A 64,250-nucleotide genomic window follows, 5' to 3' on the forward strand; every position below is an offset into this window, starting at 1 on the left:
GAGAGAGAGAGAGAGAGAGAGAGAGACTTCCATCTCCTGGTTAGCTCCCCAAATGCCCACAACAGCAAGCTCTGGACTGGACTGAAACCAGGAGCCAGGAACTCCATTCATGTCTCTCACATGGGTGGTGGCAGGGACTCAAGTGCTTGAACCATCACCTACTGTCTCCCAGACAGATTAACAGGAAGCTGAATCAGAAGCCAAGTAACCAGCACTCCGATATGGGTTGTGGGCATCCCAAGTGGCTGCTTAACCCACTGTGCCACAATGCCTGCCCTGAAATGTTGATCTTGACTATTATATATATATATATATATATATATATATGATATGTATATATGAAAATACTTCAGAAGTTAATGGAAAATGATTTAAAAGATGAGTTTATGAGATGGGCTTTGTGGTGTACTGGGTTAAGCCTCCACTTGGGATACCTGAATCCTGTGTTGGAGTGTTTGGTTCAAGTCCCAGCTACTCTGTTCTTGCAATCCAGGTCCCTGCTAATACTTCTAGGAAACAGTAGAAGATGCCTCAATTACTTGTGTCTCTGCCACCCACATGGGAGACCTGGATCAAGTTCCCAGCTCCTGGCTTAGCCCAGGCTGCTTTGGATTTATTTATTTGAAAGATGAGAGAGAGTGAAGAGAGAGAGAGAGAGAGAGAGAGAGAGAGAGAGAGAAATTCTTCCATCAGCTGATTCACTCCCCAAATGGCCACAATGGCTGTGGTGGAGCCAGGCAGGAGCCAGGAGCTTCTTCCGGATATCCCATGTGGGTGGCAGGGTCCCAGAACTTGGACCATCCTCTGCTGTTTTCCCAGATGCATTAGCAGGAAGCTGGATCGGACATGGAGCAGCTGAGACTGAACCAACTCTCCTATAGGATGCCGGCATCACAGGCAGCAGCTTAACCCGCTCACCACCACAACAGCCCCAAATAAATACATTTTTCAAAAAAGAAATGGGTCAACATCTTGGTGTCCATTGCTCATTTATTCTTTCCTTCAGTTCTTTAGTCCACAAACATCTATTGAACATCACTTTGTGCCTCTCTAGGCTCAGAACTCGGGATAGAATCCACCAGGAGTTCCTGCTCTACTGAGAAAGAGGTCACAAATTCTTAGGAGCAGGAGAGAATGCTCTAGTTTTTGTTTTTTAAGCTAGAGTTTCAGAGAGAAAGAGAGACAGAGAGATCTTCTATCTGCTGGTTCATTCCCCAGATGGCCGCAACAGCCAGAGCTGAGCCAGGCCAAAGACAGGAGCTTCATTTGAGTCTCTCATATGGGTGCAGGGGCCATCTTCTGGTGCTTTGCAAGGCGCATCAGAGCAGCCAGGACGTGAGCCAGTGCCCATATGAGATGCTGGCACTGCAGACCACGGCTTAACCCACTGCGCCACAGAGCCAGTCCCCTTGTGTTTTTTTTTTTTTCTTTTTTTTTTTTTTTTGAGACAGAAAGAAAGATCTTCTACCCTCTGGTTCATTCCCCAAATGGTCGAAAAACCTGGAGCTGAGCTGATCCGAAGCCAGGAGCCAGGAGCTTCCTCCGGGTCTCCCACAAAGGTGCAGGGGCCCAAGCACTTAGGCCATATTCCACTGCTTTCCTAGGCCATAGCAGAGAGCTGGACTGGAAGAGGAGCAGCCGGGACTCAAACCGGTGTCCATGTGGGATGCCAGCACTGCAGACAGCGGCTTTACCCTTTACACCACAGCGCAGGCCCCCATCCATTTGTTCTTTTTTTTTTTAAGATCTTATTTATTTATTTGAGAGGTAGAGTTACAGTGAGAGGCAGAGACAGAGAGAAAGGTCTTCCATCCATTGGTTCACTCCCCAGATGGCCACAACAGCCAGAGCAGTGTCGAACCAAAGCCAGGAGCCAGGTGCTTCCTCCTGGTCTCCCATGTGGGTGTAGGAGCCCAACCACTTGGGCCATCCTCCACTGCCTTCCCAGGCCACAGCAGAGAGCTGGACTGGAAGAGGAGTAACCAGGACTAGAACCCGGCACCCATATGGGATGCCGGCGCTGCAGGTGGAGGATTAACCAAGTGAGCCATGGCGCCGGACTTCCCATTTGTTCTTTTTTTTTTTTTTTGGACAGGCAGAGTGGACAGTGAGAGAGAGAGAGAGACAGAGAAAGGTTTTCCTTTGCCATTGGTTCACCCTCCAATGGCCACCGCGGCCGGCGCGCTGCAGCCAGTGCACCGCGCTGATCCGATGGCAGGAGCCAGGTGCTTCTCCTGGTCTCCCATGGGGTGCAGGGCCCAAGCACTTGGGCCATCCTCCACTGCACTCCTGGGCCACAGCAGAGAGCTGGCCTGGAAGAGGGGCAACCGGGACAGAATCCGGCGCCCTGACCGGGACTAGAACCCGGTGTGCCGGCACCGCAGGCGGAGGATTAGCCTAGTGAGCTGCAGCACCGGCCCCCATTTGTTTTTTTGTTTTATTTATTTATTTATTTATTTATTTTATTTTTGACAGGCAGAGTGGATAGTGAGAGAGAGAGAGAGAGACAGAGAGAATCCGGTGCCCCGACCGGAACTAGAACCCGGTGTGCTGGCGACTCAAGGCGGAGGATTAGCCTGTTGAGCCACGGTGCCGGCCCCCCCATTTGTTCTTAATACAAGAAGGATGTGGGGCCTGGCGCTGTGGCATAGAGGGTAAAGCCATTGCTTGCAGTGCTGGCATCCCATATGGGTGCTGGTTCGAGTCCCGGTTGCTCCACTTCCGATCCAGCTCTTTGCTATGGCCTGGGAAAGCAGTGGCGGATGGCCCATGTCCTTGGGCCCCTGCACCCTTGTGGCAGAGCCGGAGGAAGTGCTTGGCTTCAGATCAGCGCAGCTCTGGCCCTTGTGGCCAGTTGGGGAGTGAACCAGCAGATGGAAGACCTTTCTCCCTCTCTGCCTCTGCTCTCTCTGTGTAACTCTGACTTTCAGATAAATAAATAAATCTTTTTTTAAAAATACAAGAAGGAGGCTGGCGCCGCGGCTCACTAGGCTAATCCTCCGCCTTGCAGCGCCGGCACACCGGGTTCTAGTCCCGGTCGGGGCACTGATCCTGTCCCGGTTGCCCCTCTTCCAGGCCAGCTCTCTGCTGTGGCCAGGGAGTGCAGTGGAGGATGGCCCAAGTCCTTGGGCCCTGCACCCCATGGGAGACCAGGATAAGCACCTGGCTCCTGCCATCGGATCAGCGCGGTGCACTGGCTGCAGCGCGCCGGCCGCGGCGGCCATTGGAGGGTGAACCAACGGCAAAAGGAAGACCTTTCTCTCTGTCTCTCTCTCTCACTGTCCACTCTGCCTGTCTGAAAAAAAAAATACAAGAAGGATGAATCAGATGAGGAAAGAAACAGTTGGGAACAGGAATAAAGTGCGTGTTTATTGTCAAAAATTTAGAAAGTGGAGAAAAGGAGAAAAATAATTTATGCCACTTCTGAGCTGTATGCGTTTTACCTAGGTAGCCCCTGGGAGCCTCAGTTTTCTCACCTGTAAAGTGGGAGTCATTGCCTTTCAAGATTGTTGTGCAAAGACACAGTGATACTGTATGTAAATAAAATGGAAAGCACAGAACTTGGTACTCAATAAATCCTTTCTATTTTGTAGGCATATATATATATATATATTAGAGATTTATTTTATTTATTTGAAAGAGTTACAAAGAGAGAGGTAGAGACAGAGAGAGGTCTTCCTTCTGTTGGTTCGCTCCCAAATTGGCTGCAATGGCTGGAGCTGTACTGATCCGAAGCCAGGAGCCAGGAGCTAGGAGCTTCTTCTGGGTCTCCTACGCAGGTGCAGGGACCCCAGGACTTGGGCCATCCTCTTGCAGGTATATAGGTATATTGTTACATAACCACCATCTAAAGACTGTCACCTGCTGTTAACCTTTTTGGTATATTTCCTTCCTGTCTTTTTTTAAATTTTTTTATTTTTTTTTTTTTATTTTTGACAGGCAGAGTGGATAGTGAGAGAGAGAGACAGAGAGAAAGGTCTTCCCTTTGCCGTTGGTTCACCCTCCAATGGCCGCCGCGGTAGGCGCGCTGCGGCCGGCGCACCGCGCTGATCCGATGGCAGGAGCCAGGTGCTTATCCTGGTCTCCCGTGGGGTGCAGGGCCCAAGCACCCGGGCCATCCTCCACTGCACTCCCTGGCCACAGCAGAGAGCTGGCCTGGAAGAGGGGCAACCGGGACAGGATCGGTGCCCCGACCGGGACCAGAACCCGGTGTGCCGGCGCCGCAAGGCGGAGGATTAGCCTAGTGAGCCGCGGCGCCGGCCCCTTCCTGTCTTTTAAAAACACATTTTTTTCCTACAGTTTGTGATTCAACTTAATTCCCAATTTTATAGCTTACCTTTTAAAAAAAGATTTATTTATTTGAAGGACAGAGTGTTGAGGCAAGGTTGTGGAGAGAAAGAGAGAAAGAGAGAGAGAGAGAGAAAGAGAGAGAGCGAGAGCTCTTTCATCTGCCAGTTCACTCGTCAAATGCCTGCAACTTGCCAGGTCTGGGCCAGGCTCAAGCTAGGAGGCAGGAACTCCATCCAGGTCTCCCACAAGGTTGGCAGGGGCCCAAGCACTTAGGCTATCTTCAGATGCCTTCCTAGGTACATTAACAGGAAGCTGGATCAGAAACGGAACAGCCAGGACTTGAACCAGTACTTCGAAGTGGGATGCCAGTGTCACAAGCAGCAGCTTAACCTTACACTGTGCCACAGCGCCAGCCCCTATAGTTCACCGGTTTTTTTACAACTTAAAATTATAAGAAGAATTTCCTCATGTTGTTAAAGGGTCTTTGTAAACATTTTAGTGGCCACATAATAGTCCATTGTGTGGCTCCCCGGGGCTTGGTGAAAGCTCCCAGGCCTCCTGTCTCTTTTGTCCTCCACCCATGGCCACCACAGCAGTACCCTTGATGACGGGAGTTTGGGCAAAGGCTATTGTGAAACCACGCGGTCCCCAGCCCCCTCATTCGGGTTCAATTATTGGTGGCACCATTGAGGCCGGTACGTTCACTTGGGCATATCTCTCTGCAAGTATCTGGCCTTCCATTGAGTGGCAGCCAAGAACATTCTCAGGCCTTGTGGTTCCCACGTTGTCACCTGAGACCCCATCAGCCTGAGTGTCCTCTTCTCCCCCCAGCACCCTTGCCTCTCTTGGAGGTGAATCGTAGGCCGGGAGGCAGGCACTGCAGCCATTGGCAGGCCTGAACTGCGCTGGATCAAGCTCCCGTGTCTGGAGGAAGGTTGATAGGTGCTCTTCTTTCATGGGTGTTGGTGAGGAAAATTATGTAATAGGGAGCCAGTGAGGGGATGGAGTGGGAGTGCGTACTCCTCTCTCTCTCTCTCTCTCTCTCTCTCTCTCTCTCTGTGTGTCTTTGATTCTCCCCCAACTGGGGCTGCAAAGGTCAAATGGGGAGCGAACAAAAGCTTGGCAGACACGTTCCTGAAGGCAGCCCTCCAGCTTCGAGACAGGGAGATCCTTGGGTTTAGATCAGAGGGTTTAGTATCAGGCAGGTGGGCTGGGGTTCTAGAACAGGAGACTTTCCTAGGGGAGAAGAGGATAAAAATCCCCTGCTGGGCAATCTAGGAGACTAGTCAGTGGGACCATCCTGGGGCTGAGTTCATTTCAGTGGGAAGTATCCCCATGTCAAATCAGTGGGAAAAGGACGCATTATTTTTTTTTTAAAGATTTATTTACTTTTTATTTGAAAAGCAGAGTTACAGAGAGGCAGAGGCAGAGAGAAAGAGAGAGACCTTCTATCCTCTGGTTCACTCCCCAAATGGCCACAACAGTTGGGCCCATCAGAAGCCAGGAGCCAGGAACTTCTTCCTGGTCTCCCACGTGGGTGCAGGAGCCCAAGGACCTGGGCCATCTTCTACTGCTTTCCCAGGCCATAGCAGAGAGCTGGATCAGAAGTGGAGCAGCCGGGAAATGAACTGGCGATAGGATGCTGGCACTGCAGGCAGCGGCTTTACTTGCTATGCCACAGCGCCAGTCCCAGAATGTGTTATTTTTTAAAGTGTATTTTATTTATTTGATTAAAAAAGCACACACAGACACACAGAAAAAAATACCTTCCATTTGCTCATTCACTCCCCAAATGCCCGCAACAGCCAGTGCTGGGCCAGTCCAAAGCCAGGAGCCAGGAACTCCATCCAGGTCTCCCAACTGAGTGGCAGGGGCCCAATGACTTGAGCCACTACCTGTTGCCTCCGAAGTGCACTAACAGGAAGTTGGATCAGAACCAGGCACTCTGCTATGGGATCCTGGCATCCCAAGCCTGTCCTAACCCACTGTGCCACAATGCCAGCCCCAAGAATGCATTATTTAATAAATGAGTTAGGTGCATGTGATTGTTTGGAGAAAAAAAAGTTAACACCTCCTGTCATCCACCAAATAAATCCCAAAGAGGCCTAATCAGCCAGGTTCTTGGTTGTAAACCACCGAATCTAATTCTAACATAAGCAGAAAGGGAGTTTGCTGCAAGGCTATGGTAGATCTCGCTGTTACCAGAAATGTGAAGAACTAGCCTGGGGAAGAGGGAAGGAACCAAGAGATTCAGGCAGGGTCAGTATTATACCACCAGCCTGGCTTGCTAAGGAGACCACAAGGGCATGCCCCACCGCCCACCCCTCCCACTCCCTCCCCTTCCCCCCGCCCCAAGGCTTGCTGCTGCGCTTCTGGACCACGGCTGCTGAGACCTTCGGGAATAATTGCTGCTCTCCTCTGCAGCACCGTGCTGCTCTAGGCCCAAAGTCCAGAGGGAGAGAGAGCATCTGGCTGCTGGAGCCTGGGTCACATCCCCTCTACCCAGCTGCTAGTGGAAAGGGAAAAGGAATATTGCCTTGTGTGTATCTTGGGATCTGCTGCAAATCATCAGGGTGTTTATACTGAGCAAACAAAACCAAAAATGTCAATTACTGTTGCTGATAATCCTTGAGTACTAGATATGCGCTAGGGGCCCAGCCAACTGCTTCGATGGATATTATTTGATTTTTTACTTTGAATTTGCATTTCTTTTATGTTGAATTTATTCCTGAGCCATAAGTTTTTGCCTCTTTAGTTTCCTCTGGGATATCTTTTTCTTTTTCTTTTTTTTAAAGTTTAAATTTAAATTTATTTTTATTTTTTAAACTATTTTATTTATTTGAGAGAGTTACAGACAGGGAGAGGGAGCGACAGAGAGAGAGGTCTTCCATCCACTGGTTCACTCCCCACTGGGCCAATGCAAAGCCAGGAGCCAGGAGCTTCTGCTAGGTCTCCCACACAGGTGCAGGGGCCCAAGCACTTGGGCCATCTTCCACTTGGGCCATAGTGGAGCTGGATCGGAAGAGGAGCCCCCAAGACTTGAACTGGCATCCATATGGGATACAAATGCCGCAGGCAGAGGCTTAGTTCATTATGCCCTGGGATATCTTTTGCTTCTGTGCTACTTTTCTTCTGGTTTAGGAACAGTTTGCTGCTTTTTCAGTGAGGATGGTCCCAGTGTGGCAAGGGGAGCTCATGTATGCGTGGGTTAATCCGACCATGACTCTGTATGTATGACAGTGCATCTTGCGGGCTTTGCTCACCTGGCTATGTTCAATGACCAGAGAATCTACATGTAAACCCTTCAGTTTAGCATGGCTCTCTGCATTTTAAAGCAGGTGGAAGAGAAACTCAGCACTCTTTTGAACCACCAGCCCTGTGTCCAGCCCCGCTGCTTGGCCTGGGGACTACTACCAACCCACATTGTGACAATGGAATGGCACACATTGCTTCTTTAATGGGACATCTTTTACATACTTGGTGGCTTTTTGGATAAGCATAATTTTGATGGCCTGAGCAGTTTCTTGGGTGTTCTTAAAGTGAACATGAATATTTCTTCTTCTTCTTCTTCTTCTTCTTCTTCTTCTTCTTCTTCTTCTTCTTCTTCTTCTTCTTCTTCTTCTTTTGACAGGCAGAGTGGACAGTGAGAGAGAGAGACAGAGAGAAAGGTCTTCCTTTTCCGTTGGTTCACCCCCCAATGGCCGCTGCGACTGGCGCACCGCACTGATCCGAAGCCAGGAGCCAGGTGCTTCTTCTGGTCTCCCATGCGGGCACAGGGCCCAAGGACTTGGACCATCCTCCACTGCACTCCCGGGCCACAGCAGAGAGCTGGACTGCAAGAGGAGCAACCGAGACAGAATCCGGCGCCCCAACTGGGACTAGAATCCGGTGTGCCCGTGCCACAGGTGGAAGATTAGCCTAGTGAGCTGCAGCACCGGCCTCTTTTTTTTTTTTTTAAGATTTATTTATTTATTTGAAAGGCAGAGTTACACCGAGAGAGAAGAAAAGGCAGAGAGAGAGAGAGAGAGAGAGGTCTTCCGTCCGCTGGTTCACTCCCTAACTGGCTACAACGGCTGGAGCTGTGCCGATGTGAAGCCAGGAACCAGGAACTTCCTCTGGGTCTCCCACGCGGGTGCAGGGGCCCAAGGACGTGAGCCATCTTCTACTGCTTTCCCAGGCGATGGCAGAGAGATGGATTGCAAGTGGAGCAGCCGGGACTCAAACTGGTGCCCATATAGGATGACGGTACTACAGGCGGCAGCTTTACCCGCTGCGCCACAGCGCCGTCCCCACATCAGGAAGATTTGAATCCCTTGATTTGCATGATTCTGTGGGGTGTTCTGGGTCAAGTGAGTAGCACACTAATTTTGCAGATCACCTGAGACTGTTTACAGGAAGAGCTATTATTTGATTTAATCCTTGAAACAGCCCTTTAAGTTGGAGACTTATCCCCATTTTGTAGATGAGGAAACTGAACACGCCTTTGGTCACCTAGTTGACAAATAAGGGGTGGGGCTTAGATCTGGTCCCAGCTTCACTGGACTCCAGAGCATGTACTTGTCCACTGTGCTCCAGAATGGCCAAAAATAGGGGTGGCCATTGGTGCAGTGGTAGAGATGCCTGTTAGGATGCATATCAGAGTGCCTGGGTTCAAGTCCCGGCTCAGCCTTCAATTCGAGCTTCCTGTTAATGCACACTCCAGAACATAGCAAGGGATGGCTCAAATAGTTGGGTCCCGACCACTGATCTAAGAGACCCAGATGGAATTGGAGGCGCCTGGATTCTGCCCATAACCCAGCCTTGGCTGTTGTAGGTATTTGGGAAGTGAACCAGCAGAAGGAAGAGCTCTCCCTCTGTCTGCTTTTCGAACATACATACATGAATACCTACATACAAACATACATACATGTAAAAGATTCTAGATATATTACTTGCTTTGTGGAACAGCAGGTTAAACCACCACTTGTGATGCCAGCATCCCATATCAGAGCATTGCTTCAAGTCCCAGCTACTCTGCTGCCCATCCAGTTTCCTTTCCTGCTAATGTGCCTGGGGAGATAGCAGACATAGCTCTCTGCTGTAGCCTGAGAAAGCAGTGGAAGATGGCCCAAGTGCTTGGGCCCCTGCACCCACGTGGGAGACCCGGAAGAAGCTCCTGGCTCCTGGCTTTGGATCAGCCCAGCTCCAGCCATTGTGGCCAATTGGGGAGTGAACCAGCAGATGGAAGATCTCTCTCTCTCTCTCTGCCCCTCCTTCTTTCTCTGTGTAACTGACTTTCAAATAAATAAATAAATCTTTTTAAAAAATTAAAAAGAAACAATAGAAGACCTGGTAAATATTTTGAGTTATGATGTAAAACTTCTTTGTTTTATTAAAGATTTATTTATTGGCCGGTGCCGTGGCTCACTAGGCTAATCCTCCACCTGCGGCGCCGGCACCCTGGGTTCTAGTCCCGGTTGGGGCGCCGGATTCTGTCCCGGTTGCCCCTCTTCCAGGCCAGCTCTCTGCTGTGGCCCAGGAGTGCAGTGGAGGATGGCCCAAGTGCTTGGGCCCTGCACCCGCATGGGAGGCCAGGAGGAAGCACCTGGCTCCTGGCTTTGGATCGGCGCAGCACGCTGGCTGTAGCAGCCATTTGGGGGGTGAACCAACAGAAGGAAGACTTTTCTCTCTGTCTCTCTCTCTCACTGTCTAACTCTGCCTGTCAAAAAAAAAAAAGATTTATTTATTGTTATTTATTTGAAAGGCAGAGTGACAGAGAAATAAAGAGGGAGATAGAGAGAATCTGCCATCAGCTGGCTCACTCCCCAAATGGTAGTAACAGCCAGCAGTGATCCAGACAGAAGCCAAGAGCCTGGAACTCTACCTGGGTCTCCCATGTGCTGCCAGGGGCCCAAGTAATTGGGTCATCATCTGCTGCCTTCACAGATACATTAGGAGGGAGGTGGATTGGAAGCCGAGCAGCCAGGGCTCAAACCAGAGCTCCAATATGGGATGCCAACCCTGCAAGTAGGTTTAACCCATTGTGCCGCAATACTAATTCCCAAAATTTATTATATTAAAAAATAGTAGCACCACGAGCACAAATAGAAGAGTAACTAGCAAGGAGTATTTGTAATAGGTGACAAATTTTTAGTATCTTTGATATATAAAGAAGTCTTATTAATCCATAAGAAAAGATAACCACAGCAACTGAAAACTATGCAAAGGCCGTGAATTAGCAGTTCACAAAGCAGGAAATAGTAATGGCCAATAGACTAAGGAAAACATTCACTATTTCTTTTTTTTTTGACAGGCAGAGTGGACAGTGAGAGAGAGAGACAGAGAGAAAGGTCTTCCTTTTGCCGTTGGTTCACCCTCCAATGGCCGCTGCGGTAGGTGCGCTGCGGCAGGCGCACCGCGCTGATCCGATGGCAGGAGCCAGGTACTTCTCCTGGTCTCCCATGGGGTGCAGGGCCCAAGCACTTGGGCCATCCTCCACTGCCTTCCCTGGCCACAGCAGAGAGCTGGCCTGGAAGAGGGACAACCGGGACAGGATCGGTGCCCCGACCGGGACTAGAACCCAGTGTGCCAGTGCCGCGAGGCGGAGGATTAGCCTAGTGAGCCGCGGCGCCGGCTAACATTCACTATTTCTAAAGAAGCACAAATTCAAAAATTGAGATAGTGGCATATAGTTTTTTTTAAGCCATCAAGCTGGTTTTCCATATATATATATATATATATATGCATTTTATTTATTTATTTTTAAAGATTTATTTATTTACCTGAAAGGCAGAGTTACAGAGAGAGAGAGAGAGGGAGAGAGAATCTTACATCTACTGGTTTACTCCACAAATGGCCACAATGGCTGGAGCTGGGGGAGAAGATGGGCTGAAAGCCAGGAACCAGGAACTTCCTCCAGGTCTCCCACATGATTGCAGGAGCCCAAGGACCTAGGTCATCTTCGACTGCTTTCCCAGGCACATTAGCAGAGAGCTGGATTGGAAGTGGAGCAGCCGGGACTCGAACCAGTGCTCATATGGTATGCTGGTACTGCAGGTGGCAGCTTTACCCACTACACCACAGCGCCAGCCCCTATTTTTGTTTTTTGAAAAGATTAATTTATTTGAGAAGCAGAATTACAGCAAGAGAGCGGGGTGGGGGGGGAGAGGTCTTCCACCCACTAGTTCACTCCCCAAATGGCCACAAGGGCTGGAGCTGGGCTGATCTGAAGCCAGGAGCCTCCTGGCTCCATGAAGGTGCAGGGGCCCAAACACTTGGGCCATCCTCCAGTGCCCTCCCAGTGGACTGGGCACTAACCGTTGCCCATATGGGATGCCGGCACCGCAGGCGGAGGCTCAACCTACTATGCCATAGTGCTGGCCTGGCCTAAGGCCTTTTTAAGGATTAGGATACTGCTCTGTCCTTCCCCAATGTAAGCTTGTAGGGGAGGGCTGGGGCGGGGTGGGGGAAGGAGATGGAGGTTGGGCCTTTGCCTCCCTCTGTATCTCCCTGCAGTCACTGCTTAAAGATGAAGGTGACTCCTCGGAGGCCAGCATTTTGCCAAGTGGAAAGAGGTGGCCCTGTCTTGGAGTGTGTGTGTGTGTGTGTGTGTGGTTTGTGTGGTGGAGTGGACGGAGGCGATAAGGGGCGGAGAAGTGGGGGCTCATATTACAAGCACTAACACACCCGGAAGATTTGGTTCCCTCTCCCACATCTCCTTAGGAAAAGGCCCAGAAAGTCCCATAGTAGCTTCAGGATAGATTTTCCATGCGCTCATAAAGGCCTTTTAGACTCCAGTGATCCTCTGCCCACCTGGGCAAATCAAAGACAGGGATGAAAAAATTTTAAAAAAAAGGAGAAAGCTCATGGTGTTTATAGTACTGATGCCAGTGGCATCAGAGACAGAAACCCAAGCGACAACATGGAGGAAGCGACACCGTAAAAGAAAAAAAGGAAGCCGAGCACATGCTATTCCTGAGAAACTTTGCCTTTTCTTCTCTGTAGCGGAACAGGTGAGCCCAAGGGGGCTTTCAGTGTGGTCAAGGAAACAGCCTACAAGAAACAACCAGAGAACAAGGAGAGAGCGTGGACATCAAGAGTCAGGTGAGAACACACACACACACACACACCAGACCGGATCAAAAAGGTGACAGGTGGTCAGCCTGGGAAGGCTTCTGGGAGCAGGTGAGATGTGAATGTGGACTTGGAGCATTTAGGTTTGGAGAGTGGTGGGGAGGCCATCCTAGGCTACAAGAGCGTCAAGAGTTCATGTTGCTGGGAGGGTGGCGAGGGACAGAAACAAAGGCTGCAAAGAGTGATGTTTGGGGGGGGGGCAGGGAGCAAAGGAGGCTATGAGTTGCAAGGTCATTGCAGAGATCAGAAAAGAATGTACCCTACTGGTGGGGGCCAGGAAAGAGACTTTGTTTATCTTTTTGAGAACTCCCTGGGCCCTGAAGCCTGTGGGGGAGGCTTGCTTTCTTTTCTCACCCCCTGGACTCAGGCCTCCTCCTCCACCCTGCACCATGCCTGCAGGGCCAAGAGGACCAAGAGGCAGCTTCTAGGATGAGCCCAATCCCATGGCCAAAACTCAGTGGGGTTATTTTACAACTGCATTGTGAGCGTGCATGGCACTGCGCGTGCGTGCGTGCGTGCGTGCCACACATAAAGTGCGCCTTCCGTGCTGTAAAGTGGAAGCAGAGCAGGCAGCAGTGGTTGGGCAGGCTTGAAGACAGGCTGCAGGGCACAGGATCGGGATTCAAATCCTAGCTCTGCCACTGCCCCTTCAGCTCTGCAAGCATGGCCTGTTCATCTATCAAATGAGGGAAACGGTCTCTGGGCTCCCCCAGGCCATTCTGCCCCCCAGGAGCCTAAATTCCCATCCCCCTAAGTCCTGGCTTCTTTGTTCCAAGGCGGTTCAAGGCAGTGCTAGGCACTGTTTGTGTGGGAGGGGGGGATATGACCCTGAAGCAGAAACAAATGTGGTCAAATTTCCACCCTTGGGGAGTCTCGGGGATGGGCGGGTAACATCCTGTCCACTTGTTTGTGCCATGCTTTTGAATCAAGCTACCCAAAGCAGCAGGCGTAGATGTCTACAAGCAGGCGCATGTGTTCCACAGGAGAACAAGGCAGGCACTAGGTTTGATGCAAGGCAGAATGTGCATGGAGCTGGTGGCCTAGTGACTTCGACTGGTGGCCTCTGACAGCTTCCTAGAGAACAAGGTAAGGGGCCGGGGCGGCTGCAGGGTCTCAGCTCAGGAAAAGTTGCCAACAGCTGAGAGTCTGAACAGAGTATCTCCTCTCTCGTGCTTTGAGGTGGTAGGCTGGGTGTGGTAGGAGGGAGAACACGTTAACCCCTTAGCCCTCTGAAAGGCTTCGTTCATTGTTAACTTGTTTGCTATTCAAGTATGGAGCCAGGAGGGGGCCTGTTTGAGGGCTCTGTTGGGAGGTGCTGAGGAAGGAAAATGCCCCTGGAGAACTAATTGGTGATGGTTGCTAATCCAACTGCAGGTGCAATGTGGGGGGTAGGGGTGGGTGTGAGATGGGGTGCACGCTGGTGGCCAGAGGTTGGTGAGGGTCTACTTCAGGCCTTGGGTTCAGGGCAGAATTCACCAAGAGGCAAATGGTCCCTGAAGAATAAAACTTTTTCTGCTCCTGACACCTCAGACTGTCAAGGGTCAGAAATCTCTTGCAAAGCTGTTTTCATTCCTTCCTGGGTACCTAAGTAATATTTTTTTAAAGACCTATTAAGTTATTTTGAAAGAGTTACACACAGAGGGAGGGAGAGATGGAGACAGAGATCTTCTCCCCAGAAGGCTGAAACAGCAGGTGTAGGCCAGGCTGAGGCCAGGAGCTTCATCTGGGTCTCCCATGTGGATGGCAGGGGCTCAAGCACTTGGGCCATCTTCCACTGCTTTCCCAGGCACATTAGCAGGGAGCTGGATCGGAAGTGGAGCAGCTGGGACTGGAACCGGCATCCATGTGGGATGCTGGCACCGCAGATGGTGGCTTTACCTGCTGCGCCACAGTGCCGGCCCCTTAAGTATCCTATTCAAGTTGAGGAAGGAGCGGCACGTGAATTCACTTTCTGTGCCCAACTCCTTATCAGCACAGGAAGATGCTTTGAATGGACCCCCCCCTTCAGATAGAGAGCAAGATTCTGCTGGAACAGAAAGGATGGGGGGCATACAGGAAGTGTCCAGGATGGAGCCCAGGTCTGGCAAGTGAGGAAGCAGACTCCTTGTGGCCGAGAACTGGCCTCAGCAGGTGACCCAGAGAGGGCAGGCAGCAAAGAGCAACAACTTCATCTAGGTCACAGTTACTTCTTCAGGCTGTCCCTGTGGCGTAGTGGGTTAAGCCTCTGCCTGTAGCTCAAGCATCCCATATGGACACCAGTTCGAGTCCCAGCTGCTCCACTTCCGATCCAGCTCTCTGCTGTGGCCTGGGAAAGCAGTAGAAGATGGCCCAAGTCCTTGGGCCCCTGCACCTGCGTGGGAGACCCAGAAAAAACCCCTGGCTCCTGGCTTCAGCCTTGGCCCAGCCCCGGCTGTTGCAGACATCTGAGTAGTAGACCAGCAGATGAAAAACCTCTCTCTGTGTGTCTCCCTCTCTGTCTGTAACTCTGCCTTTTAAATAAATCTAAAAAAAAAATAGAGAGGAGGCAACGGAGAAGACCCCACAGTTCTCTCCACAAAGGTGAGCCTGGCTGGCTGGGGAAAGATACACAGAGCAGGGCCCAGCTGGGGGCCACCTGGCAGAGGTGCCCAGAGAGAAGACCCCAGAGTCCAGCAACCCTGGCACAGGGCAGTCAATTCTTAAGGACTTAAGGTTAAAGGGACAGCCTTACAAGGTTGGAATTAACCAACTCCAAACATCTCTTTGCCAGTTCTATTTGGGGGCCCCGAAACACTAGAGGCGATGCCTAGTGACCATGTTCATCTAGAATCTAGCAACCATCAGGAAATTCTTTTATCGTCTTTTTTTGAGGGTCTACCATATGCAAGGTACCTTATTATTGTCAATGACAGACAACAAACAATCATTTCGGATGTGGCAGGCCCAATGCTAACAGCTTCACTTGTATTAATCTCAGTTCACTCTGCTAACAACCCTGTGAGATAGGTATTATTGTTCCCATTTTACAGAATGGGAAAACAGAGGCTCAAGGGAAATGAAATTACTCAAGGAAGACTGTACAGCTAACAGGTGATAAGGGCAGGATTTGAACTCAGGTCTTGTTGGCTTCCAGGCCCAGGGACTGTGTTCAAGCAGTCCACTACTCAGCCTCCAGCATGCTTTGCTGCCTTGCTTCTCACTACCCGATGCCTACTTCCAATTAGTAGATTAGTCATGTGTTGACACTTCTAGTCTCAGTCTAATGGCTTGTTTATTTAACTGATGGATGCTGCTCCCCATTTGAGGCCATTAGCATTTAAACAAAACAAAACAAAACTGTTGAGCCTGGCAAAGTGACACTGTGTTTACTGTTTTTCTCCCAGTGTTAATTGTGAGCATTTTCTAAATATGTATTTTGATGTGCTAACTGTCCCTAAAGAGACTACAGTTTAGTAGTCTCTCACAGCTCCAGCCCCACTCCCCTTCGTCTCCTTGCTCAGAGGGAGTAGTCTTGGCTAGGACGGGGAGGAGGGACGGTGACAGCCTGGGTCTGAATCCTTAAGAGGCAGAGAAATGGGGCTGAGCGGTCGACTCTGTTCTTGGGGGCTAAGCCCGGGGTTCTCTCCTCCAACACACACACACACACTTGGGGAGGGAATTTGGTATTTCTTTCCAGGACAATAAGAACATCTGTGCCAAGGCAGAGGAGGAGGCCGGGCGCTCCGAGGCATCTCTGCCGGAGTCTCTTGACACTGTCCGATTGTGTTTTCAGACTCTGCTTGGATCACTGACCGTGTCCACTGAGAGCGCGCTGACTTGGGTGAAGACAGTGTGGGGCCGAGGGAGGACAGAGGAGCAGCCCTCTGGCTGGGGCCAGGAGAGTGAGGTGGCCAGGGAGCTGGGCAACGCTCTCATACTCTGAAGTCAGCAGGTGACTGGTTTGGTTTTGCAGACTGCTGCAAGTACGGGTTGAATCTTGCAAGAAATGCCCCTCATGTCCCCCTCTCCTGGAGAAATTGCTATTCGTTGAGGTCAGTGTTCGCAGCCTAGCCTCCCTCTTCTCACCGATTGGGGTTCATCTGGACCTGGGAGGCAAATGGACAAAGCTACAGTTTGCTCTATACTGAGAAAAAACTGGCTACTTCCTCCCAGTTCCAGTTGCAAAGGAGTTAAAACCTAGAGTTTATGGCTTCCTGCAAACCCATTCCCAGGACTGGAAAGCCATCTCACTCAGTGTGTTCTGAGGGTGACTGCAACCATATGTCGCTGGGCAAGCCCGGGATGAGCTAAGGCATCTCCTTCATTTCGTCCTCACGCAGCCCTGGAACTGGGAGTTCTGGGGACCAAGAGGTTGGCATCTGCCTCCTGCATAATGAGTTACATCAGTCTCCCAAAGCATCCATGGGCCCGCAGCCCATCCCCTTGGGCATCATGCTGTGCCTGGCACGAGCTAGTAATCCCGACCCGGTCCTGACCCTCGGAGTTTACAACCTTAAGTCACACAATAATGACACAGATCCCAAAGGCGGGCAGTTAAATACTTCCACTTGTCTGCCAATCACAAGGGACCCATTGAGGGAGCCCCAGAGACAGACAGGGACCCCTTCAGCGAGCTTCCAGTCTGGTGGGACAACAGGTGAGACTGAGCGAGGGCTCAGGAGAAGCGCTCTACCTTCCGTGGGCCTTCCGTGAGCAAGGAAACATGGCCAATTTGGACATCACGGAATAGACGCTTGAAAAGTGCCTCTTGACACGAGGTCGGGGTTTCCATCTACTTGAGCGCCATGTCCCTCACCCCTGGCCGATGGCTTAGGTTCAGTTCTCCACCTGCGGGGCTCATACAGAGTCAGAGGCAAGGTGGTCGCCCTGCGCGGGGTGGTAGAGGGCGAAACCTGGGCTGGTAGGCGGGGGCGGGGTGGTGAGGGCGAAACCTGGGCTGGGAGGCGGGGGTCCAGGCGATCGGCAGCAGCTCGCCGCCCTCTCGCCTTGGGTGGCCGGGGCGTGTCACTTCACTGGCTCTCGCCTACCGGGGCCTGAGGGTCCGCGGTGAAGGTCCCTCCTGGTGGTGGTGGGGTTTTAGGAAGAGTCCCCCACCCTCGCCCGGATAGCTGAGAATCCTAGCTGCGCGCCGCGCTTCAGTGGCACGGGTATAGGGCGGGAGCCGGGAGGAGGCTGGGGCTAAAGTCATCCCTGGCGGTCCCGGACGCGCCGGCCAGGCCTGGGCTGCGGGAGGAGCCGTGGCCAGCACGTCCCCCAAACACTTCCGACGGGCGCCAGCGCCCCGGGCGGCTTCCAAGGGCCCGGCTGGGCAGGGGGCAACCCGGCCGCGGCTCGCACTCCCGGGCCTCGCGCCCGCCCGCGGAGTGCCCGCGGCTGCCCGGTGCCGAGGCTTCCCCGAGGGCTGCCTGCGCTGTGCGCTGTGCGCTGGGCCGGGCCGCTGCAGGGCCTGGGCGAACGGGTGAAGGGGCCGAGTGAATGAGGCGGGGCGGAGGGGGTGCGTGTGTGGGGAGAGCGCGCGGGAGCGCGAGTCGCCGGCCCGGGAAGGGTGGGTCGCGGAGCGGCGGCGGCGGCGGCGGGAGGAGCGAGCGGGGAGCGAGGGCGGTCGGCCCGGCGGGCGGGCGGGGGGGGGAGGGCGGAGCGCCGAGGGCGGAGATGGGGCGGCGGGAGGGAGGGGGCCGGCGGGGCGCGGCCAGGGGGCGGGGCGCCGGGACCTGGGGAAGATAAGAGCGAGCTCAGAGGGAGCGAGGGCGGGAGCGAGGGAGGGGCGGGGGACTTAGAGACCAAAGAGGAGACAAAAGGACGGGGTGGGTAGGAGGGGCATAGACGAGCTGGGGAGGGGAGGGGCGCCCGGGGACGCCGCGGAGGGAGGGGTGTGTGTACGGGGCGCGCGCGCGGGGGGGGGGGCTTGCGGTGGGAGGGACTTAGGGACGTGAAGGGACAACATAAGAAGGGAGCGCGGGGTACTGAGAAAGGGGGCGGGAGTGCCCCACCGCGCTGGCCACGAGAAGGAGGGGAGGCCGCTGGGAGGAGCGGCCACACACAGGGAGGGGGGTCCTGGGGATGGCCGGTGCGCGAGGGAGGGGCTGGGGCTTCGGCAGGCGAGGGAGGGGCAGCGCGAGCCGACCCGGGGAAAGGGAGTGCTGCGAGAACCCGAGGGTGGAGGCGGATGGGTGTGTGTGGATCGCCGAGAGCAGAGATTTAACGCTGCGGTTCGGGATGACCAAAAGACCACGGTGGGGGCTGCACAGACGGGACGGGGCTACCGAGGCAGGACGAAAACTGCCCGGGGGGAAAGTGGGACCTGCGAGGGCTGCAGAAGGGTGGCGGGGGCGGCCTCGGGCTAGGCAGGAAGGCGCCACCACCGCCCTCTGCCCGTCCCCAGCGTGCCCCGCCCCGTCCGGGGGCCCTAAGGGCAGCGGCCTGGACCGTGGGGGGAGCCGAGCCAGGGCGGTACCATTCGGAACGGAGAGGGGGGCTTGGGGGGGAAGGGAGGAGCCAGGGGTCAGAACCCTGTTGGGGCGGGGAGGGGGGGCGCCACACCCTGGGAAAAAGGCTTGGGCACATCCAGAATGGACCAATCAGCGAGCAAGGCCAGGGTGGCGTCAAGGGGCAGCTTCGGCCAATGGGAAGGGAGAACACTTCGGAGGTTCGGAGGAAGAAAAGAAAAAAAAAGCCCCACGAAACAACAATCGAATCCGTTTTGGGGGCTTGGAAGGCTAGCAGGGGGCATCGTTTATAGCACCTTCCAGCGTCTGCCCTCCTCTTCGAAGGATGGGGTCGTTTGCATCACTCCTGGGCGGTGGGGAGCCAAGGGAGCTGCGGAGGGTCCCGAGAAAGTAGACGGGGATTGGCCATTTACCGGGGGCACTTGATTGGGCGCTTCAATTTGGGGGGGTGGGTGGGGCAGAGGGCGCAGCTTTGTGCTCAAAGGAGCGAAGGCGGCAGGAGTGGCAGGGGTTTCCTATTCCCCACTGACTTAAGTGTCAGCCGGCAAGTGGATCGTGCAGAATCACAAGCGAATGGCTAACTTTTAAGCGCTCTTTGGGCGCAGAACACTGCTCAACCTTAATCTTTTCCCTTCTAAGTTCTAGGCTGTGTCCTAAGAGGGTGAGCAATTGCAAGAGCCACAGCTACCACTGGGAAACTCAGTAGATTTGTCAAGTGGTTTTTGGTCTGGAGTCCTAGTCCCTAACGTGTGGCACTGGGTATCTCTCTACTCACATCTTTTGCCAGAGATCAAGGTATTGGGGCTAGCTATCTTTGAAGTCCCACCATTCTGGAGAGTGGTGTGCTTGGCCAAGAGAACCATCCCACTGGTGTGTGGAGTGTTTGAGCATGTGGCCAGGGGTTCTCCACGTCTCTAAGGCTCCTGAAACTGTGTGCAGTGGGGCACGTGTCCCTGCAGTTCTCTGGGTGGGGTCTGTAATGTAACTTTCACTGTCATTTCAGAGGGGGCTGTGTCACAGAATGAACCTGCTTGGTCTGCAAAGGCTGGGGTGAGCGTGGAAGTCTAAAGCATGAGGCAAGGTGCAGAGGTGGCTCGTGCCGTGGGCTAGGAGGGCTTTTCTCTTCTTGTTAGGAAGGCTCTTTACATGTGTTTGTCTTCCAAAGGCTGGCAGGTTCCTGGGCGCTGAGAAGCCCGTGGGGGTGCATGGGACAGAGTGATGCTGGATAAGCTGTCCTTTGAGTCAGTGATGAGGAGCTAGCCCTGAGTTAGGAAGGAAACAGGCTTATTTCTGAAACCACGCCCGTCTTATCTGTGAAGTAACCGTAAGACCTCTGTGTCTTGCTACAAGAGAAGAAAAAGTGCTGGGTACTCGAGACGGCAAACTGTGCAACCCGGGGGCCTCATGGTGTGCAAGGAAATGAAGGTGGCTCCACCTGGGGACAGACGCCAGCCCCAGCACCGTCCTGGTCTGCGGGTCAGTCTAGGGCAGAATCCAGTGGTATGGTGTATATCCTGCTTTCCAAGGTTCAGAGGTGAAAATGCACAGTTGCGTACCACCATCCCTGACTCTTCAAATGGGTAGTTGTGGTGACTCGTATCTGACCCGTGGGTCACTACAGTTAATTTTCTCCACTCTGATTTAGGCTCAACTGAATAATCCTTGATAAGAAAATGAGGTCCCCCTAACAAGTGCCACTAGAGAAATGCAAAGCAGGCGCATCCCAAAGTGTGACTTGAAGAAATGGATAGAACTGGGGGACAACACAGCATACACTCGCGTCAAATAGATACAAATGGCTTTATTTCTAAAATGTGGCTTAAGTGCACCCAGTGTGCCGAGCTGGTTTTGGAGTTGATCCTGCAGCACCGAGTGGCCAAAAGAGGAACAGTCAGGGCTCCCCATCCCGGGCACCAAGATGTCACTCGTCCGGCCATTTAGTCTGCAGTGCTTTTCTGCAGCTGTTTTTTGTGAAGTGTGGACAGTCGTTTTGGATTGCTCTGGATGACAGAGAGATCTGACCTTGGGGAAGAGCGGTAGCCCACATCCTCTGCTTTTATGGGCTTAATGATATGGCCTGGCTTGGTGACAACCTTGGGAGTAGTCAGTTTTTGGAAGGCCCTCTGAGTGTTCCAAGTGGATCCTATAGGGGTCTGGATGGTCCTTTCAAATTGCTGATGGTGGGTGAACGGATACGGAAGCACATGCACCTGGAATGGAAGGAAGAAATGATTTGGTGTGAGCCAGGCTTGGAGTGTTGCTTTTCCCTCTAATGGCTCATCAGGTACTGTCTGGCTAGGGGCCAATTTACAGGGAGACTGCATGAGAGTGAAGCTACCGAGGTCAAGGCATCCCAATGCTTCAAGGTCACCAGAGGGGTCCCGATCTGCCTGAGGACATTTGAGAGCGGGGGTGGGGACAAGTTGAATCAAGAGTCCATGAGGCTTACCCAGTAATTTAGGGGTTGGAAATCTACCCTGGTACTGACCCTGTCTGGGTATAGCTGCTCCAAGGCTACTGTCTCAGAGTGGGCTTTCCTATGTAACGTTGTGACTGTAAGGGGTACCTGGGCACTCATGTGTCCCTGTGGCTTTTATCTGCCCCCTTCAAGCTCTCAATCCCTTTCTGTCTTCTCCCTGATATGCAGGATTATTATTTTTTAATTTGAAAGGCAGAATTACAAAGAGGGAGAGAAAAGAGGGGAGGGGAAAGGGAGGGAGAGGGAGAGAGGCAGGCTGACTTTTATCTGCTGGTTCACAATGGCTAGGGCTGGGCCAGGCCAAAGCCAGGAGCCTGGAACTGGATCCCTGTTGTGCCATAACACTGACCCCAGAATTGATGTTTTGATGAACCCAAAGATACACTCCTGAATCCTGAATTCTACCAGGCTTTTGTGCTTAGCTTCATCCTCTTTTGGCATCACAGAATACAGCACCGAAGACCCTAGATAATGGCAAGTGTCATCTCTCTGGGACCCAAAGTTTGGGTTACAGAGGGAACTCAATGAGCAGCATGGGAGAACAGAACCAAGCTCTCCCGTTTCCTTGCCTGGTAATCCTCCACTCCAGCATAATGCTACTTCAGACACTTAAGTCATCTTTAGACACTTCACCAATGGCCAAAACAAACAAGCAAACAAACAAACGGAGAAATGGGGACGCAGTCTTTGGAGAGAGTCCATGGAACACTCAAGAGGGGTTAAGTGCATTCTGTCTGGGAGTCCTGGTAGTAGTGAAGGAACCAGGTTTTCTTTAGGTTAAGGGAATGTCCTATTTGAGTTGATGGTTAGATCTGTGCATGTCATCCATGGGGGAAAAAAAGAACACCTGGACAAAGTATTCAGTCTCTGGAGTACCCCTCCCCCCTCCCCCCCCAATGAAGCACTTTATCATACTGCATGTTGGAACTTGCAGTATATAGCTTATTAATAAGATACAGAAAATCAAGGGAGATTCTTGGGAACCTATTTGTCAGTTTGCTGTGGCTGCACTAAAAAATAGGGTGGACCCCAGGAAGGGAAAGGTCAGCTTTATTACAGTCCACACTGGACATGCTCCTACCCCCTGAGCAGCCCATTTTCCCTCTGGGTCAGTACAAAGTTTCTCCTTCAATTCTGTCTCCTATAACTTCTACTTCATATGACCCCACATGGTAGCCTTCAATATTTTTTGATGACCATGATTCTGTTCAAATTTTTTTTTCTCTCTTGTAAACACAATTTAAAATCCTTTCACCTTCCTGAATAAGTAGCACTTTTTCCTAATATGTAGCTCAAACCTTCTAGGCTTTGTTTGAGCGCTGCCTTGCCTATAGATACCAAGCCCGTAGGATGCTCCTACTTGGTTGGGTAGGGCCCATTTACACCAGAGTTATCTGGGGGCTTCACCAGGTCTGCAAGGATGATCCTTTAAGTCTAAAGCTTCTTCCTGGCCAGTAATTAAAATGGCGTAGTCTATCTGGAATCATGAGTCTCACCGGCAGCCAGTGAAAACAATAGATTTAATTCTGTGGTCAAGATCACACATCCCTCTTGAGCACAGATCACAAGAATACTCCTCTTGAGCAGGAGAGCCAGGCAGCAAAGCGAGCAGGCAGCTAAAGAGCTCTCTACGCCCCACCTGATGCGCCGCTGCGTGGATGTTGCGCTTCTCATTGATAATCACATTTGGTAAATTCTTGTCTTTTCTTGGAGGACCCTCAGGGGCTTTAATGAGAAACCTGGAAAGCAAAACAGCAGGACAAGGAGCATTAAGAACTTAGTCACAAGGGCAGGGAGGGCACTTAAGGGTGAGGTGGGAAAACTTGGTGCCCTTCTGGCAGGCTTGCTAACTGGTTCTTACCGGCGTCTTTTCTTGGCACTGGGCTCCAGGCCCATTCCGCCCCACTCGCCCCAACCAGGCAGTGTCAGGTCCATATCCTTTGGCTTACTCGCCTCCACAGCTTCCCTCTTCTCTCGCAAGAAGTCTCTGATGACATCGTCCCCAGCAAAAGCTTCCTTTATTATCTGCTTTTGGTCTTGCCCCTCTTCATCTTCCTGGGAAGAAACAAGAGTGAGCTACAGCTTCATGGCTGGAACGCTTGAATTTTGGGTTGTGGCATTTTAGCGCCCCCTAGGGGGAAGTGTTGAACAATGAAGGTTTTAATACAAACCAATTGGTAGCCAATCGTGCTCTTAATTTTCTTCTCTCTAGGGCAGGGGTGGGGAACCTTTCTTGTGCCAAGGGCCATCTGGATATTTAGAACACCATTCGTGGGCCACACAAAATTATCAACTTAAAATTATCCTGCTATAGATGTATGGAATTTCGAGTCCTGCTTGTGGTTGCCTTGGCAGGGCCAGGGGCAGGACATTTCCCCACCTCTGTTCTAGGCTAAGTATCCCTAGCTCATTATCATATGACACAAATTTATTTTTTTTAAAGTTAGTTATTTGAAAGGCAGAGTCAGTCTCTCTCTCTGACACACACACACACACACACATCATCCATCTGCTGGTTCACTCCCCAAATGTCTGCAACAGCCAGGGCTGGACCAGGCCAAATCAGGAACCAAGAATTCTATCCACGTCTCCCATGTGGGTGGCAGGAACCTAAGAACTTGGGCCATAATCTGCTGCCTCCCAGACTCATTAGTAGGAAGTTGGAGAAAGCAGAGCTGGGATTTGATGTCAGGCATTTGGATATGGGATGTGAGCATGAGGCAGCTTAACCCACTGTGCCACAATGCCCACCCCATATGACACAATTTTAAGCTTTCAGGAAGAAAGCTGAAAGGCAGCGGAAGGAATGACCTGTGTTACTAACAGGAGCTCCAGGTGGCCTGGCCACAGTGTGGGCTTCCTCTAGCTCATATCCCTGAACAGACAGGCACCACTTATTCTAGCGGTTTTAAACATGTACGTGGGGCATCCTGGACTATCTGAGATCCCGCTGAGTAGAGGGAAGCTTTAGTAACTTGCCCAGCCTGGGATCTGGTCAGAGCTTTAGCTGACTCGCTCCCTCTTTCCTCTGAGGGCAGTTGTAGAATGCACAAGGCAAGTTTTGGTGGTTCAGGATTTTAGGATGTGGGGGTCTTGGCAGCACCCACACATCTGCATCTACAGGACTACTTTAAAATTCATGGAAAACTAGAATTAAGAGAGATGTTTACTTTGGTGCAAAAGTCTTTGAAACCGTGCAGTTTTTTCATAATATGTATTTTCCACAGACTATTTGAAGGCCCCTGTGTGCATGGATTTCAAAAATTTTTTTTTACTCTAAAGATCTCATTTATTTACTTGAAAGGCAGTTACAGAGACAGAGATGTTCCATTCACTGGCTCACTCCGCAAATGGCCACAATGGCTGAGCCAGGCTGAAACCAGGAGCCTGGAACTCCACGGGGTTTCCCACATTGGTGCAGGGGCCCAAGGAGTAGGGCCATCTTCCGCTGCTTTCTCAGGTGTATTAGCAGAGAGCTGGATAGGAAGTGGAGCCACCAGGACTCAAACCTGTGCCCACATGGGATGCCAGCATTGGAGGTGGCTGCTTAGCCTGCTGTGCTACAGCACTGGCCCCAAAACTGTTTTGCACCAAAATTAATCTTTTAATTCCATTTCCATGAACTTTTCAAGTACTTTCTTATTAAAACTGTCACTGGAACCAACCTGGTTCCATAGTATTGTGGGCCTCTGAACTCTTGAAATGTGTCCCCGGCAAAACAAAGCCTCACTGATTCTACCCCTGGTGCAAGAAGGAAACTTTCTGCACCAGCTTGCATTCCACGCAAGGGCCCATGACCCCATCTCTGCTTACCAGCTCCTCTATTGTGGTGGGAACTGTCAAAGACTTCACAGAGGGTGATTCTGTGGTTAGCAGGTTCTGTAGATCAATCATTTGCTCCTTCTTTTTCTTCCCTTTAGGGGCATCTGGCTCATTATCTGGGTTCCTTTCTGACACCTGCCCTTCTAATGCAGGCCCGGGAAGCTCCTTCTTCTGAAAACATCCTTCTTCACCTAGTTCTTCCAGCTCTTCCAGAGTTTGTACCCTTCTCGGTGTCTGCAGCAGCAGGGGTTCCTCTTCTTCTGTGGCAGAGGCAGGGGCTGGCTTCCCTCTCTCAGCCTGGAGAACAGTCTTCACTGAACTCACTTTGTGCTTCCTGGACTGATGGTTTTCCTTGTTGAGTTTCTGAGACAGTGCCCTCAATTCAGACAGCACCTCCTGGGTGCTAGAATCTAGGGAGATGATGAAAGCTGTCAGAAAAGGAGGCTTGGAAGTTGCCCTGTCAATTAGTATTTGTTGAGCACCCACTGGGTGCTAGGTGCCATGCAAGCCATTCTGATAAGGACAAATGGGGACAAGACAATTCTATATGCTGGGTCTCCTAGAGAGCTCACCGATCGCCACCTGTTCAGATGCAGGCCATGGAATTTAGCAGTTAAAAGCAGAATGCTGGGAAGCAGACCTCCTGGGTCCTATTCCCAGCTCTGCCAATGACACACTGAATAATTAGGGCTGTGGCTTAATTCCTCTGTATGGCATGTCCTGCTTGGGAAGATCACCCAAAGTCCCAAATCTGAAGAGAGCACCATTTTTACAAGTCCCTCTAGTACCTTCTAAATAACGTCTTTTAAAAATACCATTTTGCCATGTAAAACAGGTTATTGCTGTCTTCTACATCCCTTGGTTCCTACAGGAAATCACATCAGACCTGACAATTCAGCCAGATGGCCAGGTGATTTCTGAATGCAGGTAGTTTCCTAAGCAGGCTTGAAAATGTCCTGCTTTATCCCCAGAACAGGAACCCTGCTAAGCCTCAAGGATACAAACATTGTTGGTATAGAATCTCTTTAAGATAACAGGTAGAACATACAACGTACGGAGTCTGAGTGTGAAGTCACAATTCTAATTCGCCATGTAGCCTTTCGTTTCTGTAAAGCGTAGTGCTAGGAAGTGCTAAAAGTGCCACTCATGCTTTACAATCAAAATGAAAATCTCCAGCGATTTGGAGCCATTTCATAATCTCTCTCAGCGCACCTGGATGTGCCTATAGCTTTTCAGATCTGCCACCCCACCAGAGGCACACCTGTGAGTTTTGAGCAGCACCCAGGATCCTAGTCACATCCGCCCTTAAAAGACAGTCTCGTCATGTTTGAGGACAGGAAGCCCTCAAGAGCAGAAAATCCGCCTGGACGTATTGTACACCCAGAGGACTGCTTTTAGAGAAAATGGCCACTGTGAGCCTGACCAGAGCGGCCTCACCGTCCCGGTGCAGCGGGTGTGGCTGGGCCCCTGTTCTCTCAGAGGGCGTCCACAGCACGAAGCAGCCCTCCCCCGCATTTCATCCCAGCTCACCTTTGGCTTCCTGACTGGAAGCTGGCTCAGCCCTTTTCCTAAGGGATCTCCTTTCTTCGAATTCTTTCAGCAGAGTTTCTTCCTCTGGCACCGGCCTTTCATCCTCTTCACTTTCAGCACTCTCAGGGGCCCCAGGCTCAGGCTGCTGTTGTTCAGGGTCCTTCTGGGGTCCAGGCTCTCTTGTGTCACTCGTGCAAGCCCTGAGCATCCAGGGATTTGGGCCGTCCGCATTCACCTGCACTTCATTCACTGCATCAGGGACAAGTTCTTCCTCTTCTTCGGCACCCCCCTCCTCCTCCTCACTCATGGAGGCTGCCTGGAGTTTCTGCGTCAGTTCTTTGTTCTTGGCTAACTGCTCCTGCATAGCTTGGCGAGCCTGGAGAAAGGAGGCACAGCACGGAACCCTGTTATTAGTGATCACAACACCCTTTTCCCAGTCTGTGTTTAAAAGCTGCCTCCCCTCGATTCGACTTATTACGTATTTCTTTCTGGTATCGCCTGTTTATGCTGTACATATACCACCGGACTTGGCCTTCGATGCTGTCTCCCTTCATCTCTCCTTCTCTGATGCTTTTTTGGATGTTCTGGTTTTCCATTCATGCTCATGGTTGTTTTCCACCTCTGCTTCTGCTAGCACCCTTCTGCACTGACTTGCCTTTCTTTCCTCTACTTTCACCCTGAATGTTGTCTTACCTCCAGGTCGTATTTGGCCATAATTGCCTTTGACTTGGCCCATTTTCCACTGTTCTGGTGCTTAAGGCTCATTCGTTCCTGAAAATAAAGAACAGAGTGATCTCCTTAGTTCCTTCCAGGGAATGTGGGTTCAAAGGGGAGGGGGGTGGGGTCAAGAGGCAACCTCACCATCATTCTAGCCTTTTCCATTTTTTCCAGTTCTTCCAATGCAGCAATTGGATTAACCTTCCGCAGTTGTTCAAACTCTTTGAGCGCTTTCTTGGCTTTTCCTTTCCTCACAATTTTGTGATATCTATGGACGTGCAGAGGGGTAGGAGGGAAGAGTTTGGAGATTTAACTGAAGCATTGATGCCATGCATAGAAGAGTGCCCATATCACTGAAAGCGTTTCCCTACGCAAGGGCTAAAATGGACATCCTAGAGCTAGCTGACTATGGGAGAGGGAGTGGGCTGAGGGACGCCAGGACTGTTGCTCCCTATAGCCCCCAGGGGCACACCCATGCAAAGCCCAAGTAAGAAGTAGAACCAGTTCCAAAAATGTAAAAAAGCAGGTAGGAAGCCCTACTGGCCTTACTAAAACCATGGAACTCAGAACTCATTCTGCAGTCTTGAAAGAGAGAAAGTAAGGCAAGAATTACAGGAGTTGGTGTTGTGGCATAATAGGTAAAGCCACCACCTGCAATGCCAACATCCCATATGGGCGCTGGTTCAAGTTCTGGCTGCTCCACTTCTGATACAGCTCCCCTGGAAAAAGCAGTGGGAGATGGCCCAAGTCTTTGGGCCCCTGCACCCACATGGGAGACCCAAATGAAGCTTCTGGCTCCTGAATTTGGAATGATTCAGCCCTGGCTGTTGCAGACATTTGGGGGGGGGGGGGTCAACAAATAGATAGAAGATAGTTCTCTCAGGGCTGGTGCCTGTGGCACTGGTGTCCCATATGGGCGCCAGTTCTAATCCCAGCTGCTCCTCTTCCAATCCAGCTCTCTGCTATGGCCTGGGATAGCAGTAGAAGATGGCCTAAGTCCTTGGGCCCCTGCACCCAGGTGGGAGACCGGGAAGAAGCTCCTGGCTTCGGACTGGTGCAGCTCCAGCCGTTGCGGCCATCTGGGGAGTGAACCAGAGGATGGGAGACCTCTCTCTCTGTCTCTACCTTTCTCTGTAACTCTTTCAAATAAATAAAATAAATCTTAAAAAAAAAAAACCTCAAAAAAAAAAAAAAGAATATCTCTCTTTAACTGTCAAATACATCAATAAATCTTAAAAAAACAAAATGGCAAGACCAAGAATTCAAGGCACAGCTGAAGGAAAGGGCATTACTGAGCTAGGCAAAACCACATGAACATTTGTTTGGGGAAAAAAAGAGCTAGTCACTATTTACAGAGCCCCAAACTGGACCACCGCATCAAAGTTTGTCTCCAAAGAACTCATGATTAGTCACGGCACAGCGCTTTATTAGAACTAAAGGCCTCCTTACTTTTTGCTTTTGATTTTCTTTTCTCTTCGAGCTCTGGCCTCATAGTAGGACTGTAGAGCTCGGGCCCGCTGAAGCTCTGCTCGGCGCATCTTAGCCTGCAAACAAACGACACGGTGATTCTTGGGCTTGAGGTCAGATGCTGGGAGAAGCATAGCATGCCAGAGCATGTCAAAGGGCCCACGACACTTACCTCTTCCAGGCTCATGGCTTTGAGAGAGGCCTTTTCCACAGGGGTCAGTAAAGGATCCGTCACTGGCTGCTTGTTCTTATGGAGGAGGTTAAAAACTTCCTGCTCCAAGGGGGTTCTTGCCTTAAGGAGGTAAGAGTACTCGAAATCTTAAGCCAATGTCTTACAGTTCTCTCTCTTTACATTCCTATGACTCGCTAATTTATGGCATTATAACTATAGTTACCAACTGGATAGGACTGGCTGTTAGAGCAAGAGAAAACCGTTCCAGTCTTACTGTTTAAATGAAGCCTCATTTTATTCTGCTTTAAGAAAACTTCAGCAAGGGGACACTGAGACTATTCTCTAATATTACTCAGGGGATCACTCTGTGTTTGGGTTACCAATATGTGCATAACAGAAATCCATTCTCTTAAGAATCTAAGCAGGATGCCCTTAAGGTAAAGGCTGGCAGGACAGAGGAACAGCAGCACCAGACTGTTGATAGTTCAAAAAGATGCTTTATCTCTGCTGTGGCCTGGGAAAGCAGTAGAAGATGGCCCAAGGCCTTGGGCCCCTGCACCCACATGGGAGATCCGGAAGAACCTCCTGGCTCCTGGCTTCGGATCGGCGCAGCTCCAGCTGCAGCGGCCAACTGGGGTGTGAACCAGTGGACAGAACACCTCTCTCTGCCTTTCCTTCTCTTTCTGTGTTAACTCCAACTTTCAAATAAATAAATCTTAAAAAAAAGCTTTAAACTGATTTGAGAAGCAGAGAAAGCTCCCATCCACTGGTTTTACCCTCTAAATGCCCACAATAGCCAAGGCTATTGGGAACCAGCAACACAATGCAGTTCTCGCATGTGGAAAGCTGGAACCCAATCACTTGAGCCACCACTGCTGCCTCGCAGGGTCTGCATTGGCAGGATGTGGAGTCAGGAGGCAGAGCTGGTAATCAAACCCAAGTCCTCCAGTTTGGAATGTGGGCATCTTAACCTCTAGCCTAAATGCCCACCCTGAAACAGTCTTTAAGGGAAGCTTCATTATAGCAATTGGAGAGTCCTAATTACAAGGCAATAGGTCTGCTTCAAATATACATAACAATACAGGGGCTGTTTTGTTATTGACTATCAAAATTGTAGTAAGAATTGGCGCTTAGCCTAGTAGTTAAGAAGCCCACGTCCCACATCGAAATACCTGGGGTTCAATTTTCAGCTTCCTGCCAATGCAGGCACTGGGAGGCAGCCGTGATGGCTCAAGTAACTAGGTTCCACCATCCAAATGGCACACCTGAACTCTGACCTGGTTCCTGGTTTTGGTCTCACTCCATCCCTGACTGTTGTGAGCATTTGGGGAGTCAACTGGTGGATGGAGTGCTCTTTCTCTCCTTCTGTCTCTCAGCCTCTTAAATAAATAAAATAAGATTTCTAGATGGAAGGGACGGTATCCTCAACACTCTCCCCAGGATTTCTTTTTTCTGAAACAGAAAACCCGATTACCACTCTGCTGCTTAACAGCGTTCAAAGGCTCTCACCTGTAGAATAAAATGAAAGCACTGTGCTTTTTAGCTACCCTGCACACGCATTGTTCTGACAGAATGGTACTTAGACCTTACAGCCCAATTCAAAAAACTCACTTCCTTCCCCAAGCCTAACTCACTTCCTAATCAGAATTAATGGTTCCTTCTTCTGTGACTACCCCTAAATGATTTTTAGCCTGCTATATTGGTGGTGGTGTTCAGGTATGTTTCTTTTTGCACTGAAAGGCTGTAAGCTCTATGAGGATAGGAACTGTTCCACATGAAGGGGATGAGGGTCTCTATCAGGGTTGTGAAAACAAAAATGTAAAGAGAAAATGGGTCTGAGAGCCATTACAGACAGAATTTATAGGACTAGCCAAGTGTATGGGCTGGGGCGGGAGGGCATGAAGGGGATAATAGAAATCAGAAGACTGAGGTTTCCAACCCAAGGGACTAGGGCAGGGAGTTATGCTGCTCACCGAGTTACAAAATGGAGGCGGTGCTGTTGGGTTTGGGAGGCTGGAGAAAGGAAATGGGAAACTTTGGCCTAAGTTCAAGGTGCCTATGTGGGAGACCTAGGTGATGTCTGCTCGTCATAGGGAATATGGGATTGGAGTTTGGAAGCAACAGGGCTTGAAGGTGACAGAGCAGACACTAGCTCTTCCCAGTGCACATTCTTCCTCATCAGAAAACAAGATTTACTTCATTTTTAAAAGCTTAAAATCCAATTTCACTGTTGAAAAAATCAGTTTCACACCCTGGGTTAGATAAAGGGCTGTCTTCACTACCTTTTCGTAGCCTTTTAAATGCTAGTGTTGGGGCTGGCGCCATGGCGTAGCAGGTAAAGCCGTCACCAGCAGTGCTGGCATCCCATACGGGTGCTGGTTCAAGTCCTGGCTGCTCCTCTTTCAATTCAGCTCTCTGGTATGGCCTGGGAAAGCAGTGGAAGATGACCCATGTGCTTGGGCCCCTGCACCCATGTGGGAGACCTGGAAGAAGCTCCTATTCCTGATCGGCTCAACTTTGGCCATTGTGGCCACTTGGGGAATGAACCAGCGGATGGAAGACCTCCCTCCCTCCCTCTCTCTTTCTCAAGTAAATAAATCTTGAAAACATAAAAATAAAATGCTAGCGTTAAGTTGTAAATTTCCAATCTTCAATAGGGACACGTGGCAGCACTTTCTAGCAGTAGAATCCTCGCAACCTCCTTTGTGAAGGTGGACTGAGTGACCAAGGTTTTGAGACCACTTTGGGAAATGCTAGTGAGACTAACAGCAGAGGGAGGCAGAGGAGGTAGAGAAGTTATCTTAAGTCATTTCTAGCACTTTGCAGTTTACAAATGCTTTCTCATGCATGATCTCATTTAGTTCATCTCAGCTAGAATTTTCATGAAATTTTAGGAAGTTGGACCAAAACTATAGTGCACGCTTTTTTGCTTCTCAATCAAAATCTCAGAAACCATAGTATTTACTAGTCCTTGGTACTTATTCACTCTAAGTTGTAAGGACACTGGGAGTTGCTAGCCAAATAGCACCCCCTGAACTAAGTATAAGCACTCCCTTTATCTCTTCTCTGTGCTGCATGGCTGCAATTTTAGAACGAATGAATGGCACAGTGTGTTCACAGACAGCATCTGGGCCCGGTTCTGTCCTGAAGAGGTTGTAGAATTCTTAATGTAACCTCCTCCACCCATCTCATCTTTAATAACCAAACTGGCACTCTGCTGCCGTATCCAAGGTTACGCTATCATTTGGAAAAAGCAAGGTGCAGAAGTGTGCAGTAGCATACTACTACTTTTTCAATTAAAAATGGAGGTAATAACCATGAAGATATAAATAAAACTCTGTGTCAACAAGCACAATGAAAAACTTAGCAAAGTAAATTACTTCTGGGTAAGTATCGGGGTAACAGTGAGTACATGGGGGCAGGGGTGGGGTCAGACTTGTCACTGTATTTTCTATACTTTTTATTGTTGAATCCTGCAAATTATATTACCTCTGAATTTTTTTTCCTAAAGTCTCCCTTCATCCTGCAGCCATACTTTAAACCTGATCTCTTTTTCATGTAGAAAAGGAAGCATCCTAGAAAGAGAATGGTAGTGACTTCAAAAACATCATCAGAAATAGTTTATCCCCATAATCAGCAACTACTTGTTCAATTTTCAGCTATCTTGGCAAACAATGTTTACTTTAATTTCCCTAGGATCAGAATGTGGCTTTAAATGCTTTTAAAAAATTGCTCTTTTAAAAACAGAAAATGTGGTTATATTCCCTCTATGTTGGCAGGTGTTTTAACATAAAAATACAGAAACAGCCAAGGACTATATACTACAAGTGAATGAATGAAAATGCTACCCCATTTTCCCCTTTCTGCTGGCTGAACTAAAATGATGTAAGCTGGGATTTAGGCTTCTTCTGTCCAATCAAATCAACTGTAGGCTCTGAAATCTTCACGTTGCACACTATTACCTTTCAAGGTTCAGTTTCGTTTTGTCGTACTCACCTTCCAGCCGCTGAGCACGTGTTCAATGGGAGCAATGGCTGCCTGCTCCTTCTCCAGGGGAAACACCAGCTGCTTTGCTTGCCGGTTCTTGAGAACAATAGGATCCCATTTGGAGAGGACTTGGGTGGTTTTATTGAATGCCACTTCTCTGTGGATCTGAAGCAGGCAAAGCACATAAAAGAGCTATGAGATCAAGCATCAAACTCAAGGGAGTAACAAGAAATTAGGAGGCAATGTTTCTTAGCCCCAGAAAAAAATCAGGCTGCTGGAGACTAGCTCTGGCTTACCTATCAGGACTGCAATTTGCCTTAGATTATTTTCAATCTTGCCCATGGTGAGGAAACCAGAACTTCCCCTCCTTTTACATTAACCCCTGTTTTCCCTTGTCAACTCAGCTTCTTCGCAACAGTGGACCACTTTCTCTGTGACTTACCCGTTCAACCTCTTCTTTGTTAAGGGGTAACTCCAGAGTCTTCTTTGATTTGACTCTGTTCAGTTGCTTTTTCACGGTGGCCAATGAGGATGAAGTTTTAACAGGCTCAAGCAGATCTGAAAGGACCAGCTTTTCTCCTGACCCTGTATAAAGGCCAAACCTTCTGGTCAGACTGAGAAGTGAGGCAAAAATTTCAATATAATATAAAGAGAAGAGCCAGTAGAAAATGCTGATAGACTGGGGGAATATGCAAAGCAGCAGGAATAATCCCCTTACTTCAATCCCCTATTCCCCCCAGTAGCAACGCCATCACTTTTCCTACAGTCCCCAATGTGTTGGGCAGAAGAGTGGAGAAAAACATTTGTTCAGATAATAGACATTTGTTCTTCCCCTGGTCTTTCTTTCTGCTTTCATTCTTGACCCATGGGAACTCATTCTTCATGTAGCAGCCAAAGTGACATTTTAAAAATCCAAGTCATAGCATGTCATGACCTTGCTGAAAATCCTCCAATGATTCCCAATGATATTGTCTTCTCATTAACCTAAAGGACACAGCCTTGTGGAATCTGGTCCCTGTCTGCCTCTCTGACTTCATACCATTCCCCACCTCCACTAGGCTCTAGTCACACCGGCCTTCTTCCTAGCCTTCAAACATGTTTTCACGATCTTCCTTAACCCAGTATGTCCCAAGTTTTCAATTCTGTTGAGTATTTCAATGCTACCATACTGCTCAATTTTAGTCTGTATACAGGAGTCCCGTATGTAGCAGGATGGGACCTAATAGGTTAAAGCTTTTACAAAGTTGTACCCTTGCCTGGAATGCTTTCACCCATCTTTGTATAGTTGATTTTTCTTCTCATTCAGATCTCAGCTTGAATTTTGCTTCTTCAAGGATCTTTCATGACCAACCCATCTATAGTAGCTAATTCAGTCACTTAATCATATCATTTTAATTCTCTTATTTGCCACCCCCCCATATAAGCCCCATAAGATCACATCTTAATTCTACTGCAGCCTTAGTATCTAGAACAGTGCATGCTACTGATACACAGAAGAATACCTGAATAAATAAGCTTGGAATACATGTTACTTACTTCAGGTTACATCGCCAGTTACTATATCCCCCTCCCCTCATTCAAGCTACCTAAGTTGAATATGGTAAAAAGGGTTTGGTCTCTAGACTTATATTAAAATTCTAATTCTGCCATTTACTGGATCATATATTCTCAATGGGGTAATATTGCCCTCCTACCCCTACACAGAGGGGATGAAAATTGGTTCTTTGGTGAGGAAGATGTGAAAACAGTCATAGATATTACTAATTTTTGTATCTCTCCAAGGCTCAATTCTGTCCAACAAAATTTTATTTCTTATTATTTGATTTGTTAGGGTGGGATGAAGCAGTGAAGAAAAAATTACCTAAAAAGGTTCCTCAGGGGGAGCAATACAGAAAGAGTGCAAAAATATAAAATACTGAACGAGGCAAAGGCCCTGGAATATGTAACCTGGCCTCTCTGAGCTTCAGCAGAAGGGATAATTTCCCTGTCTAAACTCAAGAATGTAGTGCGAGAACTGAAATGAAAATGAAATCATGACTATTGGCAGGTGCCGTGGCTTAACAGGCTAATCCTCCACCTTGCGGCGCCGGCACACCAGGTTCTAGTCCTGGTCGGGGTGCCAGATTCTATCCCGGTTGCCCCTCTTCCAGGCCAGCTCTCTGCTATGGCCCGGGAAGGCAGTGGAGGATGGCCCAAGTCCTTGGGCCCTGCACCCGCATGGGAGACCAGGAGAAGCACCTGGCTCCTGGCTTCGGATCAGCGAGATGCGCCGGCCGCAGCGGCCATTGGAGGGTGAACCAACGGCAAAAAGGAAGACCTTTCTCTCTCTCTCTCTCTATCCACTCTGCCTGTCCAAAAAAAAAAAAAAATCATGACTATTAAAGAGCTATACAAATGTGTAGCATGACTAAGCCAGTAAGAGGCAGCTGTCTATTCCAGAAGTATTTCATCAAGCTCCTTTCTAGGAGACTGTCTAGCCTTTCTGCTAGAAATGAAGGAGACTCAAGAGCCTCTGATCACCCTTCTTCAACCACTCTCATGGCAAATAGTTACCATGATGATAGTGAGGGGCCCATTCCACAGGCTCCAGGCATAGACATTTTTCTTTGTTCAACTTACCTTCACAACTGACATTGAACTCTGATACCTTCAGGCTAGCCTCAGATCGCTCAGTCAATTTCCGCCTGAAATTAGGCAAAAGAAGATAATAGGAATGGACCCACTTTCTGGGGGGGACAAACACTTCTCTTTGGTTTGTAGGATCAGGTTTTGTCACAAAGCAACCAGGAAATCTGTTCCTAACCTGGATTTGGTAATCTAACCCTCAGCTTTTCTTTATGCATATTTAACCCCTCAAAAAACAAGGTCACAGAAGGTAGGTATACTGGAAAACATATTGGACTTGGATTCAGACACACCTAAGGTCTGAATCCTGAAATTGCTGCTTAGAGGCCAAGTGACCTTGGAGTAAGTCCATTCACTTCTCTAATGGGGATAAATAATGACCATTCAATGCTTCAGAAGATTATAAGTATGGATTAATTCAGACTCTAAATGCATGAAGGTCTGACACAATAACTAATAATTATTAATAACAGCTAACAATGACATAATGCTTCCTACACGCTAGGCACCAATGTTTAATATTTAGTTTAGGCACTCAACGAATGTTAGCTGCAGAGAAACTCCATGGAATCAGCTAGCTGGCACTTGCCCAAACCAAGGCAAACTTTTACCTGTTCTTTCCATCAAGGGAACTGATTGCTTCCAGAAGTTTTTGATGTTTTCTCTCTTCATCACTGTCCCCCTAGGCACAGAAAAGAGAAAACTATTACAGTGATGATGAGGGAGCAGACAACACAGACATTGAGGGCTGTGTCAAATTTCTCGCTCTTTCAGTCAGTGGAGAACTGAGGAATTGGACAATATGTGGAGTGAGGCATTCTGGTCCAAAGAACTTCAAAATCCACACTCCCCCATTATAAGGTATATAGATCCTTAGTAAGTGGTGAGCTAATGTCATGCCTCTGTCCTAACTTGTCTTGGGAGGCAAAGAGCTTAGAGTGATGTTTCTCTATAGAATGTACTTGTATAGTGTGGTCTGACACAGAAACTGACAGGTGGTATAAAGTTACAGCCACAGTTAACTCCGGTGTCTCTTCCTAGGTAGAAAATAACAACTGTCACTGAAAAAAGCAAACAAAATACCCTCCATACTATTAAAGTATACATCTATATATATGTATATTTCAATCAGATTAAGTAACTCTACAGAGATCCATGCTTGGGGAAATCATATAATGAGGACCATGTGTTTTGGTGTTATAAACTAAAGCAACTTGAGGACACTGATTGTAACTTACAGTCTTCAAATTTACATAGCATTCACTACAGGGTATTATACATGAAGCTATAAGTAAGTAATCTATTCGAGAACTAGACAGACACGCGGAGAATGCTGTCATCCTTTTCTTTCCCAGGAATGGGCAGACTACCCTAATCTCCAGGGCATTTTAGTAGCTGTCACCCACCTCATCGTCACTGGCGCTCAAGGGGTAGTCCTTTGGCAAATCCACTAGTTCTTCCTGCTGGCTTAAAGCCAGAAGGCTGTCAAAAGAGGCAACAGAAAATATCATCATTTGGATCATTTTTATTCTATTAAAATGAGCTCTAAAACAAGAATAGTTCTATCCTTTGGAAAAAGTACGAAAGTGTTGCAAACTTAGAAGCCATTCATCATCTCCAAGAGATGAGCAGTGGTCTGGTGATACCCATAAAGAGCTGCATGAAACAAGATCTAACACTCTTCAGTGGTTGCCACTGAGTTTCCCATTGACCTCTGAGAAGCTGTAAAAATGGCAGACCCTAGCAAAGGTGGCAGAAGCCACTGTGGCTGGTCCTTGAGACAGACAGTTAAATGACCAATTTCTCTATGCATTTTCCTCAGCAGACACCTCGAGAGACACGGCCTATTCAAAACTGTTATCTTGCTCACCTGTTGCTAGAGACGGGCAAACAGGGAATTGGCCAGAACAGCAGAGGTGGCCATTTTCCCTGGTGCTTCACCAAAGAGACTGGTACCCAGACACATACTGCCGAGTCTACTATTAACTAACAGTCTATATCAGCTTTTGCAAGGCAAACATTACTAAATGGACTGCTTTGAGTTCCCTTTGTGGGGAACTAAACATCAGAGGAGTAAAAACATCTTGGAAGACTACAGTAAGGGAAGGGTCCCAGGATGCGGGAAGTTCAGAACGCCTGCACCACCTACGCCGAGGGTGAGAGCAGGCCGCGGCAGGGGCAGAAAGGGGAGTCACGTGACAAGACAAGTGCAACACAATAACTTAGCTGTACAGGGAGAACCCATATCAGAACCGTCAGGGATGCTGCTAAGGGCTGAGGAGCAGAGGGAGCCAAGCAAAATCACCGGGCTTTAAAGGATTGGTCGCGGAAATATGAACTAGCAGCAAAAGCCTTAGCAGGAGAACCACTGCCGTCTGTTGAAAGGTGGCTCCCACGCCTTAAAAGCCAGGGAATCTGGCTGCCGACGAAGATTCAGAAGTCCCCTCCCCTTATTCACCGCTCACCTCTTCGCATCCCGGACCGCGCTCATCTCGGAAACCTTCCCCTTCTCACATGGGAGAGCGGAAGGCGAAAGGCCAGCAATTTCCGTGCCGGCCGCAAAGCGATTTCAGTTTCCGTCAGTCGCGCGCGACAAGCTACGTCACTTCCGCCCGGTGCGAGGCCAATGAAAGACTCCGGCGGCCTTGGGGAAGGGCCTGCGGGACACCGGAGCCTGTCAGTGGGCGGGGCTTGGCTTTCCCACCCGCTCTCTGGTTTGCCCAGGGCCGGCTTCTAAATCCTTGGTTTCCTCGTGGCCCAACGCGGTTGAGCTCAGGGCGAGGGTGCTGCTCTGGGATTCCCTGGGCTGGAGCTCGAGCTTTCGTCGTCCCTGCCTGGTCCGAAAGGAGAGACTGTAGCGCCCTGCAAGCCCACCGCGGGCCGTCGCAAGGCTTTATTGAACCCCAGGGAAGCGGACAGCGTTGGGCGGGGGTTTCGGAAGTAAGGGCGAACCGTCCTTCCCATCTGAAAGGAAGAGTCCCCTCTTTTCCTCCTCAGTGAAATATCGGTCAGGAATGGACTGTGACAGTAGCTGCACGTCCTCACCTCCCGTCAGCTCTAAACAAATGAAAACAATAGAAAAGTAGCACGTGAAAATATTATTGTTCTTATTTTTTAAGCCATGCCCATTTTGCTTTTGCTCCACCATTCCACTGAAACTGCCTTGGGTCCAATCACCAGTGACGCCCAAAGTTGCTAAATAAAATGGATACTTGTCAGTCTTTGTCTTCTTATTCATTTAGGAAATGTTTTTGACCATCTACTGTATGCCAGACCTCTGAGCATTACGGATACATTGGTGAACAAAGCAGGCATTTCCCATGGCTTCATAGAACTTACTTTTTAGTGGTGTTAAAGACAGTTTTGTTATTGAAACTCCATCCAGAGATTACATAACCTCTCCCTCCTGGATCTTAGCTTCATGACCATCTTCCTCAGTCTTTCCTCCTGGCTACTTTTTTTTTTTAATATTTATTTATTTATTTGAAAGGTAGAATTACAGAGAGGCAGAGGCAGAGAGAAAAAGGTCTTCCATCTGCTGGTTCACTCCCCTAGATGGCCGCAATGGCAGGAGCTGCTTTGATCTGATGCCAGGAGCTTCTCCCACACGGGTGCAGGGTCATCTTCTGCTTTCCCAGGCTACAGCAGGGATCCGAAGTGGAGCCACTGGGACTCGAACCAGCGCCCATAGGAGATGCTGGCACTGCAGGCGGCAGCTTTACCTGCTATGCCACTGCTCCAGCCCCGTTCCTGGATACTTTTAACGTGCTTTTCCCCTAAGTGATGATAGTCCACAGAATTCTGCTTTCAGCCCTCCCTATTTCACATGCCCTTCTGAAGTGAAGCTGCCTTTAACACCTGCATGAGAACAACAGAATCTACACATGTAACCTAAATCTCTTTCTAGGGCTCCCGACTAGTGTCTCTAAGTGTCTCCTGGATACCCTTTTTGCTTCACAAGCGCATCAAACCTGAAGTGACAATACTTTCTATCTTTTCTGTGGAGGTTCTCCCATTTCTTTTTTTTTTTTTTTTAAATATTTATGTATTTGACAGGGAGAGAGAGAGAGAGAGAGAGAGAGAGAGAGAGAGATCTTCCATTTGCTGGCTTACTCCCCAACTGGCTGAATAGGTTGGGGCTTGGCTCCTATGGGATGCTGGGCATTGGCAGCGGCTTAACCCACTTCACCACAATGCCTGCTCCTCTTCTCCCACTTCTATGATTGACCCATCTACTACCTAGTCCTGTGAGAAGTCCAAGAGTCATTTTAGATTCCCTTCTCTCTTACGCTCCACAGTTCTTTCCTCATGTTGTCACTTTGACTTCCTGAATCTCTCTCAAATATCTCCTGCCTTTCCATCATTATTGATCTTGTATTAGTTCAGACCCCTACTTGAGCTTGTGGTATTACAGTAATCATGTAAAAAAGGGGAGGATTGTAAGCGTATTCATGGAATATTAGTTTTGAAACTAGACTCTCTGAGTTTGGATCTTAACTGTCATTTACTAGCTTTGTGAATCTTGAATAAATCACTTAATCTCTCAGTGCCCTTGTTTGCTCATCTTTAAAATGGGGATGATAATACGTTGGCTAGTTATAAAGACTAAATGAATTAATACACATATCATAGAATAAATGGAAATTTCTTAGAATAGCAACTATTACCTATTAAATACTCAATGAATGTGGGCTATAATAATAATAATAAATTTTACTGACCTTGCAACCCTTAGTCTCTCTCACACAATTGTGTAAGGTAGATCATATGCCCCTGCTTTAGAAATACAAGTGGATATTTACTACCAAGACCAAGATACAATGAAAAAATTCTTTAGTCTTTGTCAATCTCTCCATCCTCTTTGAATTGCTTGCCACTTTCCCCAAGGTACTGCAAATTATATTTTTTATGGTCAGATGATGTTTTCTTAATCTTATATAAAGTATGAATAAAAGCATTTTAGAAAACATTGACATTTTTTATTGATCTTTACTTAATCTAAGTAAAGACAGTGTGTTTGCTATGCAAATGCAGCTTTGAGACAGATCCCTTAGGAACTCTCTTTTCACAGCTTTTAACCAGATTGCTACCCCATTTTCCTCTTATGTAACATTATGGAATAGTGCATGGAACATATTAGCCTCAGACCAGAAAGATGAAAAGGGGCCAGCTTTGCCAAGAACTGGAAAAGAGAGATCAGGGCAAAGGAAACAATGTATACAGAGTATCTCAAGGATGGGAAGAGCTTATTATATCCAGATCATGGTGAATAAGAAGGTAAATAGTGGAAAAGGTTTGGGTCATCCAATGCTTTGTAGGCCATGTAGAATTTGAACTTTACTGCAGGTAAAAATGGGCCACAACTAAAAAGCTATGTAGAAGAATGACAATGTAAGTTTTGTTCTATTTTTTTAAGATTTATTTATTTGAAAGGCAGAGTTGGGGGGGGGGGGAGAGGGAGAGGGAGAGGGAGAGGGAGAGAGAGAGAGAGAGAGAGAGAGAGAGAGAGAATGCTTCCATTAGGTGGTGTACTCCCCAAATGGCCACAATGGCTGGGGCTGGGCCTTGCCAGAGCCAGAAGCCAGGAGCTTCTACCAGGTCTCCCACGTGGGTGGTAGGGGCCCAAGGACTTGGGCCATCTTCTGCTGCTTTCCCAGGAGCATTAACTGGGAGCTGGATTGGAAGCTGGGCAGCCTGGACTCCAACCAGTGCCTATGTGGGATGCCAGTATTGCAGGTGGCAGCTTAACCCATTGTACCACAATGCCAGTCCCACAAACTAAGTTTTAAGAAAATTGCTTTGGGCCGGCGCCGCAGCTCACTAGGCTAATCCTCCGCCTTGCGGCACTGGCACACCGGGTTCTAGTCCCGGTCGGGGCGCCGGATTCTGTCCCGGTTGCCCCTCTTCCAGGCCAGCTCTCTGCTGTGGCCAGGGAGTGCAGTGGAGGATGGCCCAAGTGCTTGGGAGACCAGGATAAGCACCTGGCTCCTGCCATCGGATCAGCGCGGTGCACCGGCCACAGCGTGCTGGCCGCGGCGGCCATTGGAGAGTGAACCAACGGCAAAAGGAAGACCTTTCTCTCTGTCTCTCTCTCTCTTACTATCCACTCTGTCTGTCAAAAAAAAAAAAAAAAAGAAAAGAAAAAAAAAAAGAAAATTGCTTTGGCTGTTGTGTGGAGAATGGATTGGAGAGGGGTAACAGTGGAAGCAGGGAGGCCAGCCAGGAAGCTGTTGTGCAGTACAGCAAGAGATGGTAGGCTTGGAATAGACTATGGAGGTACTCATGTTGGGCCCATCAGAGGAATGTGAGAGTTAGAGGAAAGAGAAAGATTATCTTTGCACTAATGGCTTGAACAAGTAAGTGTTGGATGACTTATAAGATGGAGAAGACTAACAATGGAAGGAATAGATCTGGGGAGTGAGACCAGGAATTCAGTTTTGTACTTTTGAGGTTTAAGAGTGAAATGGACAAATATCTAATTGGGTATAGGAATTCTGAAAGATACGGTAATCAGTTAAGAACCTTTCATCTTGATTAAAGCTATTAATGATTATTAGTGAATAAAAATATACATATTCCCCCACAAGTATGTTTGTATTTCATTAGACTTAGATTCCACAAAAGAACTTAGGCTCAGTCATAACTTACCAAATGGCCATGAGTGTGAGTTTTCCATAAGTTCATAACTCTATCTATGCCCTAGAATCTAACCTAGACCTGGAACATAATGGGCACTAAATGCATGATTTTTAAATTAATGAGGGAATAAAATCATAATAGTTGCATGCTATTCATTCTCACAAAATGCATAATGTTAATAATTTGTATACAATTTTAGTATTTAAGTTGTTTTATGTCTACTATTACATCTATTATTTTTTAAATTATACTTTTCATTTTGAGATGTTTGTAGATCCACATACAACTGTAAGAAATAATACAGAGAGATCTTTTGTGTTCTTTACCCAGTTTCCTCTAATGGCAACTTCTTGCAAAACTAATACTGTAGTATTACAACCAGTATATTAACCTATTTTTAATAATTTTTATTTGTTACTTTTTTAGATAACATTTTAAATTTACATCATAATCAAAGGCTTATTGGCTCCATTAAATAAATAGTTCAACAAATACGAAGTAAAAAGTCCATAGTTTAGCAGGAAAATAGTCAAGGGCTATACACAATCATGTACATTAAGAAAGAGTCAGTTTTAAGATAGTCAAAAAGTCATCAAAACTATAGTAGTATATAATTCTATCAATTTGACAAACATTTGAGACAGTTTTTTTAAAGGTTTTTATTATATTCATTTGAAAGACAAAGTTACAGAGAGAGAGGGAGAGACACAGAGAGAGAGAGACAAATCTCCCATCCTCTAGTTCATGCCCCAAATGGCGGCAACAGTCCGTGCTGGGCCAGACCTGAGCCAGGAAATTCTTTCATGTCTCTCACACGGGTGCAGAATGCAAGCACTTGGGCCATCTTCCCCTGCTTTATCAGGTTCATTAGCAAGGAGCTGGATTGGAAGTGGAGCAGCCAGGATTTGAAACGGCACCCATATGGGAGGCTTCATCTGCTACATCACAACGCTGGCCCCTGAAACCAAGTTTGACAAAATACTGTATTTGCAGCAAAACTGATGCACTCAGGCATTTCTTTCTTTTTTTTAATTTTAGCTCCCACATATAAGGGACAACACATAGTATTTGTCCTTCTTTGTCTAGGCTTTTTTTCACCCAACAAGTCCTCCAGTTCCAACCGTTTTGCTGCAAATGATAGAATTTCATTCTTTTTTATAGCTGAATATTATTGCATGTATATTTATATATATGCTATTGTGAACAACGTTGCTATAAACATGATGGTGCAGGTATCTATTTTATACAATGAATTCATGGCTTTTGGGTATATATCCAGTAGTGGAATTGCTGGATCATTTGGCAGATCTATTTCTAGCTTTTTTTTTTTTTTAAGAAATCTTCATACTGTTTTCCCCAGTGGCTGTATTAACTTACATTGTCATTAACAGCGTGGTAAAGATCCCCTTTCTCCACATCCTCACCAGCATTTGTTGTACTTTTGTCTTTTGGATAATAGCCATTCTGGTGGGGTGAGGTTTACAAAATCAGTTTTTTGCGTTGTCTCTTTGTGGATCTGATTTGCATTTCCCCAATGTCTAGTGATGTTGCACATTTCCTCATATATTTGTTGGCCATTTGTATTTCTTTTTTTGAAAACTATTGGATAAGTAGTTTACAAACATTTTCTCCCATACTATAGAAAGGATATTATATTGATAGAATCAAGGCACAGCAAAATTCTATCATCACAACAATCAGTTGTATTGTTGCTTTTTTGTAGCTCACTCACTTCTCTCCCACCCTGGCATCCTCCTCCACCCCTGGCAACCACTAATCTGTTCTCCATTTCCATAATTTTGTCTTTCAATTATGTTGCATAAATAGAACCTTACCGGATGTAACTTCTTGGGATTGGATTTTTTTAAATGTAGATTTAATCAGGTTATTGTGTGCATCAGTAGTTCATATTTTTGATTATGCAATTCAATGGCTTTTTGTATATTCAGAGTTGTGTAACCTCCATCACAGTAAATTTTAGAGAACATTGTCATCACCCCCCTCCAAAGAAAACTTGTACCCTCCCAATCATCATCCCCAATCCATCCACCTCCCTTCCAGCTCTAGGCAATTTATTACTAATTTTCTATCTGGATTTGCCTATTCTGGACATTTCATATGAATGGAACCATATAGTATTTTGTGATTGACTTCTCCATTAGCATAATTTTTCAAAATTGATACATGTGATAGCAAGTATCAGTATGTTATTCCTTATGGCTGAATAATTTTCTGCCATTGTATGGATTTATCCACTCATTGGTTGATGGACATTTGAGTTGTTTGCACTTTTTGGCTGCATGAATAATGTTGTCATAACAATTCATTTAAATAGGGGTAGATATTGTGGTGCAACAGGTTAAGCTGTGGCTTGGAACACCCACATCCCAAATCAAAGTCCCAGTTACTTGGCTTGCAATCCAGCTTTCTGTAATGCACCTGGGAAGGCAGCAGTTGATAGCCCAAGTTCTTGAGTCCTTGCCACCCTCATGGGAGACCCAGATGGAGTCCTGGGCTCCTGACTTCAGCCTGACCCAGCCATGACTGTTGCGGGCATTTGGGGGAGTGAACCTTGGGATAGAAAATCTCTCTGTCTCTCCTCTCTGTCAGTCTGCCTTTCAAATAAATAAATAAATAAATAAATAAATCTTGGGAATTTCAAGTACAAGTTTTTATGAGGACATATGTCTTCATGTGATTTAACTCTTACTGTAAAGTGAGCATGGCAAGAATCATTACCCTTATTTTACAAATGAGGAAATGGGTCCAGTGGAGAGAGATTTGTTCAAGATCACCTGGCTAGTAAGTGGCAGAAAAAGACAGACTTTGAACCCTTAGCTTCTGAAAAAAAAATATACAAAAGATTTATTTATTTATTTGAAAGGCGAAATTACAGAGACAGAAGGAGATTCAGAGATCTTCCATCTGCTGGTTCACTCCCCAAATGGCCACAAAGGCCAGCGTTGGGCCATGCCAAAACCAGGAGCCAAGAGCTTCATCTGGGTCTCCCACCTGGATGCAGGGGCCCAATACTTGAGCCATCTTCCACTGCCTTCCCAGGCCATAGCAGAGAGCTGAATCAGAAGTGGAGCAGCTGGGACTAGAACAGGCGCCCATATGGGATGGCAGCACTGCAGGAGGCAGCTTTACCCATTATGCCACAGCGCCGGCCCCAGCCCCTAACTTCTAATTTTTTTTTAAAAAAAGATTTTATTTATTTATTTGAGAGGTAGTGTTACAGACAGTGAGAGGAAGAGACAGAGAGAAAGGTCTTCCATCTGCTGGCTCACTCCCCAATGGGCCACAACCGCTGGAGCTGTGCCCATCCGAAGCCAGGAGCCAGGAGCTTCTTCCAGGTCCCCTGTGGGGAAAACAAGCCATCACAGTAGATGGCACAGGCAGTCTCACAAGCGACGTGCAACCGAGGGACCAGGAAATGGCAGCAGGGAGCAGGCACACAAGTACTCTGTGCAGCAACCAGCCCTATAGGCTGACTAAAGAAATGCCCTCTGAGCTGATTGGCTAGAACCTCTATATAAGCTGCTGGACTAACTGAAATAAACGAGTTTGCGAGCTGCTGGCTACTAGCTTGCTTCTGCTCAACTCCTGGTATCTGTGTTGTGACTCTGCGCTGTCTTTTTTTTTTTTTTTTTTTTTTTGACAGGCAGAGTGGATAGTGAGAGAGAGAGAGAAAGGTCTTCCTTTTTGCCGTTGGTTCACCCTCCAATGGCCGCTGCAGCCGGCGCACCACGCTGATCCGAAGCCAGGAGCCAGGTGCTTCTCCTGGTCTCCCATGCGGGTGCAGGGCCCAAGCACTTGGGCCATCCTCCACTGCAATCCCAGGCCACAGCAGAGAGCTGGCCTGGAAGAGGGGCAACTGGGACAGAATCCGGTGCCCTGACCAGGACTAGAACCAGGTGTGCCAGCCCCGCAAGGCGGAGGATTAGCCTATTGAGCTGCGGCGCCGGCCTCTGTGCTGTCTTACCCCCAGCCACCACGGGAGAATCCAAACAAGACAACAGTCCCCCATGTGGGTTCAGGGGCCCAAGCACTTGGGCCATCTTCCATTGCTCTCCCAGGCCGTAGCAGAGAGCTGGATTGGAAGAGGAGCAGCCGGGACCAGAACCAGCACCCATATGGGATGCCAGCACTGCAGGCGGAGGATTAACCTACTGTGCCACAGTGCCGGCCTCACTTCTGATTCTTATGTGGGCCTCTGCTACCCATGTAGGAGACAGGAGGGCTTTTGGGAATGAGCTACACCGTGGACACAGTCCCTCTACGGTGAGTTTAGAGTTGCTGACTTTTGCATGATTAAAGTTATCAGTGATAGGGCCTAGTGGATGATGATATGATTACAATCTTACAGCACCAGCTCAAAAAGCATTAACCTTAGAAAAGTTAAACATTTAAACTGCTATTCTTCACAATCATTATCAATAATATGGCATAATGAGAAAATACTTGATTAGCATTAATTCTAACCAAAGCACAGAAGATTTTCGTATGCAGTGGTTCCCAATCAAAGAACTCACACACATTCCATTTAGGTTTACTATTTTGGTTTCTAAACTTAGGGAGAATCATATCTTCATATTCCCAGATTATAATGGCAATGGCTTACCCTGATTTGACCATTATATACAGATATCAAATTATGCTGTACCCCATAAATATGTGCAAATATCATGTACCAATTTAAAAAATTTAGAAAATAGCTTTTCCCTCTGCTCCCTCCCACCTGGAGCTCTCTGCCTGCTCCAGACTTGCACTGAGCTCCAGGATCTTGCTAAACTAGGGCTGCCATCACTCCTCATGAGCCAGGAAAAGATGTTCTTTGATGTTTATGAGATGTGGAACATCACAGATGAGCTGTGCCTGGAGGTGGAGGCAAAGATGGTCAGTAGGACGGAAGGTAACATTGATGACTTGCTCATTGGTGGAAGTGCATATGCCAAAGGCCCCGAGGGTGAAGATAATGAAAGCACAGTAATCATTGGACCATCCCTTGCAGGAAGCCAGATTCACGAAAGAGGCCTATAAAAAGTACATCAAAAATTATATGAAATCAATCAAGGGCAAGCTTGAAGAACAGACCAGAAAGAGCGAAACCTTTTATGACTGTGGCTGGAGATCAGCTGAAGCATCTCCTTGTTCATTTCAAAAATGACTAGTTCTTGTTTTGGTGAAAATTAAAGTCTGTTGTTGTTGGGAGAGACTACCACTAGGATGTTGTGACCCTATTGATGATTTTTTTAAGGATGCTTTAGAAATGGAAAAATGTTGGCCAGCGCCGCGGCTCACTAGGCTAATCCTCCGCCTTGCGGCACCGGCACACCGGGTTCTAGTCCCGGTCGGGGCACCGATCCTGTCTCGGTTGCCCCTCTTCCAGGCCAGCTCTCTGCTGTGGCCAGGGAGTGCAGTGGAGGATGGCCCAAGTCTTTGGGCCCTGCACCCCATAGGAGACCAGAAGAAGCACCTGGCTCCTGGCTTTGGATCAGCTCGGTGCGCTGGCCGCAGCACGCAGGCCGCGGCGGCCATTGGAGGGTGAACCAACGGAAAAAGGAAGACCTTTCTCTCTGTCTCTCTCTCTCACTGTCCACTCTGCCTGTCAAAAAAAATTATTACTGGGGCAATGTTGTTGTGCAGCAGATTAAAAGCTGGTGCTTGGTACACTCCCATTCTTTGTCAAGAGTGCCTGATTCAAGTCCCAGCTACCTTGTGTTTCTGATCTAGTTTCCTGCCAAGTGCCCCTAGGAGGCAGCAGATGATGGCCCAAGTATTTGTGTTCTGCCATCCGTGTGGGAGACCAGGATGGAGTTGCAGGCTCCTGGCTTAGCACTGGCTATTGTGGGCATTTGGGGAGTGAACTAGCGGATGGAAGATCTCTATTTCTGACTCTTTGTGTCACTCTCCGCCTTTAAAATAAACAAGTAAACCTTAAAAAATGTATTCCTGGCCGGCGCCGTGACTTAACAGGCTAATCCTCCGCCTTGTGGCGCCGGCACACCGGGTTCTAGTCCCGGTCCGGGTGCCGGATTCTATCCTGGTTGCCCCTCTTCCAGGCCAGCTCTCTGCTATGGCCCGGGAAGGCAGTGGAGGATGGCCCAAGTGCTTGGGCCCTGCACCCTCATGGGAGACCAGGAGAAGCACCTGGCTCCTGGCTTCAGATCAGCGCGATGCGCCAGCCGCAGCGGCCATTGGAGGGTGAACCAACGGCAAAAAGGAAGACCTTTCTCTCTGTCTCTCTCTCTCACTATCCACTCTGCCTGTCAAAAAAAAAAAAAAAAAGATTAAAAAAGAAAGAAAGAAAATACGCTCCTTTTCCATCTGACCTCTAAGGCCCTTCTTTTTTAAAAAATTTTGTTTATTCATTTGAAAGGTAGAGTTACAGAGAAGTAGTGGCAGAGGCACAGAAAGAGAGAGAGAGAGAGAGGTCTTCCATTCGCTGGTTCACTTCCCAGATGGCCGCAATGGCTGGAGCTGAGCCGATCCAAAGCCAGGAGCCAGGAGCTTCTTGCTGGTCTCCCACACGGGTGCAGGGGCCCAAAGACTTGGACCATCTTCTACTGTTTTCCCAGGCCATAGTAGAGAGCTGGATCGGAAGTGGAGAAGCTGGGACTCGAACCAGCGCCCATATGGCACTGCTGGCACTGCAGGAAGCAGTTTTACTCGCTACACCATAGCGCCAGACCTAAGGCCCTTCTGAACTTGATATTTACTAGACCTTTAGTCATGCAAGATAAATGATCCTCACTCCCAGGCAACTCCAGGAAATTAACTTTCATTCCCATTGATGGAACATCCTACTGAAACATCCCATCACATCTTGCTTCTTGGCTCTTTTTTTTTTTTAAGATGTATTTATTGCTTATTTTTTAAAGACTATTTATTTGAAGCAGGGTAGGGAGATTTTCCATCCACTGGTTCACTCCCCAAATGACTGCAACAGCCAGGGCTGGGCCATGCCAAAGCCAGTAGCTCAGAACTCCACCTGGGTCTCCCACATGGATAGCAGGAATCCAAATACTTGGACCATCTTCTGCTGCCTTCCCAGGCACATTAGCAGGAAGCAGGAAACAAGCAGAATGACCAAGAATGATGGAGACTTGAGCCAGAGCTCCAATACGGAATGTGAGCAATGCAGGCAGCAACTTAACCTGGTAATGCTGGCCCTGGGAGTGTGCTTTTTAACCCTTTACTCTTACCTAAATGGTGAAAGAGGAAGCAGACATTTAGCCTAGTGGTTAAGGTGCCCTCATTCCACATCAGAGTGCCTGAGTTTAACTTGTGGCTCTGGATCCTGATTCCAGTTTCCTGCCAGTGCAGGCCCTGGGGTGCAGCAGTGATGAGTCAAGTAATTGGGTTCATGCCACTCATGTGGAAGCCCTGGATTCTGGGAAATTCCTGGTTCTCAGCTTCAGCCCTGGCCCACCCAGCCATTCTTGAGTGTACCCATGGATAGGAGTGTTCCCTCTTTCTCTCTCATAAATAATAATAATAATAAATGGTGAAGAAATAAGGTTAAGCTGAATCCCCACTAGGCTATCTACCTACCTGGAACTATTCGATAGACTTACTGTTCCTTGGCTGTTTCTCTGTTCTGAATGGAATAGATATTCCACTAACTACTACATTATCTTATGGAACTTGAATCTCTGTTATTCTAAAGCAAAAAAAAAAAGTCATTTCTTCCCCCTTACAAAGTCTGCTCCTGTCTGACAACAGCTTAACTGTCTGCCACACACTGAAGTCTTGAGCTGATCAGGCTGCCATAATAAAATACCATAGATTGCGTGACTTACACAGAGAAATTTCTTTTCCCCTGGTTCTGTAGGCTGGAAGTCCAAGATCAAGGGGATGGCTAATTTGATTTATGGAGAAGGCTTTCTCTCCAGCTTGCAGTCACCTACCTTCTTGCCTGTGTCCTCAAATATCCTTTCTTTTAGAGAACTCAGAAACAGAGGGAGAGAGATCTCTGGTGTCTCCTCCTCTTTTTATAGTCCTATCAGATTAGGACATTACCCTAAAGACCTCACTTAACCTTTATTGCTTCCTCACAGGTCATATCTCCAAATACAGTCACATGGGGGTTGGGACTTAAACATATGAATTGGGAGGAAGGGTAGACTTCAGTCCATAGGTTTGACAATAACACGGAATTCTTCATATTTTAGTAAATTGTCAGGTTATCTGAGATATATGTGGGGAGCATGTGTCTTTCTATGTATATACAAACATTTAGAACTGGTTAAGAGGAGAAGCAAACAGATTGTTCTGGAATGTATGAATGGTGCCCAGAATGCCTTTGGGGAAGGAGGATGAAGGATGGTAGAAAGGAATAGAGGAAATCATGTGGCAGAATAAGAAATAAGGAGCCACAGCATTCTTCTTTTTTTTTTTAAATTTGATTTAAGTTATGCAAGTTTCATGTATTTCATATGTACATTTAGAAACATAGTAACACTCCCCCCAAACCTCCCTCCCACCCACGCTCCATCCCTTCCTCCTCATCCTTCTCACATTCCCACTCTTAATTTTTACAAAGACCTATTTTCAATTTACTTAACAATTATATAGTTAAGACTACACTTAGTAAAAGAGTTCAAGAAATAATACGAAAAAAAAAAAAAAACCACTGTTCCTTAACAGAAGAGACAAGGGCTATAAACAATCATGGAGGGACCGGTGCTGTGACATAGCAGGTAAAGCCACCACCTGCAGTGCCAGTATCCCATATGGGCACCAGTTCTAGTCCTGGCTGCTCCACTTCTGATCCAGCTCTCTGCTATGGCCTGGGAAAGCAGTGGAAAAGGGCCCAAGCACTTGGGCCCCTGCACCCACGTGGGAGACCAGGAAGAAGCTCCTGGATCCTGACTTCGGACTGGCTCAGTTCCAGCTGTTGTGGCCATTTGGGGAGTGAACTAGCAGATGGAAACTCTCTCTCTTTCTCTCTATCTCTATCTCTTTCTCTATCTCTATCTTTATCTCTATCTCTCTCTGCCTCTCTGTAACTCGGCCTTTCAAATAAATAAATAAATCTTTTAAAAAATCATGGAATCTCAAAGTGTCAATTTTACTCCAATACAATGCATTTCAGGTACTCTATTAGTTACCTTGGATCAAGGAAAACATATGACATCTGTCTTTTGGGGACTGGCTTATTTCATTAAATATAATGGTTTCTAGTTGCGTCCATCTTGTTGCAAAAGACAGGATTTCTTTTTTTTTAAGCTGAGTAATATTCTACAAAGTATATATATACCATAATTTCTTCTTTTTAAAATTTTTTTTGACAGGCAGAGTTAAACAGAGAGAGACAGAAAGGTCTTCCTTCCGTTGGTTCACCCCCCAAATGGCCACTACGGCCGGCATGCTGCGCTGATCGGAAGCCAGGAGCCAGGTGCTTCTCCTGGTCTCCCATGCGGGTGCAGGGACCAAGTACTTGGGCCATCCTCCACTGCCTTCCCGGGCCACAGCAGAGAGCTGGACTGAAGAGGAGCAACTGGGACAGAACTGGCGTCTTGACCGGGACTAGAACCCGGTGTGCCAGCGCCTCAGGCGGAGGATTAGCCTAGTGAGCCACAGCGCCGGCCACCATAATTTCTTTATCCAGTCTTCAGTTTATGGACATGTGGGTTGATTCCATATCTTAGCTATTGTGAATTGTACATCAATCAACACAGGGGTACAAATATCTCCTTCATGTACTGATCTCTTGGTTTGGGTAAATTCCCAGGAGTGGGATGGCTGGGTCATATGGTAGGTCTATATTCAAATTTCTGAGGTATCTCCATACTGTCTTCCACAGCGGCTGCATCAGTTTACATTCCCACCAACGTGGATTAGGGTGCCTTTTCCCCCACATCCTCACTAGCATTTGTCGTTTGTTGATTTCTGTGTGTGAGCTGTATTTCTGTATTCTAACTAGAGTGAGGTAAAACCTCACCATGGTTTTGATTTGCATTTCCCTGATAGAGCTGCAACTTTCTATACACACAGTCTTTAACCGGGCTAGTGTTGAGATGTTGGCAAATTCTTGCACCAAAGCAAACAAATTTTGCGGGATTGAGTAGGCTTTTTGAATCCTCACTCCTCATAATATCCAATGGGTCAAAGCTCTGCCAGGCAGACTGGAATTTGAACATTGGTAGAACCCATTCCTTCCTGATTGCGGGCTCAGAGGAAAATGGTAACCATGTCCATTTAACTCACTCACTACAGTATTATTGGGCAGAGAAGCATTGAAATGCCTTTGACGGTGTTGATTATAGAGAAAAATGGAATATAAATGGCTACTGACAAGTTTCATTGTAGCAACTTTTATAACCCCATTATTAAGGAGATGAATATCTTTATATTCCTAAACAAGAGGTAATCACATGTCTAAAGCCTCTTTGCCCCTCACTTATTTTGTTAAAATGCTATTCTCATTTATTCTCCATCTTTTCCTGCTTGGTGTGCATTAGTTACTATGGAAACATCAGGATACCATAGTTTGAGCATATCAACATTCCCAAGTTCTGTTGGAGGTTGAAAGCAATTTATATCAAGGTATTGGGGGAGGGGGTTGTTACTGACGGTTACAAACGAATGTAAGACAAAATAAAATGTACAGGACTGCCAGACAAACACAGGCCTTATTCAAACAGCACTAGAGAAAAGTTAGGGCTCATCTCACCTGCACTCTCTGTGTCAGAATCCTGACTGCAGTTATCAGGGAGGCCTATCAAGTAAAGATATTTACCTATAACTTTTGAAGAACAGTTTCAAAACTCAGCCAAGAGTATCTGAACCACACTATAAACTTAGTTTTGTGCATATTACTGAACAATTGACTTTATAATGAACAAACATGACACACACACACATACACACATACCAAATACCAAGTCCAAGGGCAGGCATTTAGTGTAACAGTTAAGACTCCCACATTGCAAGTTAGAGTGCCTGGGTACCAGTACTGGCCCTGCTCTTGCTTCCAGCTTCATGCTAATGTACACCCTGGGAGGCAGCAGTAATGGTGCAAATGGTGGATCCTTATCAACCATGTGGGAGACCCAGATTGAGTTCCTGGGTCCCAGCTTCAGTCTGGCCCAGCCCTGGCCTTGTAAGCACTTGGGGAGTGAACCAAAAGATGGGTGTACCTACACTCTCCTCTCTCTCTCTCTCCTCTCTCTCTCTCCCCTCTCTCTCTCTCTCCTCCTTTCTTTCTTCCTACCTGCCAAATACAAAGTCCACATTCCAATCACCAAATTAACAAACGACATGTAACTGTACCAATTCTTTCTGCTTTTCCTCCTATTTCAATACGTAAGAGTCCTAGTAGAGTTCAACTACTTTCATGATTTCAACTATCACCCATATGCTGCTATAGTTCTAGTCCAAATCCAAAGGCCTGAGAACCAGGAGAATCAGTGGTGTAAGTTCCAGGTCAAGTGCAGGAGAAGACCAATGTCTCAGCTCAAAAATAGGCAAAGAAGAAGCATTTGCTCTTACCCTGCCTTTTGTTCCCATAAAGGCCTCCAATGGATTGGAAGAGATCTCCACACTGGAGAGAGCAATCTGCTTTACTCAGTATACCATTTCAAATAATAATCTCATTAAGAATCACCTTCACACACATACCTAGAATGTTTAGCCAAACATCTGAGCGCAGTGTCCCACACATGTTAACACATAAAATTAGTTGTTACATCATCTTCTGTTTTGAACTAGACACTTCCCCCTATTATTTGTTTATGTTTATTTATTTATTTGAAAGGCAGAGCAGTAGAGAGATGGAGAGATATTGGTGAAAGAGGGAGAGAGAGAGACAGAGAGAAAGAGAGAGAAAGAGAGATCAATTCTCATCCCCAAATGTCTACAGCAGCCAGGCAAAAGCCAAGAGCCTGGAACTCCATCTGGGTCTCCCACATAGATAGTAAGAGCCCAAGCACTTGAGCCACCTCCTCTTGCCTCCCAGGACATTAGCAGGAAGCTAGACAGCTAGACTGGAAGTAGAGCAGCCGGGAATCAAACCAGGCACTCTAATATGGGATGCAGGCATCCCAAGCAGCAGTTTAACCCACCATACTACAATGTCCACCTCGTATATTTTTTTTACCTCAGTTGTGATATCATATCCATCCAATCAGTCAAGCTAGAAACATGCAAATCATCTTTGTCTCCTCCCTCTCCCTTATTTGCTTTATTACATCAATCACCAAGGCCTGTAGCTCTTATTGCATAAAAAAATTCCTCAAATTTGTCCCCTCTACTATATTTCCTTTTTTATATTATCTATTAATGTAGTAAGAGGCAAATGTTAGGCTCATTCCCACAACTACTTCCTATTCAGCCTCTCCAGTATAGTGATAACATTATTTTTATTCCCTCTAATGGTTATCTTCTTCACTTTAAATAATAGTTTGTAAACATATTTTCTGCTTGATCAACCATAGATATTATCTCTTAACTGTCTACTTTGCCAGATGATGACATCAGTGTTTTATATTTCCCTCTACCTCTCTTCACCCCTGCTTCTCAACCTATGTCCATTTTGCCTCATCTCTTTCTTCACCTCCTGCCCAAGCCATCATCTTAACAAGTCTCCTGGCTGGCCTCTGTGCTTTCATTCTTGCCCAATTTTAACCCTACATGCAAAGTCAGTGTTTTCTCTTATGAGCACACATCAATTTCTGTTTCTATCAATGGCCATGTAACCAGTTTCATAGTAACCACCCCATGGAGAACAACTACAAAAATTGAACAACACACAAAAATGTTTGATCACATTGGCGGGCCACCGAGGTAACAAAGAATAGAGAGATCAAGATTCTGGAGAGGAGAAATCTAGAGAGAGAAATGAGCCAGACATCTGGTTGCATTTTTCACTTTTGAGGAATTTACCGACTTGAAATTTGTGAATGAGAAGCTAAGAACATGAGTAGAAAACAGCAAAGGAGCATCTGAGAAACTAAGCAGAGCTTTCAGAAGTCTTATAGGTCTACCTGTCAAATAAAAAAAAAAAAGTCCTATGGAACTGAGAGGGCAAACTGGAGCTGAGAGCCCGTGAAAGAAGAGGAGCCCTTGTAAACACCACGCAATTTCATTTGGGCCCCAAGGGGCTCCATCCTAAAAGTAAGAGAGAATGGGAAATAGATTAGTCCTTAAAAAGACTGAAGCCCAGTCTCAATTCTAATCAGATTTAAGTCATCTTAGTCTTGAGTTTTTGCCTTGAGTTCTTCACCTTGAGTTCCTGCCAGAATTTTTAACAATTTCTTCTGAAGGAAGAAAACATCAGCTAGAGGTTCAAATTATCTGTTCAACTTTATTTACTTAGTTGAGAGACAGAAAGAGGCAAAGAAGTAGAGACAGAGATCTCCCATCCACTCCCCCAAAATGTTCACAACAGCCAAAGCTAGACCAAGCAGGGAACTAGAAATTCTATCTGAGTCTCCCACGTGAGGGGCAGGAACCCAAGTACTTGAGCCATCACCACTGCCTCCCAGAGTACACATCAGCAGGCAGCTGGATTCAGGAGCTGGAGCTAGGAGTCAAACCCGTGTACTCTTATATGGGATGTGAGCATCCCAACTGGTAAGCTGTACTGCTAGGCCAGACCCACGCCCCTTTCAACTCTTTATATTGAGTCCAACATTCAATCACTAATAATGATGCATGCAAAAAGAACCACTGACCAAAAAGTAAGAGAAAAAACACACAATATATTCAGACCTACAGAAGACCCAAATATTGGAATTCTCAGACATATATTTTTAAATTTATTTATTTATTTGAAGGGCAGAGCTACAGAGAGGCAGAGGCAGAGGCAGAGAGAGAGAGAGAGAGAAAGTCTTCCACCTGTTGGTTCATTCTCCAGGTGGCCACAACAGCCAAAGCTGTGCCGATCCAAAGCCAGGAGCCAGGAGCTTCTTCTGGGTTTCCCATGCAGGTGCAGGGGTCCAAGAACTTGGGTCATCTTCTACTGCTTTCCCAGGTCATAGCAGAGAGCTGGATCAGAAGTGAAGCAGCCAGGACTCGAACCGGCACCCATATGGGATGCTGACGCTGCAGGCAGTGGCTTTACCTGCCATGCCACAGTGCTGGCCCCTCAGACATACACTTTAAAGTAATTATAATTAATATGTTCATGACATTACATTCAGGAAAATAGGAATCAGACTTCTCACTGTTAACCCACTCGCAGAGCCTGGAAGAAGCAATACCTTAATAACAATGAGCACACCTAGCACTCAAATCTTAGTTTCCATTTTTTTTTTTTGACAGGCAGAGTGGACAGTGAGAGAGAGAGACAGAGAGAAAGGTCTTCCTTTGCCGTTGGTTCACCCTCCAATGGCCGCTGCGGTAGGTGCGCTGCTGCCGGCGCACCGCACTGATCGGAAGGCAGGAGCCAGGTGCTTCTCCTGGTCTCCCATGTGGGTGCAGGGCCCAAGCACTTGGGCCATCCTCCACTGCCTTCCTGGGCCACAGCAGAGAGCTGGCCTGGAAGAGGGGCAACCGGGACAGGATCGGCGCCCCAACTGGGACTAGAACCCGGTGTGCCGGCGCCGCAAGGCGGAGGATTAGCCTATTGAGCCGCGGCGCCGGCCCAAATCTTAGTTTCTTTTTTTTTTTTTATTAAACTTTTATTTAATGAATATAAATTTCCAAAGTATAGCTTATGGGTTACAATGGCTTCCCCCCTCCCATAACTTCCCTCCCGCCCGCAACCCTCCCCTTTCCCGCTCCCTTTCCCCTTCCATTCATGTAAAGATTCATTTTCAATTCTCTTTGTATACAGAAGATCAGTTTAGTATATATTAGGTAAAGATTTCAACATTTTGCCCATATAGCAACATAAAGTGAAAAAACTACCATTGGATTACCAATTATAGCATTAAATAGCAATGTACAGCACATTAAAGACAGAGATCCTACATAATTTTTTTTTCAAATTAATTAATTTTCTATGCCATTTCCATTTTAACACCAGGTTGTTTTTTTTTTTTCATTTCCAATTCTCTTTATATACAGAAGATCGATTCAGTATATAATTAGTAAAGACCTCATCAGTTTGTGCCCACACAGAAACGCAAAGTATAAAAATACTGTTTCAGTACTAGTTATAGCATCACTTGGCTTTAGACGACACATTAGGGACAGATCCCACATGGGGTGTAAGTACACAGTGACTCCTGTTGCTCCAAATCTTAGTTTCTAAAAATTATTCTTTACTAAAAGGAACCTGGGGTCCTTGGAGAACAGGCAAATAACAAGGGCTTGATATAGAAAGGATAAGAAGAGCTTGACACTTCTTTTTGTCACTAAAGAAAGAGAAGCATTCAAATAATGAAGGTGAAAGGTCAAAAGGACTCAAAAGCCCACTTAATAGGGCTCTTGCTAGATAAACTTGAGCATCACAGTAATTATAACAGATTGAAATTCATTGAACAAAGTAGGAGGCCATGAGTCCACAGTGACATGAATAAATGAATAAATGATGAGTTCAAAAGTTCAAAAAGTTCATAGAGGTCGGTGCCACAGCTCACTAGGCTAATCCTCCGCCTGTGGTGCCGACACCCCAGGTTCTAGTCCTGGTTGGGGCGCCAGATTCTATCCCAGTTGTTCCTCTTCCAGTCCAGCTCTCTGCTGTGGCCTGGGAAAGCAGTGGAGGATGGTCCAAGTACTTGGGCCCTGCATCCGCATGGGAGACCAGGAGAAGCACCTGGCTCCTGGCTTCGGATCAGCGCAGCACGCCAGCCGCAGCATGTTGGCTGTAGCGGCTATTTAGGGGGTGAACCAACGGAAAGGAAGACCTTTCTCTCCGTCTCTCTCTCTCTGTTTAACTCTGCCTGTCAAAAAAAAAGTTCATAGAAAACAAAATTAAAAGAGAAGTTTATTTGATGCAAAATATTTTAAATCTATGCATAGTTTTTTCATTATATGCATTTTCCATAAACTTTTTGAAGACCCCTCATATGTAGCCAGTTCCTCATCAGTATACATATAGTTTTAATGTACCTGTCCATAAAATACTAATTTCAAAGGGGTGTGCATTGTGGTGTAGTAGGTAAAGCCACTGCCTGCTACGTTGGCATCCCATATGGGTGCCAGTTTGCATCCTGGATGCTCCACTTCTGATCCAGCTCCCTGATAATGACCTGGGAAAAGCAGGGGAAGATGGTTCAAGTGCTTGGGTCCCTGTCACCCACATGAGAGACCCAGATGAAGTTTCTAGCTCCTGGCTTCTGCAGCCATTTGGAGAGTGAACCAGCAGATGAAAGATCTCCCTCTGTCTCTCCCTCTCTCTGTAACTCTGATTTTCAAATAAATCAGTAAATAATTTTTTAAATTGCAATCAGAATAACTTTTTAGTGGAGAAGTCTAGAAGACATTAGTCAAATGAATAAAAAGAAGGGCCAGTGTTGTAGCATAGTGGGCAAAGCCACCACCTGTGATGCTGGCCTCTCATTTGGACACTAGTTCATGTCCTGGCTGCTCCACTTCTAATTCAGCACCCTGCTGATGGCCTAGGAAAGCAATAAAAGATGGCCCCAGTACTTGGGCTCCTGCCACCCATGTGGGAGACCCAGATGGAGTTCCAGGCTCCTGGCTTTTCAAATTGGCCCAGGCCCAGCTGTTGTGGCCATCTGGGGAGTGAACCAGAGGATGAAAGATTCTCTCTCTCTCTCTCTCTAACTCTTTCAAATAAAAAAAATTAAAGTTTATTTATTTGAAAGTCAGAGTTACACAGAGAGAGAGGAAAGGCAGAGAGAGAGAGAGAGAGAGAGAGAGAGAGAGAGAGAGAGGTCATCCATCAGATGGTTCACTCCCCAGATAGCGGCAATGGCCAGAGCTACGCCGATCTGAAGCCAGGAGCCAGGAGCTTCTTCTGGGTCTCACATGTGGGTGCAGGGGCCCAAGGACTTGGGCCATCTTCTACTGCTTTTCCAGACCATAGCAGAGAGCTGTATTGGAAGTGGAGCAACCGGTACTTGAACTGGCACCGATATGGGATGCCGGCACTGCAGGCGGCAGCTTCACCTGCTATGCCACAGCACCAGCCCCAAAAATAAATCATTTTTTTCTTTTTTCTTTAGTTTTTATTTAATGAATGAAGTTTTTCATAGATAAAACTTTAGGAATATAGTGGTTCTTTTCAAAAATAAATCTGAAAAACAAAAACAAAAACATGAACAAAAAGAACTAATCAGTAATGCAGCACACTGAAATCACGTGCCCCTAATAGTATACAATGAAAGAACAAAGCATCTGTTTTGTTGTATTCTGGCTAAAAAATCATAGCCTGAATATAACATTGATAAACTCAAATTGTGGAATATTAACAAAAAACTAAACTGTAATCAGCAAGTGCCACGGTCATGGAGGTCAAAGAAAGACAAAGCAACTATTGCAGATTAAAGAATACTAAACAGACCTGACAATCAAATGCAGCACTTGGTTCTGAACTGGATTCCTTGATTATGCAGGGCATTACTGAAAAAAACTGGCCTAACTTGAAGGAGCTCTAAGGATTGTATAACTAGTAATATAGAAACATCAATTTTCTAATGTTGATGATCATATTGTAGCTTTGTAAAAGGACAGCTTTGTTTCAGGAAATACATGTGGAAATATTTGGAAATAATAGGGCATAATTTCAACAAGTCACTCATAAACGGTTCAGGGGCAAAAGTTCTTTATACTACACTTTAAACTTTTCTGTATATTTGGGAGCATTTCAAGATTTTCTTAAATGTCTTGTTGGATTTTAAAAACATAGTGAATCAAAATTCATGACATCAGAAACACATGATAACAGCTCATCTTACAAGGGAATAAATTGAGTTCAAGTGTTGAAAGATCCTTACATTAGCCAGTGATAAAGTTATTAATCTAAGGTCAGCTTTAGTGAAGGAAGTATGTTGTAATTTTTTAGGTTAACAATTAAAAGAATAATAAAAATAATTTATCAATAAGAAACTAAAAAGGGAAAATACTTTTTATTTTTTAAAAGATTCATTTATTTAAAGGTAAAGTTACACAGAGAGAGAAGGAGAGATAGAAAGAGAGGTCTTCCATCTGCTGGTTCACTCCCCAAATGGCTGCAATGACCAGAACTTGGCCAGGCCCAAACCAGGAGTCAGGAACCTCTTCTGGGTCCTCCACATGGGTGCAACGGCCCAAGGACTTGGGCCATCTTCTGCTGCCTTCCCAGGCACATTAGCAGGGAGCTGGATCAGAAGTGGAAGAGCCGGGATTTGAACCGGCACCCAAAAGGATACCAGCATTGCAGGCAATAGCTTAACCCATTACACCACAACACAGGCCCCAAAAATAGATTTTTAAGACATATCACACTTGAGATGAGTGTTGTGGTACAAGTTTCGCTGCTGCTTGGAATACCTACATCCCATATTAGAGTGCCTAGGATGGCATCCTGCCTCCACTTCCAAACCAGCTTCCTGTTAATGCTCCTGGGAGGCAGCAGATAATGGCTCAAGTGCTTGGGGCTTCTGCCAACCATGTGAAGGATCCACATGCGGGCCAGCGCTGTGGCATAGCGGGTAAAGCTGCCGACTACGGTGCCAGCATCCCATATGGGCGCCAGTTCCAGTCCCTGATGCTCCACTTCTGATCCAGCTCCCCACTGTGGCCTGGGAAAGCAGTAGAAGATGGCCCAAGTTCTTGGACCCCTGCACTAGCGTGGGAGACCTGGAAGAAGCTCCTGGCTCCTGGCTTCAGATCAACGCAGCTCTGACTGTTGCAGCCATCTGGGGAGTGAGCCATCGGATGGAAGACCTCTCTCTCTGTCTCTACCTCTCTCTGTAACTCTTTCAAGTAAATAAAAATAAATAAAATAAATTCTATCTCATTAAAAAAAATGACTCCATGGGGCAGGCATTTGGCACAGCAGTAAAGATACCTGCTTGAGAGGCCTACATCCCATACTAGGATACCTGGGTTTGAGTCCCAGCTCCCCTCCCTATTCCAGCTTCATGCTAAGGCAGATCCTGGGAGGCAGCAGGTGATAGCTCAACTACTTGTGTCCCTGCCATTTGGATTGAGTTCCTGGGTCCCAGGCATTTGAGGAATGAACCAACAGATGGGAGGTTTCTCTCTCTCTCTCTCTCTCTCTCTCTCTCTCTCTCTCTCTCTCTCTGTCTCTTTCTCTGCCTGTCAAATAAAATACATTTTTGAAAATCAACATAATTGACCACCTTAGCAAAGTAAAATAATTATATACTCATTTAAATAAATGCAGTAAAAGCACCTGAAAAAAAATCCACACTCATTCACTATATTTAAAATTTTTTATCTGATAAAAAAATCTATGAAAATCTTGGGAGTGGCATGGTAAATAGTAGGTTAAGCCACTGGCTACAATGCCAGTATCCCACATGGGTGCCAGTTTGAGTTGCAGCTACTCCACTTCTGATCCAGCTCTTTGCTATGGCCTCAGAAAGCAGCAGAGGATAGCCCAAGAGCTTCGGCCCCTGCACCCACATTGGGGGAATGGGAAGAAACTCCTGGCTCCTGGCTTTGGCCTGGCCCAGTCTACCCATTGCAGCCATTTGGGGAATGAACCAGCTGATAGAAGACCTCCCTCTCTGTTTCTCCCTTTCTGTACCTCCGACTTGCAAATAAATAAAAATAAATCTTTTTTTTTTTAAAATCTTATAGCTAACATTATATTTAATGGTGAAATATTGAGGTTTTCCCCACTACTAAAATAAAGTAAAATAAGATATAAAAATTTTTAGGAATACATTTTTTTTTTGACAGGCAGAGTGGATAGTGAGAGAGAGAGACAGAGAGAAAGGTCTTCCTTTTGCCGTTGGTTCACCCCCCAATGGCCGCTGCGGCCGGCGCATGGAAAGAATAGTCTTCCTGTCATCTATAACATAGAGTGCTTAAAACGCCTGATCAATCAATTATATGTCATATATAAAAATTTAATTAGAATTTTGTCACTGAATTCTTTTTTAGATTTCTAATTATACTTAAAAATTATGTTTTACTGATATATATGGACATTATATTTTTTAAAAGATTTATTTATTTTATTTGAAAGTCAGAGTTACAGAGAGAGAAGGAGAGACAGAGAGAGAGAGGTCTTCCATCTGCTGGTTTACTCCCCAGATGGCCACAACGGCCAGGGCTGAGCCAGGCAGAAGCCAGGGGCCAGGAGCTTCTTCTGGGTCTCCCACACAGGTTCAGGGGCCCAAGGACTCAGGCCACCTTCCACTGCTTTCCCAGGACATTAGTAGGGAGCTGGACTGGAAGAAGAGCAGCTGGGACTCAAACCAGCACTCATATGGGATGCCAGCATTGCAGGTGGTAGCTTTATCTTCTACGCCACAATGCTGGCCCTGGACATTACGTTTTAGGTTACTTTCCTTCTGTTCATTTTTGTACAATTTGAATTAAATCTTATCAACAAAAGAACATATCATTACAGGATTAATTTCTTTTTAGTCCTTTCTCAGTGTATGATTCAGTGTTTAATGGGTTGCCAGAACATGAGAGGGCTTCATATATATGAGGGGGAGGGGGAGAGGGAGAGGGAGATGGAGAGAATCCATTTGCTGGCTCATGCCCTAAATGCCAATGCCGCAACTGGGCCTGGCCAAAGATGGGAGCCAAGAACTCAATCCAGGTCTCCCATATCACATTGACAGCAGGAACCCAATCACTTGAGCCATAATCTGCTGCCTACAGGGACTGGGTCTTTATTAGCAGGAATTGAGTCAGGAGCCAGAGCCAGAAATCAAACCCAGGTCTTTTAATATATCATGTGGGCATCTTTAAAAAAACGATTTTTATTTTATTTGAAAGAGGGAGAAGGAGAGGGAGAGGGAGAAGGAGAGGGAGAGAGAGAGAGAGAGAGAGAGAGCAAGAGTGAGAGAGCACTTCTAGCTGTTGGATCACTCCCCAAATGCCCACAACAGCCAGGATTGGGCCAGGATGAAGCTAAGAGCCCAGAACTTAATCTGAGTCTCCCGCATGGGTGGCAGGTCCTCACAGGTATGCATTAGCAAGAAGCTTAATCAGAAGTGGAGGAGCCCGGACAGGAACCAGGATGTGGGCATCCCAAACAATGTCTTATCCAGTACACCAAATGCCTGCCATGAATAGAGTATCTTAACAGGCATCTCAATCAATAGACTAAATGCCTTCCCTGTGCATTATATATGTTTTTATATTTATTTTATTTATTTGAAAAGCAGAGAGAGGAGAGAGGGGAGAGAGAGAGAGAGAGAGAGAGAGAGAGAGAGAGAGAGAGAGAGAGAGACTATCTGCTGGTTTACATCTCAAATGACTGCGACAGCTGGGGCTGGGCCAGGCTGAAGCCAGAAGTTTGGAACCCTATCCAGGTAGGTGGTGGGGTTTAAGTACTTGGGTCATCTTCTGCTGTTTTTCCAGGTGGATAAGCAGGGAGTTGGATCTTAAGTGGAACAGTCACTCATATGGGATGCCGGCATTGCACGTAGCTTAACCCACTGTACCACAATGCCAGCTGATTCTTTGTGTTTTAATTTCACTCCCACAAATTTTTAAAGCCCTCTTATATATTTAATACATGAATTTCAAATATAAGAAATATGATAATTTTACATGCAATTGGGTATAGGTTTGACTTAAGATCCAAATACTCTAGTTCCATATAGTTTCCTGATACAAAAATTAATTTTGTATTTTATAGAACAAAAAGTAATCCATATTTTTGTATAGCTAGCATATACAAATGGGGCAAAATTGTAACTTAATAAAGAATATAAACTGAAAATTATGTCACTTTTCTATGTTCTCCAGTTTCTCCACATGAAGACAACCAGTGTTACCATTGTCCTCTGTTTCTCTCTTTTTAAAAATTTTCTAAAATTATGTTTTGTTCCTTTGAGATATATATATATATATATATATATATATATATATATATCTCCTACCCACTGGTTCACTCCCCAAATGCCTGTTCCTCTTCTGTTTCCTTGTACGG

The 64,250-nt window shown here is 47.1% G+C and overlaps 1 protein-coding gene and 2 pseudogenes across 1 annotated transcript; 1 reads left to right on the top strand and 2 right to left on the bottom strand.

Annotated features, from left to right (window-relative positions):
* Positions 1–7,001: 7,001 nt before the first annotated feature.
* LOC133752522 (large ribosomal subunit protein uL22-like) lies at positions 7,002–19,690 on the bottom strand (annotated as a pseudogene).
* Positions 19,691–20,612: 922 nt separating this feature from the next.
* On the bottom strand, positions 20,613–38,199 carry UTP14A (UTP14A small subunit processome component). The gene is made up of 15 exons (XM_062183489.1): positions 38,092–38,199; positions 37,033–37,108; positions 36,238–36,308; positions 35,621–35,685; positions 33,444–33,586; positions 33,011–33,166; positions 29,015–29,134; positions 28,825–28,919; positions 27,520–27,643; positions 27,352–27,429; positions 26,659–27,034; positions 25,120–25,538; positions 23,168–23,361; positions 22,946–23,045; positions 20,613–21,037 (listed from the first exon to the last, which is right to left on the bottom strand). The coding sequence occupies exons 1-15, from the start codon at positions 38,115–38,117 to the stop codon at positions 20,765–20,767; spliced, it is 2,316 nt and encodes a 771-aa protein (XP_062039473.1). The 5' UTR covers positions 38,118–38,199; the 3' UTR covers positions 20,613–20,764.
* Positions 38,200–47,080: 8,881 nt separating this feature from the next.
* On the top strand, positions 47,081–47,439 carry LOC133752524 (translationally-controlled tumor protein-like; annotated as a pseudogene).
* Positions 47,440–64,250: the final 16,811 nt, after the last annotated feature.

The sequence above is a fragment of the Lepus europaeus genome, chromosome X (genome assembly GCF_033115175.1).
Source record: "Lepus europaeus isolate LE1 chromosome X, mLepTim1.pri, whole genome shotgun sequence".
Classification (NCBI taxonomy): domain Eukaryota; kingdom Metazoa; phylum Chordata; class Mammalia; order Lagomorpha; family Leporidae; genus Lepus; species Lepus europaeus.

Bases quoted from the DNA above. Each gene is read 5' to 3' on its own strand.
- UTP14A (XM_062183489.1), bottom strand. From the start codon at position 38,117: ATGAGCGCGGTCCGGGATGCGAAGAG. The intron at 29,135-33,010 runs GTGAGTACGACA...TACCTCCTTAAG, and splicing joins ACGTGCTCAGCGGCTGGAAG to GCAAGAACCCCCTTGGAGCA. The intron at 27,430-27,519 runs GTGAGGTTGCCT...CTTTATTTTCAG, and splicing joins TGGAAAAGGCTAGAATGATG to GAACGAATGAGCCTTAAGCA.